At 37.7% G+C, this 60948-nt stretch overlaps 1 protein-coding gene across 1 annotated transcript; it reads right to left on the reverse strand.

Moving 5' to 3' along the window:
• Positions 1-13137: 13137 nt before the first annotated feature.
• Positions 13138-46400, reverse strand: LOC134675275 (homeobox protein HMX3-B-like). Its single transcript, XM_063533496.1, has 3 exons — positions 46122-46400; positions 33440-33537; positions 13138-13778 (listed from the first exon to the last, which is right to left on the reverse strand). The coding sequence occupies exons 1-3, from the start codon at positions 46397-46399 to the stop codon at positions 13138-13140; spliced, it is 1017 nt and encodes a 338-aa protein (XP_063389566.1). The 5' UTR covers position 46400.
• Between the last annotated feature and the right edge of the window lie 14548 nt (positions 46401-60948).

The raw sequence follows: 60948 nt of genomic DNA on the forward strand, positions 1-60948 counted from the left end.
TTTGGTACCTAGTATTTATAATGTGAAATTCCAATTCTACCAACAAATATAAGTATGAACAACAGTCATAATGACGCATGTCAGCTATTTATTTGTTTTTTAAGTGTGCTATCAGTCATCACTTCAAAGAGTATTTACACATTAAAGATGAATAAATGATAACGGGTAACTAATTTAATTAACTATGTTACAAATACTAGGTACATTATAATACGCGTAAGTTAAGATTTTTTTGTAAACCTTACCTTGCCCTCAAACTGCCCCCTATAGTCCGACGTTTGGTCATGTGTTTATTATGTCGTTTCCATATTTTCCTGAAAATTACGTAGGTACTAAATTATTTGATAATGCGTCGCTAAACATTTAATAGCATGATATTTTATCGTAATTTACATACTTAGATATTATACCCTTTAACTTTATGCAGAGTAAAATAGTTTTAAATTGTTTTCTAGTACTAACTGCGAAGAGGCAAGTTACCGAAATTGAAAAAAGTGCTTTTACTAGGTATGGGGTAGTTTTATTTTTAGATTAAGCTCTGTTAACAACAAAATAAATTGTTTTTTACAAAAAATTCAACTCCAACGATTATTCAAGAAATAGGTAGTATAAGAGAAATAAACAAATGGTCAAATCAACAGGATATATTATTTCCAGCTACGCATAAAATAAACCGTATTTTATTACGCTTATATATTCCAATCCAAAATGAGGCGTTCCATTATTATGAAATTATTCCTCCATTTCACATTTAAGATAGCGTATACACCAATCATTTGCACTATTTATTAAGGCCCCATTCGCACGACAGCTTAAAAAGCGTTGCGTTAAAACCCGACGTTGGCGCTTTTTTACCGTTTCCAATATTTGTGTTCATATGAACGCTTAAAAATCACTTGTGAGTCGTACTGCCACGTACGCATCTCAGCAAAGCCATACTTTATTTGCTATTACGACGTATTATTTGAATATAGCTTGAATATTTCAGGAATTTGTAAGCATAAGATGACATTTTTAAGGTGAAACTAATAATAATCTTGACGATTGACACCAAAAATTGACACCTGACAGCCAACTGACAGCAGCGCCGGCGCTTTTTTAACGCTTGTGAGAACAGATACACGGAGTTCCGTATTAGCTGGAGATCTAAGGTCCCGTTTTCTAAGGGGAACTTGCATTTTGGAGACAAAGCAAACCGCTTGGAACAGGTGTTCCTGGGGGTGATCTGAGCTGATTAAGCCCGGTTGCCAAGAGGTTCCCCCCAGCAGGTGGGCAGGAGAGGGGGGGGAAAAGTGCCTCCGGCGCGCCTCACTCTAAGCTTTATATCTGCATACATCTCGCTACTATATCAAGTTTGGTGTCTTTTTCGTGTAATTCGAGGATGAAGAATTCATTTCTGTGACTAAATTTTCACTCACCCATACAAAAATTTCGAGAAATTCAACATTCAAAAAATTTCATCTCATTGTTTTTTTCGAAAATCTTCTACAAAATTTACACTATGAAGATGTGCCCTAGAAAAAAAATACCTGTGAATAGCCCAGTTATCCTACTATACAGAATAGTAAACATGTCAAACATTTTTTTCATAACTTTCTTAAAAAAAAATGTTTTGTGTCGCGCGGCGTACCTGCATTGTAAGAGCGGTATGCAGCGTTTAGGATATTTAAGTATGTTTAGTTGATTTCTGATAAGCTGTTATTCTTCTGGTTGTAGATTACAATAATAAATTACTTCTGGACGTAATATACCTATATACAAATATAAATTAAATATATAAATAGAGATGTTGGGAAAACTTTCGCCAATAGAGTTAAGAATTATAAATGTGATAAAATTAACATAGGAGATGTTTGGCAAAAAATGCTGGTTAAAATAAGATATATATTGTTCGCAATTGCCACTACAAGCCCATTGGTCCGTGCATTTTAGTTTTTTTTAACGCAGTGCGCATTTTGTTCTGTAGCGTCAACGAATAAGCTCTAAATAAGTAGCAACCGCCGCAGGTAGGTTTGTACATATGGGCTCCTAATAACCATTTTGTTTGGACCAGCCCCAGTCAGCAGGGCATGATAGCTGTTGCTGAGGGGCTATAATCTGTCCTCAAACATAGACCGAATCATTCACCGAAACATGCGACAAAACTGAAAACCGCCGTTTCGCCGAAATAATTTTTAAGATATAAGATTTCACTATTGAATGTATGTTAGTTTATAAGGTATGTATCTATAAGCCTTAGTTGCCTGACAATAAATGATATTTGATTTATTTTGATAGCTTCCTTGGTAAACTGCACGGAGAATATGTCTACGTAGGTAGCGCATCTTCCATTGGAGGCAGATCAGATATTCTTTGGATCAGATTCTCTATCGGAGATTTCTTTTTGTAAAAAGTACTTTTCGGCACTCTTTTACACTCGTAGTTGTACCTGATCTAAAATCAGTAACAAAATACTATGCATTTTTTTAAATAACGTCTAGGGGCCAATTCACACCTCGTAATTCAAATCTGTCCATACTTACTATTGTAAGACCCTTACTTGTCATACAAGACAATAACAATATTGGCAATGCCTGCTCAATATTGCCTCTTTTTCCGTATTTAAACCTCTCCGTTACGGCAGGAATGGCAGGATATGGGCTTCAAGCTTGAAATACGCTTTTTTCCCTTTTCCACACAAAAAGAAACAGTGTCGCAACCTGAAAAGGCATGGAAGACTGGCAAGACTTCTGACCTTTCTGGTTCTGTAAAATAAATAATATATCTATGCGTTTCAAATAAAATCATATATTTAAAGAAAGTTTGACCTATTGCCCAGATGAGTTGCCTCGTACTGCGATGTATATTTTACAGGATCAGAAAGGATAGTAGTCTTGCCATTCTTCCACGCCTTTTCAGGTTGCAACACTGTTTCTTTTTTGTGTGGAAAGGGGAAAAAAGCTTATTTCAAGCTTGGAGCGCATATGCTGCTGTAACGGAGGGATTTTTTCTTTGTTACACTCTTGATAGAGTGGTCGTGGCCATTATGTAAACTTTTGAGCGACTCATTTAACGACACGTTGCCATTCCTCCCGTAGTGCTGCTTTCCGTGAGCATTCGTTTACCGTGGCCATCTGCATGGTCCAGCTCATTAGAGATCTTCCTCTAGCCCTGCCACTTCTCACTCTTCCTTGCACAACTAGACGTTCTGTGGATGTTCCGTCTCGCCGAGACACGTATCTAAAGAAGTTGAGTACTGAGTTTTGCCCGTAGAAAGCAACCGCTCTTTAATGCCAAGTTCCTCAAGAATTGATGCATTGGTCCAGAACTCAGTCCATGATATGCCCAGCATTCGTCTCCAGCACAACATCTCTAGTGCATTCATTTTCTGTTTTTCGGATGCCCTTAGTGTCCATGTCTCAGCAGCATAGAGAAAAATGGGAAATATGAGGGTTCTGACAAGCCTGGTTTTAGTGGTCCTTGTAATGTTCCGGAGGGATTTAAACAACAACAAGGACAAGCAGGCAATAGGTAAACAAGGAGGCAATATTGAGCAGCCAATTTTGGTAAAATTTGTTATTGTCTTGAATGACAAGTAAGAGTCTTACAGTATTAAATCTGAACAGATTTGAATTACGAGGTGTGAATTGGTCCCTAGACATTATTTTAATACTATGCATTTTGTTACTGTGTTCAGATCAGGTGTGTAAATAAATGAGTGTCGAAAAGTACTTTTTACAAAAAGAAATCTCCAGTTAGAGAATTTGCCTCCAATGGAAGATGCGCTACCTACATAAACATATTCTCCGTGCAGTTTACTAAGGAGACTATGTTGGGGGACAGATTATAGCCTCTCAGCAACACCTACCATGCCCTGCTGACTGGAGCTGGTCCAAAAAAAATGGTTATTGGGAGCCCATATGTACAAACCTACCTACGGCGGTTGCTGCTTGTTTAGAGCTTATTCGTTGCCGCTGCAAAACAAAATGAGGTGAGGGGAGGGGAACTGCGTTAAAAAAAAACTAAAATGCACGGACCAATGGGCATGTAGTGGCAATTGCGAACAATATATATCTTATTTTAACCAGCATTTTTTGCCAAACATCTATGTTAATTTTATCACATTTATAATACTTAACTCTATTGGCGAAAGTTTTCCCAACATCTCTATTTATATATTTAATTTATATTTGTATATAGGTATATTACGTCCAGAAGTAATTTATTATTGTAATCTACAACCAGAAGAATAACAGCTTATCAGAAATCAACTAAACATACTTAAATATCCTAAACGCTGCATACCGCTCTTACAATGCAGGTACGCCGCGCGACACAAAACATTTTTTTTAAGAAAGTTATGAAAAAAATGTTTGACATGTTTACTATTCTGTATAGTAGGATAACTGGGCTATTCACAGGTATTTTTTTTCTAGGGCACATCCTCATAGTTTAAATTTTGTAGAAGATTTTCGAAAAAAAAAATGAGATAAAATTTTTTGAATGTTGAATTTCTCGAAATTTTTGTATGGGTGAGTGAAAATTTAGTCACAGAAATGAATTCTTCATCCTCGAATTACACGAAAAAGACACCAAACTTGATATAGTAGCGAGATGTATGCAGATATAAAGCTTAGAGTGAGGCGCGCCGGAGGCACTTTTCCCCCCCCTCTCCTGCCCACCTGCTGGGGGAACCTCTCGGCAACCGGGCTTAATCAGCTCAGATCACCCCCAGGAACACCTGTTCCAAGCGGTTTGCTTTGTCTCCAAAATGCAAGGTGGGGGACCTTAGATCCCCTACTATATGCTCTATTTAATTTGACGCCAACGCTCAACGCCGAAAATCGAACAGTGCTCGATAAAAAAGCGCCGCGCTTAAAAACCGCCTTCGAGTGAATACATACATGGTTATCCATTAGTGTCATTCAAACGCTTTTTTAACGCGCGTTGAAAAAGCTGCCGTGCGAACGGGGCCTAATTCTAAAATCATCTCAAACCTACCCTTAAAAAACCGGCAAATTCCATTAACAAACACGTCAGTGTTGCCCACTTCCGCATTAAAAAGCAGTGTTGGCCGGAACCGGATGTGGCCGTTTAGTGTTGCCAGTGCGGGGTAATATCCCGGCTGGGTGATGGTTATCAGATTGTTGCGTTTAACCCGCCACGCGACCGAAATGAATTAGGAATTATAGATGGTCAAGCAAATCTTGTCAGTAGAAAAAGGCGCGATATTCAAATTTTCTATGAGACGATATCCCTTCGCGCCTATATTTTTCAAATTCGGTGCCTTTTCTACTGACAAGATCTGCTTGACCGAGTATATATGGTTGTTTGCGTAAAAATTTCGTCTAACTACCTTATGTTGTGCGTACAGGTGATATTTTAAACGTCAAACTTCTATGAAATTGTGACGTATTTCCGCATTAAAAAAGCAGTGTTGGCCGGAACCGGATGTGGCCGTTTAGCGTTGCCAGTGCGGGGCTGCGGGGTAATATCCCGGCTGGGTGATGGTTATCAGATTGTTGCGTTTAACCCGCCACGCGACCGAAATGAATTACGAATTATGGATGGTCAAGCAAATTTTGTCAGTAGAAAAAGGCGCGAAATTCAAATTTTCTATGAGACGATATCCCTTCGCGCCTACATTTTTCAAATTCGCCGCTTTTTCTACTGACAAGATCTGCTTGACCGAGTATATATGGTTGTTTGCGTTAAAATTTCGTCTACCTATATGTTGTGCGTACAGGTGATATTTTAAACGTCAAACTTCTATGAAATTATGACGTATTTCCGCATTAAAAAAGCAGTGTTGGCCGGAAGCGGCGGATGTGGCCGTTTAGTTAGTGTTGCCAGTGCGGGGTAATATCCCGGCTGGGTGATGGTTATCAGATTGTTGCGTTTAACCCGCCACGCGATCGAATGAATTAGGAATTATAGTTGTTTGCGTTAAAATTCTGTCTACGAGTATATGTGTCATTTACGAGTGTCATAAAACTAGCTTCTGATCGCTGTCTGCGTGTGATGATGATGATGGTGGATAAAAACTTTAATATTCCTTCCCCGGGGATTACTAATATGTTGCATAAAATTTATTGTCATATTTTACTTTCGCATAGCAACCCTTGGCAGAATCATCATTTCGCAGAATTACTTTTTGCATAAGTTTCATGGCATACTGTTGTTTCGCACAATTTTGTAAAGCAGAATAATGCAATGGCATAATCTCAATTTGAAGAATAATACTATAATCGAATAATTGTTTTGCCGAAAATTGCGTCGCATAATATGTACTTGGCATACTGTCTTTTCGCACAATTTCCTTAGGCAGAATAATTCATTGGCATACTGTTGATGAGAATAATATTTTGATGGATAGTTAGTTTCTCGCCGAAATAGGTATCGCATACAGATATAAAATCGAATAATATTTTGCTAATTCTTGATTGTAATTCGATTTATGTTATAGTTCTTTCGGATAAAGCGTAAATTGCACAAATACTATTAGTAAAAATAAAAAAAAATAAAAAGCTATTCGATATAACGTTTACTGGATATAATGAATATTTGTTATAAGTATTTATGGTATAATGTATTCAAATGTATAATAATAAGTTGAGGTTATAATAAAAAAAGTCGGTTCTGGCGCTTCGCCGGCCGCTACCGCGGCACGCTCGCTTCGCTCGCTCGGCTCGCGCGCTGTAGGGTCGCAGTTCTACCTAACACTCCTCCTCGCTTCGCTCGTCGTCGTACCTAACTGAGACCTGCCTTAAGTTCGAATATGTAGGTTGTTATAATAGTAGTAAATATTACAAATTATACCAGTACTACATTATGCCAACTGAGCGTTATATCGAACTTAATTATATACGCTGTTAATGTTAGATTTGAAGTTGTTATATTACAAGTTCATTATACTTGACGATAGTTAGACTCTTTAAGAATATACCATGTATTGTTATATCAAAAGTTGTTATATGGACCGTTACGCACCCTCTTTTGAGTAGGGGTCGCAGTTCTAACCTAACCTAACCTACAGTTCTGGCAACAATTTCTTTTGTGTAGGGGTCGCAATTGTAACCTAACCTAACCTATAGTTCTGGCAGCAATTCCTTTTATGTAGGGGTCGCAGTTCTAACCTAACTTAACCTGTAGTTCTGGCAGCAATTCCTTTTGTGTAGGTTCAGTCAGCGACATGAGTATTATGCGGTAACAATTTCGGCAGAACTTTTATTCTGCTGCATAACATTCTGCGAAATTCAAGTCTACAATATGAGCAATATGCCATAAGAAATTCGGTGGAATGTAATTTATGCTACATACAATTCTGCGTATGTAAAATCGACGATAGTAGTATTCTGCTATTCAAAATTCTGCCAAATGAATGTTATGCGACATGACAGTTATGCTAATTATACAATTATGCAAAAGTATCATTCGGTTAAAAATGTTTCTGCGAAACCTGCTATGCGAAGTGTATTTCGGACAATCGATATTATGCAAGATAAAGGGAAGCCCTTCCCCGGGCGCCAAAATATGTATATGTATGTATACCAAATATTATCTAAATTGGTTTACCGGTTTAAGCGTTTAGCACTTTTATAATATAATTTTCACCGTGCCGTGTGGTGCCGGCATCAGAAAAGAATAGCATCACCCCATCTCGTCCCGTGGGTGTCGTATAAGGCGACTAAGGGAAAACTGGCGACAGATATGCACATGAGCAAGGCTCGCCCGTATCCTTAGCGGGGTCCTTGCTCACAAGAGCTGTGCGCGCGCCACATCAAAAAAATAATAATAATTTTCACCACACCAGCTCGGAAAGGCTTACTTTGCATTTTAAAAACTGATAGCAAAGTTTCATTTTATTCACATGTGAGGCAAAGTAATCAAATGCAAATTTTGAGTTGTTTTCTTATGTTTGCTGGCAGAATTTACTTTTAAATGATAATTTTGAATGATAAATATTTAATAACATTCATTTGGATTTGATTTTGTTTAACATTTTACATTTAATATTGGCTTCGGGTTAGTGCGATGAAAAATTTTGTGTTCACTCGGGGGCAAATTTTGTTTAACCCTCGTGCTTTGAAACCCTCGCAACGCTCACCAATTTCTATTTTGGAATCTTTCGCTTGCTCGGGTATCAATATTAGCACGAGCGATTACACAACAACTTTGCCCCCTTGTAAAACAAATAACTATTATCTTTGTTATTTATTTCTTTAAACTTTATTGTACAAATTTTGCAATATATAAAATAAAGTGTGAACGGGAGTGTGAGTAGCTCAGTTTCGCGAGTAGAATCGAGCCCTGGATTTAAAGCCCGATGGTCAGTAACATCCTGTATGTAGTTTGTAAAAGGACTGTCTCATTTCAAACATAGACAGAGAAAATCGTATGACAACGACGCCCGATTCGAACTTTATGATACGTGAAATATTACGTCTAAATACGATATGGATTAGATATGTCAGTGCCAAAAGTGACGTTTTTGTTTGAGGTAATATAAAAAAAATTGACACTGGCATATATAATCCAAATCGTATCTAGCCGTAATATTTGACGTATTTTAAAGTTCGAATAGGGCCGAGTATTGTATTAAATTTGTCTTAGGCTAAAGAAAGAAAGGCACCCAAAAGAAAGGGATGGATATAAATTTCCTAGTTATTACTGACTGACAAATTGTGTTTGACAGATTATATTATTATGTAGAAAGGATCAATGTGTCTTATGTTATGTCTTATAATCATGGTTAAGGTAAAATGAAAATAAAAAATACATCAGCATATTTGTTTTATTCCTCTTATCTTATAATATTACAATATGATGAAGATCTCAACTACTATCAATAAATAACATTAATATTTAGAATTAAGCTTCGTTTAATATAGGCTAGCAACATTACGGAAACGTCCAAGCGACATGGCAACACAGTTTGTACAAATGTATAGTACAAGGACAAATCGCATAATGGAAGACATAATAAAAACAAATAATTAATGTGTGTATTTGCTATAAAAATGTATATACATTTAAGTATAAAAAGAAAATATAAGATTAGGTAATTCGTGAATATTATAATATAAATAACCGATTTATTTCTTAGAGAGAAAAAAAACTTAATTATTGTGATGTAATTTTATATAAATACTTATGCAATTTGTCCGAGTTAGCGAAGACAGTTGAAAACAAGTTAAAAGTCTGCATTACATGCTTAGGACAGATAACAGTCCTCTTGTGTATATATAGCCTTATATAACTCTAAATAAAGGACGCTTAGCGCGAGGAATTTCATACATTGACACGCATATTATTTATATCTCTATCGCACGCGCGTAATTATATTGCTGTCCCGTCCCATGCCACTATGAGAGCGGGAAATTCCTTGTGGAGCATCCTGTCTTTATCCTTCTTTGTAATTTTTTCGGACAAATGAAATTCAATCCAATTATAAACACAATAAAGCCCCCTCCAGACTATGCGCGTGAATCGCGGGCTAAGCCGCGAATGCGAGTGTGGAGTCGATTTCGCTGTCTGCGAAAATCGACTCCACACTCGCGTTCGCGGCTTCGCGCCGTGATTCGCGCACGAGTGTGGAGGAGGCTTAAGATTCAAATTTCTTTAGCTATCATTTTGTATGGTGGGCCGCACGGAGCTATAATCATATAACGCTATACATACAATAGCTGTAATGAGCATGATTTTTAACTTAGTTTTAACCATATTAGACATGAAAAGACGGCAAATGAATAACAAATACAGCTTGGCAAAAAAGAGTAGAATTTAAAAAGTGGCAACACTGTAGTGTCGTCCCGTTTTTTTATATATATTGGTTTGAAAGAGACGACACTACAGTGTTGTCACTTTTTAATTTCTACTCCTTTTTGCCAAACTGTAATCTCGACGTACTTAACAAATGAAATTAATATCTTTACCTGCCGCCGTACATGCGTTAAGGACGCAGCTATAACTTAGAGCGAAAAAGAGATATTTTGACATTTTACCAAGGTTGCGGTGCGGTGCGGTAGTCTGTTACGGCTTTTAATATTGATAACCCCAAGTATAACTAAAATAAAAATTTATTGAGATAATTCATTAACTGCAGATTAAATTTGATTACTTTTGCACGTTATGAATGATGAATAATGGATTATTATAGTCGCACCAAACAAAGTCTACAGCGGATTTGATAACCCACGCAGTGTAAGTGTTATGTATAAGTCATAATTTCATAGAAGTTTGACGTTTAAAATGACACTTGCACTGCGTGGGCTATCAAAATCACTGCAGACTTTTTACGGTCTGACTATAGTTTTACGTCTTCAACAGAATTATATGAAGTTATGAGCTTAATTTGAGGAAGGTTTTAAAATATATCTACCATAGAGTCTATCTAAGCTAACTTTGCAGCGAATTGAACAGGACAAAGTGAGAACGTGTCATTAGAGTCAGACCAAATAGTCTGCAGCGGATTTGATAGCCCACGCAGTGCACGTGTTATTTTAAACGTCAAACTTCTGTGAAATGATGACGTATAAATAACACTTACACTGCGTGGGCTATCAAATCGGCTGCAGAATTTCTTGGTCCGACTCTATAGGTATGTGTACATGCATACAACATACAGATACATACATTGTACATTTATTACTGTACATTTATTGCAAACTACGAGTATTTGAGGTGTGCAATAAAGAGTATTGTATTGTATTGTATTGTATTACATACAATACAATACAATACAATACTCTTTATTACGTCATATTTCATAGAAATCTGAGTCTGATGAATAATGACACTGCCACACTTTGTCATTCCAAATATCACGCAGAGTTAGCTTGGTCTGACTTATAAATTTAACGGCTTTTGGCGGTAGATTTATTTTTAATTACAGAGGAAACTTTAAAAACGTAAAAAGTATTCAAATATCCGAACATCCTAAATGTTAATCAATAAGAATTATAATTTTATAGCTAATCGATAAAAAGCATAGTCAGTTCTTTGCGATATATTTACAATTACATCTAGCTTACTACTGAATAAATATAAATACAAGAGAATTTCACTATTCGCTATTTACAATTATTTACAACACGGAATGACGATTTGTACGTTACAATTTTACTTGGCTATGCCTCCAAACGGAATCTGTTTTTGGAAATCGAATCGAAAATAGCTGTCAAGCCATTTTCTTCGGTAGAAAAAAGCGGCAAATTTAAAAAGATTTAGGCACGAAAATTGTCCCAGAAAATTCGAATTTTGCGCCACTTTTCTACGGACAAAGTTGTTTGACAGGCTATAGTTAAAATATTTCCTAAAACCCGCTCCACACTCGTGTGCGAATCGTGGCGCAAAGGCGCGAACGTGAGTGTGGAGGGGGCTTAATACCATGTCAATTGTTTTTGTTGTATGGTGGGCCACTAGAGGTTATGTATTGTTACAAAAAGAGATAAATATCCTTACAACGAGTTTGACACTGACAAACTTATTCGCTAGAGACTGATTAAACTAAAATGGTATCCAGATGGGACTGATCAAATCGGTCGATTATAAGCATTGGTCAAGCAGATCTTGTCAGTAGAAAAAGGCGGCAAATTTGAAAAATGTAGGCGCGAAGGGATATCGTACCATAGAAAATTTGAATCTCGCGCCTTTTTTTACTGACAAGATTTGCTTGACCAGCTTTAGATCAGAAATGATTTTGGCGTCAATCTCCAATTTAAGATTTATGGTGATATTAGAGCCCTCTAAATAGAAAAAAATGCCCAGAACGAAAATACTGGTCTCACGAATTGGCATTCTTATGTCCGCACCTCATTTTATCGGTAATATCGGTCATTATCGTCGGTTGAATTCGGCGAGCCAAATTGGTATTTGCGTCCGCACCTCCTGATTCGATCGGGCGAAAAATTGACTAATCTGGATACGCCTTAACTCACAATGAATCTCCTTCGTACTGACATTTGTGCAACTGAGATGCACTGCGTTTAGCCCGCTCCACACTCACGAATCGCGGCGCGAGGCCGATCTGTGAAATCGACTCCACACTCGCGTTCGCGGCTTCGCGCCGTGATTCGCGCGCGAGTGTGAAGTGGGCTTTTGAGTTGACGCAATCGCTAGCGTTTAAGGCCGCCTGAAACTCATGGTGAGGAATACAGAAGAGGACTACTGCTTAAAGCGCAAGTTTAAAATTACACATTTTCACTGTTAGAGGTCTGGAGGCAATAGTTACTTAAAAGGTATCCTATTTTTCAGTATTGCTGTCTACGATTGTCAAATTAATATAAAAAAGTCACCAATAAATCTTATTGTACAATATCATGTAATTTGTGGAGTGAATCAAAATTGACTAATTAGTTTTTGTTGTTTAAAAAAATAGTTCAGTGATATGTTTATGCAGTTTTTGCCATTTTAATATGCATTAGCTACAAAAGTCAAATAATTGCACCAAATTAAACATAACCATGCATAACTTAATACATTTATTTAAATCAATTTGACAATTTTGACAACAGTGCTAAGCCTCGTCTGCAATAGGTCAGCAAGCGGTCAAGTAATACTCGACTATCGATACAAGTCGCGAGCGACTCGACCCCTCACTGCACTTGAAAGATTTCATAAATAGGCATTTAAAAGACATAATCTAGCTTACAATACCTATACATATATGTCACATTAACGATTTGGCATTTGACATTCATGATATGACTAGTCCATCTTATTCAACACTCCCGGGTCCCTCAAACTGTCAACCACTAAGTTTTAAATATTGTTATTGATGTAATTTTATATGCAAAAATGTTCTTCACAGATATTGACGAGTTATGAATTTTCAAACACATTTGGCTCCATAAAAATTGGTAACTTATTTAATTTCACGTACCTGCTAATCATGTCAGGCATAAATGCAATACAAGACTTTATACTGTACAAATACACAATCGAGCGTGTGTAATCGATTTGAGTTCAACTCTGACGAAATGCTAAAGTTCGTCTAATCAGCTCCTATCCTATAGCGTTGATTATCATTAATGCCATGTAGCGTCACTTTGTATGGTAGTACAGCACATTTATCTTAAGTTTTCTTCACTTTAGCGGCGTTTAGGAACCGGGTGTATCACTCAAAAACTGTTCGGCCCGTTCGGCCGTCACCTGACACTACACTAAGCTGCTCAGCGGCGCGCGCGACGTCACCGGCGACGCTGGCAGCGGCTGCAGAGGCTGCGGCGGCTGCTGAGGGAAGTAAACGCCCGGCTCGTTCGAAAACTGCGGGTGCATCGGCAGCGGCGTATGCGGCATCCCCGACGGTCTCGACTCGTGGTAAAGTATCGGAACGCGCACCAAACGCTGCGCCGCGTGCGCCATGTTAGCCGCCTCCAACTCGGCAGCCAACTGCCTCTTCCACTTATTACGTCTGTTCTGAAACCAGATTTTCACCTGCGTCTCTGTCAGATGCAGGCTCGCGGCTAAGCCGGCGCGTTCGGAACTGCTCAAATACCGCTTCATATCAAAGGTTGATTCGAGTTGGAATACTTGGGATCGTGAGAAGACTGTCCTGGTCTTCTTCTTCCGTTTTCCTAAGTTGGTGTTGGGGTCTCGCTTTTCGTCCTTTTCGAAGTCGTCGCTTTCGTCGACGTCGGGGTCTGAGTCCTGAGGGTCTTGTTGTTGAGGGTAGAGTGCGGGGTGCAGGCGAGGGGAGCGGGGCGAGGAGCGGGAGGGGGATGGAGGGGTGGGGGCGCGCGGCGGGGAGCGCGGGCGGGGGGAGCCGTGGGCTGAACCTTCTTCGTTCGTGATGTCTTCTGTAACAATGAGAAAAGGAGTTTAGACCATGAGAGAGTAAAGGCCTTATAGTCCGGGAGCCGGCTGCATGAAACAAACCTCATCAAAAAATAGAATATACCTACCCTGTAGAGGTACCTGACATTTAGTAGATTCCAACGCACTTGGTCGGCCTAGGCTTAACCTGGCAGATTTTGTACAAATGGCAAAAACGTTGGACAAAAATTCATCAAAAAAAACCTCATCGAAAAATAGAATGAAACTTGTATGGTAGGATACCTGACCTTGAGGACAGTAAAAAAAAAGTGGTCGGCCTCACCTTAGCCTGGCAGTTTTTGCAGTCCGACCAGATTTATTGGGTCACGTGAGAGCTACAATTTACCTCATCGAAAAATAGAATGAAACAAACGGATTATAATAGCTAAAATAAGCCTGTTGACGTATGTCTTGGTCGGCCTCACCTTAACCTGGCAGTTTTTGCAGTCCGACCAGATTTATAAAAAAATCATCAAAAATTTTTTATCGATAAATCGTATGAAACTTGTATGGTACGATAGCTGCCTTTGAGGACAGTAAAAAAAAAATGGTCGGCCAAATCCTGTGTTTGCAGGTTCCTGTGTCCGACCAATTTTGTGGTACCACGTGAGAGCTACAATTTACCTCATAGAAAAATAGAATGAAACAAACGGATTATAATAGCTTAAATAAGCCTGTTGACGTATGTCTTGGTCGGCCTCACCTTAACCTGGCAGATTTTGCAGTCCGGCCAAATTTATAAAAAAATCATCAAAAAAATTTTATCGAAAAATCGTGTGAAACTTGTATGGTACGATAGCTGCCTTTGAGGACAGTAATAAAAAAATGGTCGGCCAAATCCTGTGTTTGCAGGTTCCTGTGTCCGACCAATTTTGTGGTACCACGTGAGAGCTACAATTTACCTCATCGAAAAATAGAATGAAACAAACGGATTATAATTGTAACGGTGCGTGTAACGAAGCGTTACACTATCGACCTTCATACTATTTCTGGCACCATACAAATTCTAAATTCCTTTTTGAAATTCAAATCCTATTCCAAATTCCATTCAATGATTTTTATTTTCAGTTCGATCACATACTTTGATCGATAAACATCATTTTATCTAACGGACTGTACTTCCCAAGTTTCTAAACACGACCGTTTAAGTGTGATTTTTATTAGTAAACGTAATAATTCATAAGTGCGTGCAGTTCAGTATAGTGCTACGAACGTGCTTAGTCAATCCAAAAGGCATTACGCGAAACATGTACATGCCTTTTGAGGGTACATGGAAACTAGTTTTAGGTCTATCAGAAGGGCGTAGGGGTATTTCCCAAAATGCTTTTGCTATGTCTATCGATGATAGATATTTAGCATTTTTTAGATTATCTAGAATGTCAGAAATGAGTGGGAGTTTGTAGGCATCTTTGCGCGTAATCGAATTTAGTTTACGGCTGTCGATGCAAAAACGCCACGTTCCATCTTTTTTAGGAGTTATTATGACAGGGTTTAGCCATGGGCTTTCACAGGGTTCGATAACATTAAGCTTTAGCATTTCATCAACTTCTTTGCATAAAGCTTTTTGTTTCTCTGGAGAAAGCCTATAGCATCGCTGTTTGATTGGTGGATGGTCACCGGTATCTATGTGATGTTCAATGAGGTGGGTTCGTCCTAAGGGTTTGGTTTCTGTTGAAATATTTTTAAATTTTTCAATAATAGTATCTGAAATTAACTGTTGAGTTCCAGAAAGGTTGTCATAATTAGTGATGTGTTGGTCGCAGGTGGAAATAACTAGGGTATCTATATGTTTATCAGAATATGACGTTATGTCAGGTAATATGTGGGGAGCTATATTGAATTTTCTCCAAAAATTTGTGCCTAGAATCAAGGGTTGCTTTACAGTAGGGATAACATGAGCGGTAATAATAGCCACAATATTTTTGTACGAAATTGGTAGTTGAATTGTACCAATAGAGTATATAGGGTAGCCGTCGGCTACAGAGCCTACGACTTTATGGTCGTAATTTATGGTAAAATTGTGGGATAAGAGAATTTTATGGGAATTATTTCCGAAAATAGTTAAAGCACTGCCACTGTCTAAGAGGCCACATAAAGTTAAATTATTTGTCTGGATGTTGACATAAGGTCGTTCATCGTATGGATCTTGAGTGAAAAGTGCTGATGTAGTATTGTATGATGACATAAATAATTTAATGGTATCTAACCATTGGTTCCATTCTGTAGCAGTAGTTTTATTTAAGTTACTTTTCTCCTTTATGCGTTTTTTGGAAATTTATGGCAAACTGTACATTTTGCAAAAGTGACATTTTGTTTGCCACAGCGGAAGCATACTATATTTTTACTTGTACAAATATCTAAAGAATGATCGTTTGTTCTGCAACGCGGACAGGAGTAACGTAACGTAGAAGGTGGTGTTGTTACAGTATGGACCGGTTTATTAAATGGGAATGGTGGTATATACGGTTGGGAAGGGGGGGTATGGTTAGAATCTTGTTGAATGTTGGTATAGTTGCTAGAGCTATAAGTAGAGGTAGTATTACAGCTTTCGTACCATTTGCACGATTGGAATAATGTGTCTATAGACGTAACATCTGTAGGAACTAATCTGGAACTGTAATAAGGGCTCATGTTTCTACGGAGGATATCTATTTTTTGTTTTTCAGAAAGGGGTTCATGTAATTTGGAAAAGAGGGCTTCCATGGCTGAAAAATACATTATTATTCGTTCATGTTGTTTTTGTTTACGGGAATGTATATTTTGTAGTAAGTTGTGGTCATGGTCATGCAATTCGAAATCTTTTAAGAAGTGGGTTTTAAATGATTTCCAATCTGTAAGGGTTGTTTTCTTTGACCTATACCAATCTAAAGGAGTGCCTGATAAAAAATCGTATATATATTTGTGTAAGCGTTTGTCGTCAATGTTACGCGCAATTGCAAACTCTTCGATGTTTCAAATAAAATCATAAGGGCAACTATCGCCTTTATAGTTGAATTTTTTAAAATCGCTTGGTTTTGCTTCAGAGAGGTTGGTTAATTTTCGAGCAAGTAGGTCTAAATTTGTGGAATCATCTATCAAAGAGGTTGCTGACGCGTAAGTTGACGTTGTTGTTGACGGTTGTGACATGTTAAATTTTGTTTGACATTTTGACAAAAATTCGCATATTTTCGAATAGTTGTCAATAATTTCTGGAGATAATTCAGTGGTAATATGGAGACGTTCTATTCTGTTATATAAATGAAATAAGAAAACCGCTATTCTATCGTGCTTCGCTTGGTTGGTGGTCGCAAGCTGTAGCTGAGAAGAAACTATTGTGAGGCATCTGCTAATTTCGGTGATATCCTGTTCAAGATCATATGGGCTGGAGAGATTCGAACACGGGTCCGCGAATAAATTTGGAGTGAGGAGCTGTCTTAAATCATCAGCCTGCGCGGTGGCTGGGAACTGAATGTTCCTGAGTTTGAGCTCATAGATGAGTTCAGGTTTATTTAATAGTGCTGGATTCATTGTTTATTAAAGTGGATACCTATTACGAAGAGAATAATTGATGTTATCAATATAAATAAAATATGTAGTTATTAAATTTTATTTTTTATTGAATCGAAAGGAGAAGTTTATTGTGATATTAGGCTTAGTTGTGTATATTTATTTAATCGGGTGAAGGATAAGCTATCGGATTATCTCCAACAGTACTGCCGTAAGTCAGGATTGGTTCGCACTTCAGTGACTCCAAGGAGTTTTAAAAACACTTAGGATTGAAACCAATTTGTGAGATTTCAGTGGAAATCTTGGATTGTGTAATTGTATGTGATAGATGTTTTGTGTAATCACTATGTTAAGAGTTTTGTTACGTGGCGCGACAAAAAGCGTAGGACGCTGGCATAATAGGGATTAGAAAATAGATATAGATAAATTGGTATAAGATGATGAATGATGATAGATGTATATGTAATTGGTTATTTAAGGGGGGAATTTTGGTTAAACGGTTGAGGATTAGATAAAAGGTTGGTTGTAAAATAGAAAATTAAATAAAATGATGTTAGGCCGAGAGATATTGCGAAAATTTGAGTTGGGTCGACTATAACCTTTTAGAATTTTGAAAAGATCTTAAAGCTAGCAATTACAAACAATATAAAAAAAAAATTGTTAGAAAAAGGAAAAATGTAGGACTGGAACAGCTGGTTGCGGTTGTTGGGTAGGAGCAGGTGCTGGCACGGAGGTACTGGAACGGGCTGCTCAGCGTCGTAGGGCGGGTGGGTGTCTTGTCAGGTCCGGGTTTGAGCACGTTGGGCGCCAGTGTGAGGGGGCAGGTAGAGGAGCCTCACAGGGATGATGGGAATGAAAAGGCAGGATCCAGAGCGATGAGGGGTATTTATTATTTAAATAAAAAGGGCACCTGTAACAATACAGGTTACGTGTTAACAGATAGGTATGTATAAAAATACTTTCGTAATTCAGAAGGTTAGAAATCAAATAACTTACAATATGTGCCTTGGTGATGATGTAGATATATATCTGGAAGGTGTGCAGGGCCACAAAACGAGCACTATACTGAACTGCACGCACTTATGAATTATTACGTTTACTAATAAAAATCACACTTAAACGGTCGTGTTTAGAAACTTGGGAAGTACAGTCCGTTAGATAAAATGATGTTTATCGATCAAAGTATGTGATCGAACTGAAAATAAAAATCATTGAATGGAATTTGGAATAGGATTTAAATTTCAAAAAGGAATTTAGAATTTGTATGGTGCCAGAAATAGTATGAAGGTCGATAGTGTAACGCTTCGTTACACGCACCGTTACATTAACTATAAAGGCGATAGTTGCCCTTATGATTTTATTCGAAACATCGAAGAGTTTGCAATTGCGCGTAACATTGACGACAAACGCTTACACAAATATATATACGATTTTTTATCAGGCACTCCTTTAGATTGGTATAGGTCAAAGAAAACAACCCTTACAGATTGGAAATCATTTAAAACCCACTTCTTAAAAGATTTCGAATTGCATGACCATGACCACAACTTACTACAAAATATACATTCCCGTAAACAAAAACAACATGAACGAATAATAATGTATTTTTCAGCCATGGAAGCCCTCTTTTCCAAATCACATGAACCCCTTTCTGAAAAACAAAAAATAGATATCCTCCGTAGAAACATGAGCCCTTATTACAGTTCCAGATTAGTTCCTACAGATGTTACGTCTATAGACACATTATTCCAATCGTGCAAATGGTACGAAAGCTGTAATACTACCTCTACTTATAGCTCTAGCAACTATACCAACATTCAACAAGATTCTAACCATACCCCCCCTTCCCAACCGTACATACCACCATTCCCATTTAATAAACCGGTCCATACTGTAACAGCACCACCTTCTACGTTACGTTACTCCTGTCCGCGTTGCAGAACAAACGATCATTCTTTAGATATTTGTACAAGTAAAAATATAGTATGCTTCCGCTGTGGCAAACAAAATGTCACTTTTGCAAAATGTACAGTTTGCCATAAATTTCCAAAAAACGCATAAAGGAGAAAAGTAACTTAAATAAAACTACTGCTACAGAATGGAACCAATGGTTAGATACCATTAAATTATTTATGTCATCATACAATACTACATCAGCACTTTTCACTCAAGATCCATACGATGAACGACCTTATGTCAACATCCAGACAAATAATTTAACTTTATGTGGCCTCTTAGACAGTGGCAGTGCTTTAACTATTTTCGGAAATAATTCCCATAAAATTCTCTTATCCCACAATTTTACCATAAATTACGACCATAAAGTCGTAGGCTCTGTAGCCGACGGCTACCCTATATACTCTATTGGTACAATTCAACTACCAATTTCGTACAAAAATATTGTGGCTATTATTACCGCTCATGTTATCCCTACTGTAAAGCAACCCTTGATTCTAGGCACAAATTTTTGGAGAAAATTCAATATAGCTCCCCACATATTACCTGACATAACGTCATATTCTGATAAACATATAGATACCCTAGTTATTTCCACCTGCGACCAACACATCACTAATTATGACAACCTTTCTGAAACTCAACAGTTAATTTCAGATACTATTATTGAAAAATTTAAAAATATTTCAACAGAAACCAAACCCTTAGGACGAACCCACCTCATTGAACATCACATAGATACCGGTGACCATCCACCAATCAAACAGCGATGCTATAGGCTTTCTCCAGAGAAACAAAAAGCTTTATGCAAAGAAGTTGATGAAATGCTAAAGCTTAATGTTATCGAACCCTGTGAAAGCCCATGGCTAAACCCTGTCATAATAACTCCTAAAAAAGATGGAACGTGGCGTTTTTGCATCGACAGCCGTAAACTAAATTCGATTACGCGCAAAGATGCCTACAAACTCCCACTCATTTCTGACATTCTAGATAATCTAAAAAATGCTAAATATCTATCATCGATAGACATAGCAAAAGCATTTTGGGAAATACCCCTACGCCCTTCTGATAGACCTAAAACTAGTTTCCATGTACCCTCAAAAGGCATGTACATGTTTCGCGTAATGCCTTTTGGATTGACTAATGCCCCTGCTACCCAACAACGCTTTATGGATGCGTTATTCCCTTCTGAAAACCTTGATAACTCAGTATTTACCTACTTAGATGATATTATCATCATAAGTAATACTTTCGATGAACACATCACTTTACTTAATAAAGTTTACCAAAGGCTAGTACAAGCCAACATTACTATAAACTTCCCCAAGTGTTCATTTTTCAAAAAAGAACTTAAATATCTTGGTTACATAGTTAATGAACACGGCTTTCAAACAGATCCTGACAAGGTTAAGGCAATACTTAACATCCCACCTCCCACAACTCCTCGAGAAGTTAAAAAGTTCCTAGGTACAGCAAGTTGGTATAGACGCTTTATCCCCGATTTCAGCACAAAGGTTGCACCACTAACTAAACTTACCTCCACTTCCAAAAAAGCACCACCATTTAAATGGACATCACTAGAAGACAATGCCTTTAAATCCATTAAAGAAGCTCTAGTCTCTACCCCTGTTCTTGCTTGCCCAGACTTCTCAAAACCCTTCGCAGTCCACTGTGATGCATCCAGCTTCGGCATCGGTGCCATGCTGACCCAAGAATTTGATGGCGTTGAGAAACCCATTGCTTATATGAGCAAATCCCTAACTGGTCCCCAAAGAAATTACTCAATTACAGAAAGAGAACTCTTAAGTGTCTTACTAGCCCTAGAACATTGGCGTTGCTATCTTGACAACGGCTTAAAGTTCACAATCTACACAGACCATTCCGCATTACAATGGTTTCTCCATCTAGATAATCCAACCGGACGTCTAGCCCGCTGGAGTATTCGTCTATCTACATTTAACTTCGAAATTAAACATAAACGTGGTAAAGATCATCTAATCCCTGACGCTTTATCACGCTTACCTTCAGTAGACGTTATTAACTACAATAGTTCTAATACCAATGACGACTGGTATAATAATATCTACGCTAAATGCAGTTCTAACCCCAACACCACTCCAGATTACATAATACATAATAATAAATTATACCGATACTCAAAAACCCCTTCGTTACTCCAATCTGAGTATAATTGGAAAGAAGTTATCCCACTAGAGTACAGAATACCCATTATCACAGAAAATCATTCCACCCCAACTTGCGCTCATTTCGGAACATTTAAAACATACAATAAAGTTAAATTGAAATATTTTTGGCCAGGAATGTACAAAGATATTTCAAATTTTATTGCCAAATGCGAGACTTGCTTAGCTTGCAAACACCAAACCCAACTAAAACTTGGCCTAATGGGTAAACCTAAGCAATGCTCTCGACCCTTTCAATGCATTTCAATAGATTTGATCGGCCCCTTGCCTACTACACTAAAACACAACAGATTCATCTTTGTCGTTACTTGCTGTTTTTCAAAATACTGCCTCCTCTTTGCGATTAAACGTGCTACGTCATCAGTAATCGTTCATATTCTAGAAAACCTAGTTTTCCTAGTGTACGGAATCCCACAGACCATAATTCTTGACCATGGTCCTCAATTCGTTAGTCAAGAGACAACGGATTTATTCCACTCCTATCAGATCCCAAAAATACACTATTGCGCAATTAAATGCGCCCAACCAAATCCCGTGGAGAGATATAATAAAGTTGTTACCACAGCAATATCCTCATTCATACAGGATGACCACAGGAATTGGGATATCAACCTACATAAGATACAATTTGCTATTAATACTTCTGTAAATGAAACAACAAATTATACTCCTTCTTTCCTTGTATTTGGTCGCGAATTAGTCACATGTGGATCAGCATACGATAAATCTGATCTCACAGATGATATTATATTCGCGCCCAGAGACGAATACGCTGATAATCTTGGTCTTCTCCAGCCTGTCTTCTCCGAAGTACAAGCCCGTCTTTGGAGAGCGCACCAAACCAATTCTTCATCGTATAATAAACATCACCAACATTTCGAATTCAACGAAAATGACATCGTCTGGAAACGAAATTACGCAATTAGTAATTCTCCTAAACACTATTCTGCTAAACTTGCACCCAAGTTTATTAAATGTTCTATCCTAAAAAAAATATCACCCTTAGTATATGTCCTACAAGACATGTCCGGCAAAATGCTCGGACGATGGCATATTAGAGACCTTAAACCTCTCCCCAAAATTCTAAAATAAATAATATACTGTTTTTCCTTAATTAGATTCTTATTTGGCTCAAACTTAGCTACTTTTCTCCTAAGCTCCTAACTTGTAAAATATTGTATATAATGTTATACATTTATAATTATATCTCATCCCCATTATACATTTCGGACTCATTACATTTCGTACATACCTACTTAGTACGAATTTATACGTTCATTTATACTATTTAATTTATATAACGTTATATTACGTTCATATAACGTTATTCAAAGCTAACTCTACCAGAGTTAGAACAATACTTATTTATATATTTCTTCCCTTGACATAACGTTCATATTTACGTACTTAGGTACATACGTACCGTACAGTACATTTATTAATTCCATTAAGGAATTATCTTATGATATTTTGTAGTAATCCTACATTCCATACGGCATTATTTTGTTGAATAAATTTCAACAATCGTACTCTTTGTAGGTACACATTATTGTAGATATTATATTTAGATTCATTAATATTCAGCGGGTGGTTACTGATTAATAAGCCTTAATACTAATGGAGAGCGATTTAATGAGTACGTCCTCTACTTAAAGGAGTACTCTATTGAAACTTATTTTGGTTAAACAATTAACCAAAATTTTATAAGATGATGTATGAATGACCTTTGGTATGCATGTTTAAATCGCCTCTCTTGTATGATAAACATTGTATATAACATCCCCACCTTCTAAATTTATCACTCATACCCATATTCATTACATTATATTTATATTACGGAAAAATCCTTTGGCCATAAGCCCCAGGATTTTCCCTTCCAGGGCGACCCCGGTAGTGTAACGGTGCGTGTAACGAAGCGTTACACTATCGACCTTCATACTATTTCTGGCACCATACAAATTCTAAATTCCTTTTTGAAATTCAAATCCTATTCCAAATTCCATTCAATGATTTTTATTTTCAGTTCGATCACATACTTTGATCGATAAACATCATTTTATCTAACGGACTGTACTTCCCAAGTTTCTAAACACGACCGTTTAAGTGTGATTTTTATTAGTAAACGTAATAATTCATAAGTGCGTGCAGTTCAGTATAGTGCTCGTTTTGTGGCCCTGCACACCTTCCAGATATATATCTACATCATCACCAAGGCACATATTGTAAGTTATTTGATTTCTAACCTTCTGAATTACGAAAGTATTTTTATACATACCTATCTGTTAACACGTAACCTGTATTGTTACAGGTGCCTTTTTATTTAAATAATAAATACCCCTCATCGCTCTGGATCCTGCCTTTTCATTCCCATCATCCCTGTGAGGCTCCTCTACCTGCCCCCTCACAATAATAGCTTAAATAAGCCTGTTGACGTATGTCTTGGTCAGCCTCACCTTAACCTGGCAGTTTTTGCAGTCCGACCAGATTTATAAAAAAATCATCAAAAATTTTTATCGATAAATCGTATGAAACTTGTATGGTACGATAGCTGCCTTTGAGGACAGTAAAAAAAAATGGTCGGCCAAATCCTGTGTTTGCAGGTTCCTGTGTCCGACCAATTTTGTGGTACCACGTGAGAGCTACAATTTACCTCATCGAAAAATAGAATGAAACAAACGGATTATAATAGCTAAAATAAGCCTGTTGACGTATGTCTTGGTCGGCCTCACCTTAACCTGGCAGTTTTTGCAGTCCGACCAAATTTATGAAAAAATCATCAAATATTTTTTATCGAAAAATCGTATGAAACTTGTATGGTACGATGGCTGCCTTTGAGGACAGTAAAAAAAAATGGTCGGCCAAATCCTGTGTTTGCAGGTTTCTGTGTCCGACCAATTTTTTGGTACCACGTGAGAGCTACAATTTACCTCATGGAAAAATAGAATGAAACAAACGGATTATAATAGCTAAAATAAGCCTGTTGACGTATGTCTTGGTCGGCCTCACCTTAACCTGGCAGTTTTTGCGGTCCGACCAAATATATAAAAAAAAATTCAAAAATTTTTTATCGAAAAATCGTATGAAACTTGTATGGTACGATAGCTGCCTTTGAGGACAGTAAAAAAAAATGGTCGGCCAAATCCTGTGTTGGCAGGTTCCTGTCTCCGACCAATTTTGTGGTGCCACGTGAGAGTTACAATTTACCACATCGAAAAATAGAATGAAACAAACGGATTATAATAGCTAAAATAACCCTGTTGACGTATGGCTTGTTACGGGCGGCTTTCATAAATTCAATGTGGCAGTGTGCGGCAGAATCCACTTGCATCAAATTTGATGCAACACATTGTGGCTGGACATTAAGAGATGAAATGTATAAGATCAAATGGTTTGAAGGACACATAACGCCTTTGCGAGTCGAAGAAATAACAATAAGATAATCACTTAATATATGAGAGGTTATCTTGTGTATTTTTATTTATTTATATTTATTGAGAAGTTCAACAGCGTTTACATTAAATAATATACAAAAAACATGAGAACTTATAGCATAGCCAATAACAGAACTTCCTGTAATTTATACATAATAAAAAATCATCTGTGGGTAGACTTGTAACTTGTGCTGTACAAGAATCGTAAATATAACTTAATTTGTAAGTCTTTAAGGTACAAGGAAAACGAGAAAAAATTAATAATAACTGTAAACTGGAAAAAAAATCCTAAAATAGTAGGTATAGCTCTAATTTTGCGTAAACAATAAATAAAAAATAGTAAAATAAAAATACATACAGTACCTACATAAACGAGCGAATCTATTAGTTTGTATGCATTTATTGGAATTTATGTGTTCGTGTGTGTGTGTGTGTGTGTGTGTATGTGTGTAAGTGGGTGTGATAGTGCGTGACTACCAGGAAAGTTGCTTTGCAATTTGTGATTTGAAAACACGTCTGGAGGAGAAGAAAGGGTCAATGTTTTGGAACGATTTATTATAGGTACGTGCGATTCTACTCAGAATTTAATAGAATAGAATTTTGGCCATAATTGGTACGATGACAGGGAATATGGAATAGTGTGGTGTGACGAGTTCGGCGCGTGGGAGCGCGGAGCCCTAACTGTGACAGCAATCCAACGTAGTCTAGATGCCCGTTGAGAACATCGTGGAGGAACATTTTACCATTTATTTAAATTTTGGAAGGATCACGTGCAGTTTTTCCTCTTATATTACAAGTGTTCGATTGAAAACTAAGCTTTGGTGTATACCTGGATCACCTGCACGTACAAGAAGGCGTTTCATATACGCGCGCCCATCAGATAGGTACACAAAGTCATGATGCGTATGGAAACAGCATGTGTGGTCCTATTCTAGCTGTCACGTGGTATCACAAATTTGGTCGGACTGCAAAAACTGCCAGGCTACGGTGAGGCCGACCAAGCCATACGTCAACAGGTTTATTTTAGGTATTATAATCCGTTTGTTTCATTCTATTTTTCGATGAGGTAAATTGTAGCTCTCACGTGGTACCACAAAATTGGTCGGACACAGGAACCTGCCAACACAGGATTTGGCCAACCACTTTTTTATTACTGTCCTCAAGGGCAGCTATCGTACCATACAAGTTTCACACGATTTTTCGATAAAATTTTTTGGATGATTTTTTTATAAATTTGGCCGGACTGCAAAAACTGCCAGGTTAAGGTGAGGCCGACCAAGACATACGTCAACAGGCTTATTTAAGCTATTATAATCCGTTTGTTTCATTCTATTTTTCGATGAGGTAAATTGTAGCTCTCACGTGGTACCACAAAATTGGTCGGACACAGGAACCTGCAAACACAGGATTTGGCCGACCATTTTTTTTTTACTGTCCTCAAAGGCAGCTATCGTACCATACAAGTTTCATACGATTTTTCGATAAAAAATATTTGATGATTTTTTCATAAATTTGGTCGGACTGCAAAAACTGCCAGGTTAAGGTGAGGCCGACCAAGACATACGTCAACAGGCTTATTTTAGCTATTATAATCCGTTTGTTTCATTCTATTTTTCGATGAGGTAAATTGTAGCTCTCACGTGGTACCACAAAATTGGTCGGACACAGGAACCTGCAAACACAGGATTTGGCCGACCATTTTTTTATTACTGTCCTCAAAGGCAGCTATCGTACCATACAAGTTTCATACGATTTATCGATAAAAAATTTTGATGATTTTTTTATAAATCTGGTCGGACTGCAAAAACTGCCAGGTTAAGGTGAGGCCGACCAAGACATACGTCAACAGGCTTATTTTAGCTATTATAATCCGTTTGTTTCATTCTATTTTTCGATGAGGTAAATGGTAGCTCTTACGTGGTACCACAAAATTGGTCGGACACAGGAACCTGCCAACACAGGATTTGGCCGACCACTTTTTTTTTACTGTTCTCAAAGGCAGCTATCGTACCATACAAGTTTCATACGATTTTTCGATAAAAAATTTTTGATGATTTTTTTATAAATCTGGTCGGACTGCAAAAACTGCCAGGTTAAGGTGAGGCCGACCAAGACATACGTCGACAGGCTTATTTTAGCTATTATAATCCGTTTGTTTCATTCTATTTTTCGATGAGGTAAATTGTAGCTCTCACGTGACCCAATAAATCTGGTCGGACTGCAAAAACTGCCAGGCTAAGGTGAGGCCGACCACTTTTTTTTTACTGTCCTCAAGGTCAGGTATCCTACCATACAAGTTTCATTCTATTTTTCGATGAGGTTTTTTTTGATGAATTTTTGTCCAACGTTTTTGCCATTTGTACAAAATCTGCCAGGTTAAGCCTAGGCCGACCAAGTGCGTTGGAATCTACTAAATGTCAGGTACCTCTACAGGGTAGGTATATTCTATTTTTTGATGAGGTTTGTTTCATGCAGCCGGCTCCCGGACTATTAGGCCTAACACTAAGATAATGTTTCCCCTTTGAAGATTTGTTGCAAAGATCTAAAGTTTAATTTAAATAGTTAGAATCAGGAACGATAATTTAAATGTCTCAAAATCAGCGGATGCTAAACATATAGAGACACCTTATATAATAATTTGTTCGTATTATAAACAAGCTTAACAAAACAATACAATTAATAGAATAGAAGAAAAACGGACAAATGCGAGTCGGACTCGCCCACCGAGGATTCCGTACTTTTTAGTATTTGTTGTTATAGTAGCAACAGAAATACATAATCTGTGAGAATTTCAACTGTCTATCTCGGTTCATGAGAAGCCTAGTGACAGACAGACAAACGGATAGTGGATTCTCAGTACTACGGTCCCATTTTTACCCTTTGGGTACGGAACCCTAAAAAAGGTTACTTAATCATTCCAGTTGACTAGATACCGTTTTATTGATTGTTAAGCCGCGCCATGAAATCACAGCTAACCTACAAAAACAGCTTCGCTTTGATTACAACCGGTTGCGAGGCTTCCGCGGATCCCATTACTGCCGCTTACGTTTTACGCCTCCGATTAGATTACGGACTAACGCCTGTCAACACAATATTCTGTATTCAATGTATGTAGTGTTTGATCATTTGACTGGACATGACTGGACATAATCAAAAGTTTGGTAAGTAAGCGCAATGAGGTGATTTGAAACAGACGTAAGTTGAAACAGCGTAATTTTTGAGACATATATAACTGATATCGTGGTGGAAAAAACGATGTTTAGCCGCGTCCTAGTAACCCGCTGGTTCCTCAATATGCGTCCTTGCCTCAAGACGATTATAAATACCGCAAAATTCACGTTGTTTCAACTTACCTCTGTTTTAACTCACCTCGGTCACCCCTAATCAATCAACTTTATTTAGAACTTCAATGTAAAAAAACACTATTACCAATCATAAAATTGCTCACCTTGTACCATAAAATGGGGTGAGGGACAAAACTGACATTCAAATTTCGATAAAACTTTATTTTTACATGTGGCAAACTGATTTTTATACATAATACGAGTAAATGTTCCGGTCGTTTGAACTTTTTTTTTTATGATTGTGTGTTCCATTTCATAACTTTAAAGATAAATATGAAAAAGTAGGAAATCCCAGCTCACCCCGTACTAGGGGTGGAGAGGGATTTCCTACTAAGGTGAGTTTTGAAAATTGTTGGATCGACACTTTGGGATTATGAACATTATAATAGCTTGATTTGTTATTAGAATATATAATTTACGTAGCAGTAGACTAAAAACCAACTCATCCCTCTGTCATCCCTCCTCACCCCATTCATAACCCAACTGCCCTCGTAATCCCTACTCACCCCATTTTACGGTATTTTGTTATCAGAAACAAAATAATGCCCATATCTGTGATACGAGCACCTAAGCAGTGCGCATTACTCAAGCGTTGTTCCAGCTTTTAGAATAAAAGCCAATTTCCATCTGCATTCATAGGGCCCGATTCGGATTTTGAAATAGACATCTATTAGATATCTTTTAGACATCACCAAGATACGATAACGATATGTTTAAGATCTAACTTGTCAAGTTTGACATTTGCGCGATTCTGGAGATACTCTTGAACGATTTCCACAGGATATGACTTAGAGATGCAATTCACATCTAATAGATATCTTACTCTATCTAACGTAAAAGTGACATTGGTTGCCCGAATTGCGCTGCAATCGAGAACTAGTTGATATCTAAACTATAACGTATCTAGAATGGATCTAGTACGTGTCATCTCTTGTGAATATGTTGAAGTTCGAATACGGCAGTTAGTCGTATACCTTCTACCTATTTGATTACGGGAGTATCTATGCGATGCGAGTAATGGTTCGGGAGTGGTGTAAGATTTACGATGCCCGAGGCTTTAGTTTAAGCCACAGACAATGTAGACGTACCATCAGTACCTAGAAGTCAGTTGTGGTACTAGGGCAGCCATTCTCAAAGTGTGTTCCGCGGAACCGCAAAGCCTCTGTTGGGGCTCCGAGAAAATACTTGTAATAGTAAGAAAAAAAAACCAGCTCTTGTAATAAATAGGTATCTGTTTGACAGTGACGAACGAAAATATTTAATTTGGGGCTCCGTCAAATATTTCGCTTTCCAAAAGGGTTCCGTCACCAAAAAAGTTTGAGAACCGCTGGTCTAGGGAGTAAATTTGAGAATATTGAGTTAAATTTAATATTTATAACGCATTTTAGGGTTCCGGACCGTATTACTAAGACTCCACTGTCTGTCTGTGTGTCTGTCACATCTGTCACATCAGTCTGTCTGTCTGTCTGTCTGTCTGTCTGTCTGTCACCAGGCTGTATCTCATGAACCGTGATAGCTAGAGAGTTGAAATTTTCACAGATTATGTATTTCCGTTGGCGCTATAACAATAAATAAGTATGTAATAGTTTATTTAGCAGCGAAGCGATAGATATATTCAAAAAAATATTAATATTAAGAGAACATCAAGAAAACCAAGTTTAAAAATGTTTTTAAGTTTGTGGCAAGTTGCGGTGTTTAGTTACTAAATCACTGTAAACGAGCTTCAGCATATAATAGCTCCAAAATAGTTGACTGAATATTCAATAGAACTCAAACTAAGAGTGTTTGGATCACTCATTATTAAAATTATTAAATTAAACATATACCTAGCACACGCTTCGTGCGAAATTGGAAGTAAGCTAAGATAATAAATCAACACGGTATTTCGAAAATCCATTTCTGCGTTCGAAATTCAAAATTTGAAATCGGACGCGTGAAACCAAATGTCATCAACACTGTTCAACGAATCACTACAATCGAATTCAGAACATTCCACATTCAGACAAAACCGGACATTGTGCGCTAGAAAATAGGGTTTCATTTCAATTGGAAGGGGTTTACTTTTAAAGTTAAAACAAAGATAGGTCGCCAATGTAACTTGAGCTTAGCGTTTCGTTCGTTAGTGTGGTATCGAGGGGTCTTCTTAAAGTGGTTGGTTGTCTGTGATTGGAATTGATTTTCGAAACCGTACGCCGTAAGCCTTTGTTGCCGTTGCTTACAAACGCTTACTAGTTTAAGCAGTTTATGAGTGTGTTGGATGCATTAGATAGTGAGTTAGATATTTCCAATTTGCTTAATGCATGGATTCTAATGAATTCAGGGTGCATTAAGTTAGTGAACTAATGGTCCTAATGGATTCATTATTACGACGTGTAATAAGTAATAATGTACAATTTATTATCTGTTTCCCTATACCTAAATTGAAGATAACTAAGAAAATGGAGCACTTCGCATAACGTTGGCCAATTTTAAAAGCAAAATATAAAAACTGTAAAGTTTTTCTGACGAATACATGAAATAGAGAAGAAATTATGTCGTACTCTTTTTATGCTAAAAATCCCAAACTCAGACATGTTAGAAATTATAAAATATAGGACTTACCTACTTGTTGTTAATTATACAAGTACATAAAAAAATTAACTGAACATATTCTCTTAATTTTTTCCCACGTTTCATGAAACATTTTGGCTATCCCTTCAAACTTCAATTTTAAAATCTAGTCGGAGAATAACAACAATTTAAAATAATTCCCGCCGCTTTTAACGGTCTACCAACATTACTGGCGAAAACCACAGATAAACACTAAATAGCAATCTACACCGCATTCGAATATTAAAATGCGACATCACGTCCAAACGCTTTTGGCGCGAACGCAGTGTAGTCAGCTAAAACACGGGTGCGAGCGGGACAGCTATAATTTCCAAACTTCCGTCAGTGTTGCTATATGCGAATAATTGTAGGGAAGCATTGTGCGCTCGGTTTGGACCGCGTGAAATGGCGGTCTTTGTTCCGAGGGGTTTCGGGTATTAAAGAGCGGGGTTGAGAGAGCAAAGATGTGATGATGATTGCTTTTCCAGTTGAGATGCGAGATGAATATTGGGGTTGGGGGTTACGGGGATTGTGTGATTCATTTGTGATGTTTTTCCAATCTTTTAGGTTTGTAGTCAGTGTAATTCATGTCTAGTCCGTCGAATCAAAATTTCGTGATTTTTAGGGTTCCGTACCCGAAGGGTATAAACGGGACCCTATTACTAAGACTCCATTGTCCGTCTGCCTGTCACCAGGCTGTATCTCATGAACCGTGATAGCTGGACAGTTGAAATTTTCACAGATGATGTATTTCAGTTGCCGCTGGAACAACAAATACTAAAAACGGAATAAAATAAATATTTAAGTGGGGTTCCCATACAACAAACGTGATTTTTTTGCCGTTTTTTGCGTAATGGTACGGAATCCTTCGTACGCGAGTCTGACTCGCACTTGGCTGGTTTTAATTTTAATATTTTTTCTAAATAATGAAAGACTGGAAAATTGACACTAAACTGGGGCAAGGGAAGGAACCACCCACTTGACAAGTTGTTTCTAGTTTATTAACGATGCTCCGATATAAATACAATGCCGCGCGATGCTGTGCGGCGTAAGCGCCATCGACAATAAGGTCCCTTTTCATAGAAAATGCCCATACTATTTCTGTTTGATCGACGCATTCGGTCGGTTACTTGTGATATTTGACAGGCAATCTTGTACATAATTGTTTTCCATCGTATTTTCTCGGAAATGTTCCTATTTGTCATGTCATGCAGTCACCATATTAGACATATTGACTGTGTTGCGTTCTGTGTCCAAACGGCGACTGTGTCGTAATTTTGTCTGGACTGATCGCGTAACCGTGTCCATTTTCAGTCATTCTGGCATCAGTCAAAACTCGAATAAGACTTATGACTGAACTGATGCCAGAATTGGCGTGTAATGGTAAATTGACAGTAGTGCAGCTGTCGTTGGAAATGGAATGTTACCCTTAAGGTGACAGTCCATTTCCAACGACAGCTGCATTACTGTTCATTTTACTATGGAAATTGACAATGACATCGACGCGTTCAGTACCGGTAGTGCAGCTGCGGTTAGAAATGGAATGTTACCATAACCGATGTCGTAGATCTGTGCTCCAACCCCACCGTGCTGTTGCATAATGCCGGCTCTGTTACGTCAGCGGATTACACTGGTAAGGCGTCGCGGTAATCGATTACCGGCCCTTACCGCACTGATTAAGTGCCAGCACGCGCTTTACTTTATTTTTAATGCCTGGCAACATCGTTACAATTACATTATTGCTTTTAGTTATGTTGGCTTTACTGTTAAGAACGAGATGCAATTATCTAGTTTGACCTCTCTTTCGGTCACACTGTTTGATAGTAGAGCTCTATCCACTTTACACGTATATCTGTGGTTTATAAAATGGGTCTAAAACGCATCTGGGGCCAAATTCGACATGTACAACTGTCAGATTTCGCATCCACGTCAAATCAACAGTTGATTTTATTGCATACTGAGTGTTGATTCCATCCACGGTGGATAATATCATTTGGTACAACCAAAACTCAACTCTAAACTAAGGGTGGTTCGGTTTGGTTTGCTTGTCACCATAACTGTGGATTGTTAATGTCAAATTTTGACATTGTATGTATTCGAGAACTTATGATTTTTCCCACATCAACGGGAGATCAACACGATACGTCAAACGTCGCTTGTCGAATAGGGGCCCTGGTTTGTACCTATTGTATTTTTTTGATTTCGTCACAAATTGTAAACTACGTAGTTTTAATTTTTATTCTAAGCTGCATGCGTTCTTTGTTATCTTATCTCTACCTATAGACTATGCATATTGTGGAAATGAATAAAGTTTTTATCTATCTATCTTACGCGGGAAAATTAATCGCGGGCATATTAAGGGGTACAGGCCTGTCAGTTGATCGGAACTGTCAAAATTTTGTTGTAACTTACAGGCTGATACCGTCCGGCGGACTGTTAATCAGTGGGCTATCAGTGGGCCCCTTTAGATCGTGTCATTCACAGAGACGCGTGGCTTGTCATATTGTCATGTTATTTTAAAGGTTTGATTTGACAAATCTGCGAGTCATCGTGATGACATGAACTATAGCCATGAGAGAAAACGTTGTATCAGAGTGAAACGGCGTATGTAATAAGTGGTTCAGTATTAACTAACCTCGTGGTGGGGACCTGTCGTGAGGCCGCCAGTACCACGGGGGCATCAGCTGGCCGTACCGCCCCGCTAGGGCGCTCCATTGCGTGATCAGCCCCAACCTGCAACAAAACGGAATTTATAAGACAACAGCCGAAGATAGACATACGGCCCAATTCGAACTTCAAGATAGGTCAGTTAATAGATCTAGAAAAGATATGGATTAGATATGTCAGTGTCAAATAAGTGTCAAAAGCGACGTTTCTTCAAACAAAAACGTCACTTTTGACACTTGTTTGACACTGACATATCTAATCTATAGATTAGAAACTAGCGCAAAAGCCTTATTTAAGGAAATGTCCCAGCGTCTCATCGACACCACAGGTGACCAGAGGGCTGGCAGCTACCTCGGCCAGAGAATAAGCCTGGCCATCCAAAAAGGAAACGCTGCCAGCCTCCTGGGCACCATAACAAACGAAGGTGACCTGGGGATGCAGTTTTGTTTCTTTTTAAAAATAAAGGAATGTCTCCTTTAAGTAAAATGAGCCTGCTTAAGGATTTAAGGTAGTTTCCCTCCAGGGCCCGACTTATCTTTCCACACTGTATATGTAAATAAACAACAATTGCTCGTTTAAAGGTAAGATAGTAAGCATCATCATCTTATTTTGATTCAATCCAAAACTAACATTCGCAGCGTCTCACATTCGAAAAGTGAAAACTCTCACACTTTTAGTTTCATCCGAATCGCTTTCACAAAGGGGATCCAACTTTTCACTTACAACTCGCAATATAAGAATAACAACAAAAAGAGAAAAAGTAATAAATCACTTTGTTGGAAATAGAGAAAATCGTCTATCGCGGGGAAACAAGCTTTCTCACTTTGTGGAATCGTGATGTCGAATGTATCGATTATCGATTGTTGGAACAAAGAGGATTGCGCGGCCCTGGAGGGGTGGGAGTTTTAATCTATCGATAGTTTAAAGTCACACTGTTTATGTCTTATTTTGATAGTTTTCTTTTATGTGTGATAGTCAGAAATAATATGCAATCAAATGTTAGATTGGGGGATGTGTAAGTAGAAAAACGGGTTGTCAAAAACATGGATTATTTGTGTACAGTACAGATGTACTTACAACCAAAAGCCTATTAGGCTGTTCAATGCAATGTTATTTTGTTTTAATTAGTGATCCCAAATGATGCTAATTTAACTTTTTATGTGAGAGAGTCCTTAAAACATTTGACTTTTTATCAATATGAACATTTACCACACAATCGCTTAATTTCATTTTTAAATTAGTCTCGTGTTTGAAGTCTGAATCAACGAGTTACAGAGATGAATACAAAAGAATAAAAAAAAAATTGCAATCGTCTTTCAGATTATGATAGAGTTAGACCAAGAAAATTCTGCAGCGATTTTGATAGCCCACGCAGTGCAAGTGTTATTTTTAAACGTCAAACTTCCATGAAATTATGTCGCGTAAATAACACTTGCACTGCGTGGGCTATCAAAATCGCTGCAGACTTTGGTCTAACTCTAGATCGACAAAGCACTTATCGCAACCCTACGGCACTAGTGATGTACTCGCGAGGCTATTCAGCGAGCCAGCTCGATATCGACACTCGAGACGGCCTGTCAATGGCTATTCAGCAGCTAATTGCAATGCCGTACCTAGATTGTGGCTCGGTACTCCTCTAGGGATAGATGCACTCTAGATTTGTGTATCAATGTTATGTTAATTCAAAGGTATTGTACAAAGCAAAGAGCTATAATTATGATTCGGATTTTGAAATAGACATCTATTAGATATCTTTTAGACATCACCAAGATACGGTAACGATCTAACCTGTCAAATATGACATTTGCGCGATTCTGGAAATACTCTTAAACGATTTCCACAGGATATGACTTAGAGATCCAATTCATATCTAATATGTAGATATCTTACTCTATCTAACGTAAAAGTGACATTGGTTGCCCGAATTGCGCTGCAAAAGAGAACTAGTTGATATCTAAACTATAACGTATCTAGAATGGATCTAGTACGTGTCGTCTCTTGTGAATATCTTGAAGTTCGAATACGGCAGTTTAGGGATAGATGCAATCTAGATTTGTGTATCAATGTTATGTTAATTCAAAGGTATTGTACAAAGCAAAGAGCTATAATTATGATTCGGATTTTGAAATAGACATCTATTAGATATCTTTAAGACATCACCAAGATACGATAACGATCTAACCTGTCAAATATGACATTTGCGCGATTCTGGAAATACTCTTAAACGATTTCCACAGGATATGACTTAGAGATCCAATTCATATCTAATAGATATCTTACTCTATCTAACGTAAAAGTGACATTGGTTGCCCGAATTGCGCTGCAAAAGAGAACTAGTTGATATCTAAACTATAACGTATCTAGAATGGATCTAGTACGTGTCGTCTCTTGTGAATATCTTGAAGTTCGAATACGGCAGTCTAGGGATAGATGCAATCTAGATTTGTGTATCAATGTTATGTTAATTCAAAGGTATTGTATAAAGCAAAGAGCGATAATGGGTATACATGTTTATGATACTGTATTAACAGTATAACGGCTCGATTCGGGAAATGAATTATAGATTAACTAGATACGATATAGGTAGTAAACATATGTGACGTTCCACGGCAAAATGTACCTTATAGTAGCTGGCGCTTACGTCGCATAGCGTCGCAATAAAATTGGAGCGACGTTAATAATAGCGTAAGCGCCAACCTCCTGCAAATTTTTCCATATCTCTCGGTCGTTTGCCTTTTGCGTCCAGTCTTTACCTGCTACTTTGTAAATCTGGTCGCTCTATCGTTGTTTTGGTCTCCCTTGTCCTCTGTTACTGATAGGTCCTGCCCAGGTTGCTATTTTCCTAGTCCATTTTGTACTGTTCATGCGTATTATACGGTAGTACTATTATTTATTCTGTAACGGTGCACAGAATACGCGACTTTATGTAAATGATGCACGTGCCGGGTGGCACGAGGCTTCCGTTACCAATTTGTTGCACGTGATCTAATCACCTTACACGTGATTAAGAGATTTTCGTAATTAATTACACCTTTGAGAACCTTTTTCATTTTTTTAAGTTAGATTTTCAAGTAATTTCGGTTTTATTGGTACATATTGCTTGATTATTATGTACCAATGAAATTAAATTATTAGGATTGTCTTCATATTTATTTTATGGAAATCTGTCACAAAATTTAGTGGTGTGTCCTAATCAGCACATTTTTTTTTGTAAAATAGGTAATATCTTTCCATACCAGTTTTACATAAAAAAGTAACACTCAAGAAAACTCACTCTTTTTTTGTTATTACTATACTACATAAGTACTCAACCACAGTGTATAATTGTATATATTTATAAATAGGTACTTCAATATAAAACAAAAACAAACACATGAAAAATTTATAACGAAATGCAAGATAATACGATTTCGTAGCGGTCTACGAAGCTACGAAAGGCGTAGCCCCGTAGCGTTGTCGTAGGCGTGACGCGTAGAGCCTTACGCTGTTCAAATACATTTTAACATCTTGTTTTACTTAATCAAAATAAAAACCATAAATACTATAGGTACATATATATATATATGTCTATAAACTGACAGTAAACGGTAGTTTCGTTAGCAAACAATTGTATAGACATCCTACTTATATGAATAGGTTTTGAAAACATCAAAGTTCAAAATCCACTTGAAACCTCTAAAAACTAATTGGGTACCAATTACCAATTAAAAACTAAACCCGCCCCAGGCTAAACCCTTCTCAAAGCTAATTAGCGAAAAAAACGCCATAAAATCGATAAAGGAAAAAATCCCGTCGGTTAATCCCGCCGTTCCAAAGTTCTGAATTCAAATTCCATTACAGCGCTCCTTCAAGAGCGGAATGGAAGAAACCGCGCGATTGGTCGGTTCACCGCGCCCTGATTGGCTGTCTGCGTGACCCCGCCCCCGGCGAGGGTATAAAAATCGATGCACGCCGCGATTTTACTCTTTTTGGGCCGGCGCGGCGCGCGACACTCCATTCTCGATACTAATAATGGCATTTGTGCTTTTTCACTTTAAAGTGTTTAGTTGTATCAGAGTTGTCGCCTTTTGTTGGGTTAAGAGCTTTTTACTTATTGTGAGTAGTTATTTGAGGAAGTGGAGACGTTTTAACGAACAACGGACAATGCTTTCAGCTGGCTTTGTTGATTTCAGGTTCTGAAATACTACACTCTTTTAAAGTGTGTTGGGCAATCTTGATTGCTTAGGCATTGGGGTGTAATAAATACCCAATGATATTACACTGTATTTAAAATAAATTATTTTACACCATGCATGAAATATACACTGAGAGAAAAGTACAACAAAAACTCACTTAGAATTACAAAAATAAACTTAATCCGGGGACAAAGAGAGTTAACTAATAGGAACAAATTGACTTTTGCAATTTCTATTATCTGTTTGTTGAAATTATATTTGGGATTACTGAGCTGTTTGTAGAAATAAATAAACTTTACAGAAATAGTGAAACGTCCATAATTATTACTAAAACTTCATTTTTTCTCCCAGTACAGAACTGTTTTTTAATTCCTGGTGATGATTTTTCTCTCAGTGTAGCACCACATAATTATTACAAAAACACAAATAGGAGTTATTATTAAACACAAGTTCTATTTAATAAATCGGATAGAAATATAAAAAGTAGGTGAGTTGACCGTGACGTCACGATGTAATGTTTCAGATAAATTCCATCCACTCCACTCTTAGGCCCACTTGCACCATCCTACAAACCCGAGGTTAAGCGATTAAAGCGTTAACCTAGTGTCAGATTGTATGGGTAACCATGGTAACTCCAGGTTTAATAGGTTAACCCCGGGTTAGTGGAATGGTGCAAGTGGGCCTTACACAAATAAACTAATAAAATAAAACAGCAAACTAGTCGGTGCTACATGACGACACATATAGTCATCTGCAATAATATGTTACTCTTCGAAGGCCGCAAAAATATGTGACACGTCACACGCTCTTATAGCTCTACAAATAAGATCATGTCAGATATTTTTGCGCTCATCGTTGTGTAACATATTTTTGCAGCACGTAGGTACTGAATTATTTTTTGAGGAAAAAATCAAGGACATTACCTAAATTCTTTTGGGCCTATAATGCTCCTCAGAATATCAGATCGTATCAAAAATACACGTATTCAAATTCCGAGATTCGAAATAAGGGTTACTTATTTCCTTGTCTAGGCACGGAGCCCTAAAAGTATTCCCAATAACCAGTGAAGCATCTAATAGACAGAGGGGCCCCTCGGAAAACATTGCGCCCCTTATATCAAATCGGCTAAACCGATAAGTAACCTCTTAACTTGGCACATAGGCTCCGATTTTAGGTTTGGCACAAGTTGAAAGATGGAGAGGGTAGCGCTAAATATTGGCACATAATTTAAACCAGCGGTCGGCAACCTTTTAGCTGCCAAGGGCCACATACTAATTAACGAAGTTGACGCCGGCCCCACTTTTTTAATATTTGTGACTTTAGCAGACATTGTCGTTTGTCAATATTACATACAAAATAATCAATCTAAGGCTCGCGGGCCGCTTGTTGCCGACCGCTGATTTAAACTTACGACCCGATTCGAACTCTAAGGTAAGTCAAATATTACGTCTAGAGACACTGACATATCTAATCCATATAGTATCTAAAGTGCCATTCTATGGAACTTGCTAACTATGTAAACAAAAGTCACTAGTAATTTTTTTATTTATAAGTTTTAGTGTTTTGTTGTAAATTTGTAAAAATGTTATTAAATAAATAAATAAAAATAGGTTACTTTAGTGATAAAAACAAAGAGAGAAATAAACAAACATAATAGACAATAAACTAGTATATTCATCATTCTTTGACAATTTCAATATGGCGGTTTGTTTACATTGTTAGCGAGTTCCATAGAATGGCACTTTAGATACTACATACTCGAATATGGATTAGATATGTCGGTGTCTCTAGTCATAAATTTGACGTATCCTAAAGTTCTAATCGGGACGTTATCAGCGCTAATCACAACAATGACATGACAATCACATCATGTCGTTTCGCCTAATAAAAAGCATTTTCGCTACATCCCCATACATTCGTGTTCTTATAACCCGGCAACCTTCAAATCAAGAGTGAACGAACAGGCACCTTCTGGACGAGCTCGCTCCATCGTAGGCCACGTCTACGCCTCGGCTAGTCTGTGGCCATGAGTAAACCCATTCATAATAAAAAAAAAAAAAAACCGGGAAATCATGCCATGGTAAGTACAAACTAACGTGGTGCTTTCCATAGAAAACGAAGCGCCGGAAGCTCCGGCCCGGCCCGGCCCGGTCTAGCGTGACCCTTTAGGTGTATAATTTCAATTTTTTAAAGTTTTGTGTACTCCGTGCGAAGTGCGCGGGCCGCTAGTATCTCATAACTTGGACCCCAGCTGAAGGGCGTTAAATTATTTATATCAGAAGGGCTCTCCCTCAAGATGTTATTCGCCGTATTGTTATTAACGGAGCTAATCTCTTTATGGACGAGAATTAGTTGAGTCGATTATACGAGCACTGATTTTGGTTTTACTATACAGGGTGTTTGGTACATCGTTTGCCAAATTAAAACGGCAGATAGGTTGAGTCATTTGCTATCTTCTCAGGCCTAGAAATTTTTAATTTTACGCAAAAAAAATTTTTCACTTCTATGCCGGTTTTTTGTAAATTCCAAATTTTTACTTACGTAGTAGTAAAAAAAACCATGGCCAATTTTGTTTTTCTAGGCATGAGAAGATAGCAAATGACTCAACCTATCTGCCGTTTTAATTTGGCAAACGATGTACCAAACACCCTGTATAGTTCGTTTTTTTAGAATTAGAAAGAAGGTAAGCGATCTTGACATGTCTTTTAATACAAACGCTTTTTATAAATCAGTAACTATTATGAAAGCAGAAGAATATAAGTGATCGTATTAGTTTCATAATTGTTACACATTTGCCGTGACTTATTTTTAAAATGTGTTTTTCAACTAAAAGACACATCAAGATTGTTTACCTTATTTCTAATGCAAAAAAACGAACTCGTGGCTTCTCTGGAGCCCGATTCAGATTAACACATTTAGGGCCAAGAACCCGACTGTCGGGTACACTGTTCGTAGCGACTACGCGCTACATACGGCGAAACCGTGGCTACGCGGTACAAGCGCGCAAGGTCAGATGGCAGACGCTTTCGTAAAAACTAATGTCTACATTAATTCTTGGGATTAACTGTCAAACGGACCCCAGGCTCCCATGAGCCGTGGCAAAATGCCGGGATAACGCTTAAATAAAGTAATATGTTTATTTAACGCAAATAATACAAACTTAATACTTAAGTACCTTATAAAATAAAATAACTAAAACTAATCAAGAGTGAACAGGCACCTTCTGGGCGAGCTCGCTCCATCGTAGGCCACGTCTACGCCTCGGCTAGTCTGTGGCCATGAGTAAACCCATGCATAATAAAAAAAAAAAAAAAAAAAATTGAATTTAAACTGTTGTGAGACATACTAACATTGAATATTTATTTTTATTTTATTTAAAAATTGTCATTGCTAAGTCGGTTCAGTATTCAATCATCATTGAAAATTCCCTCAAAAATAGAAATGCTTTGCAAACTTTGTAACTAAAATTGAATACCTTCAGCGATTTCATCTCTTTTCATCCCCACATCAAAACAAACATGTTTTTTTCTTAAATCTTTAAGGTATAACATAAAATAGCATAAGTCGGAGGGTCGCGAGCGTGGGATATCGTAAATAACTCAAGACGGGGATCGCACCCCGGTTTCAACTTCAGAAAGAGATCGAGCTATAAAAGTGAGAGGGGAAGTAATAACGGCAAACATAAGATATTTAAGAGAAAATTCGGAGCATTTTTGATATTTCACTGATACCTGTCGAATTTCTACCGCTATATGCGTTAAGAGTTAAACAAGTTAGAGTTAGACCAAGAAAAGTCTGCAGAGATTTTGATAGCCTTCGCAGGGCAAGTGTTATTTTAAACGTCAAACTTCTATGAAATTATGACGTATAAATAACACTTCCACTGCGTGGGCTATCAAAATCGCTGCAGAGTCTTAATAATAAGTCTTTTTTTTTTCGACGTTTTTAATAAAAGATACAGTCACTGTCAGTTTTTTTTTTTATTCAGATTCCTTCAGTTTACATGATAATAATAAAATGTAAGTACCTAAATATCGCATTAAATAGCTCCCCAATTGTATGGTATGATCAGAATTTCTCAAAATGAAACTCTTTTTGTTACAAATCTCTAATTAATTTATAATTTACTGAAAATTCTGCCGTTTACTTTATTAAACTAAATACAAATTTCTCCCCTAAATCCAACAATGAAAACAATACTATAAAAAGGCGAAAAAAACCTTAAAACATGATACTGAAAACAAACCCAAAATATCCATCTTAATTAGCAGAACAAGGACAAACAGCCAAAGAATTAAAAAGTTAAGATTGCCAAGATGGCGGCGACACGAATTAACAAAATGTCCGACATCCTTCATTAAGGAGGGTCTTTTTAACATTTGAAATATGTCCTCAAGTTTTATTGTGAAGTTAATTTTGTGACAAAGTGGAAATTACAATGTTAAAAACATTGTACTTTTCACTTTCAATCTGCTTTTTTTGCATGTCTACAAGTAATAGCAAATTTTGTAATTATGTGGACATAATTACAAAAAGAAAAGTCGTCGTCAAACCTTGAAAACTAGAAGTTTGCGCCTTTTTCTTTACAAAGTGGGTTTGCCAGAGCATATACATATTTTAAGTAGGCAGAAAGACGGTAGAAATAAATAATCTACAAGATAAACATATATAGCCAAGATAGCTTTAACTACAAACTGTAGCCCACAACTAAGGTGTACTGTAATCCTCCTGGCTACTCGGGATACTAGTATAACTACCCACTTGCGGCAGTGAATAATACTCCATCGACTGGCCAAGTGGCCACACGCCGTGCTGCGTTTAGATAGGACAGTACTGGAGCGAGTTACTAAGTTACTAACTTGGGCGGAATACAAGTAATTAATGATAACTACATTAGAGTTCCAAATAGGTTAAAGGCGTTCCAAAATTGTAGCGCTTAAATTGTAGAAATTGTACAGTTGCTCTCAGTATGTATCTTTAGGTAATAAAATAAGAGTAATAAAATGTACCCTCAAATGGCTTCCAGCCAGTTGAGGATAGACAAAAACATTACATAATCAAATAATGTAGGTTAAAGTCAGATCGTTCAGTGACAGATCCAGGTGGTTTTGTATTTGGTTGGTTAATCAATAAATGTTATAACTACCCTAAAATGTACAAATTATTTGTTTACTTATATTTAGGTACCTAAAGATACAGAGTATACTACCTACTCGTGTTAATTTTCGGTTATATAAAAAAATGCACGCTGTAAATAAGCTAGTACCTACTTGCGGCTTGACCATAGCACGGTTGTGAAGTAATCTGGGTTATCTATTCAATATACGTTCAACTAGCCATGCCAGCGGTTACTTAATGTTCGGTATCGATTAGACTTACCACAGTTGGTGCCTCGTTTGCATACACTGCTACTTGCAGCAAGTAGCTACTAGCTAACCATAGCACGGTTGCGAAGTAATCTGGGTTATCTATTCAATAGACGTTCAACTAGCCATTTGCCGGCGGTTACTTAATGTTCGGTATCGATTAGAGTCGACCACAGTTGGTGCCTCGTTTGCATAGACCGCTACTTGCGGCAAGTAGCTGCTATATGATAAAATGATTTTATGTTTAGCCTTAAACCTGATGGATTTGTTGAAAACGGTTAAACATGGTTCTAGGTCCGATAAATGCACATGATTAGACGATGTTTTCGTTCGAGATAATCAAATATATAAGGACCATTAATTTAAAGGAAATAAGTCTAATAGTTCTTATTTGTGAATCGTCTCTGTTACAATTCGATCCCTGCATGAAAGTCAAAATTTATATGGGAAGTAGACCTGCCTTCTAATTGCCTTCTTTTTTCTACTTGGTACTTTTTCTATTAGGTAGCAAAATAGTTTAAAACTCTTAAATCGCTGAACCAAGTTAGATGAAATTTGGTAAAGAAATAGTTGTGGCAATATTAGGAAGGCCATAGGATAGTTTCAATCAATCTTCGTCATCTGTGACTTTGCCTGCATGGGATGGCAAAGTCAAAGGCAGACGCTAGTACTTACTAACCCGCTAGCCTGAATTATTAAGTGCAAACGAGGCACGGTTAAGATCGGCGATCGCTACTTAGTTCCCGGCACTTTAAGGCTATTCGGGCATAATTACCGAAGTTCAAGCCTTGTCTCAACTTGCCCAGAGCTTTATTATACCTATTTAGTATTGGAGATCTGGTTTATTTAACTTAAAAAGCTGTTCCCTGGTTATTACAAAAGTTACGTATTATTCAAGCGCTAGTGGCCTAGTGGGAAGAGCGAACGACTTGCAATCCGGAAGTCGCGGGTTCAAACCCGGCTTGTACCAATTAGTTTTCCGGAACTTAAATGTACGAAATATCATTGATAAAGTCGCTTTTCGGTGAAGGAAAACACAAAAAACACAAACACGGTAGGCCCTGTGATTGGCCTGGTGACGCCCTCTACTCTCTATTGCATAATATTCCCTATTAGGGCCAATATTTTACACCAACAACATGATAAAAAACAAAAAAAAATTGCTATTTATAAGTGTTCCTAATTTTAGGTATCTACGTCAAACGGTCTGTGAGAAAAAAACCGGGCAAGTGCGAATCGGACTCGCGCACGAAGGGTTCCGGACCATAATGCAAAAAAAAAACAAAAAAAAGTAAAAAAAAAACGGTCACCCATCCAAGTACTGACCACTCCCGACGTTGCTTAACTTTGGTCAAAAATCACGTTTGTTGTATGGGAGCCCCATTTAAATCTTTATTTTATTCTGTTTTTAGTATTTGTTGTTATAGCGGCAACAGAAATACATCATCTGTGAAAATTTCAACTGTCTAGCTATCACGGTTCGTGAGATACAGCCTGGTGACAGACGGACGGACGGACGGACGGACGGACGGACAGCGAAGTCTTAGTAATAGGGTCCCGTTTTACCATTTGGGTCTCTCTCTCTCTCTTTGGTCGGTCCCTCATGTCTGAGGATCGTGGTCAGTATCAGGGTTGCATCTGGAGCGGATGATCTGTCTCCACCGGTTTCTGTCCAACGCGTCTCTGACGACCGTGTAGAAAGCAGAGGATGACGAGTCTTTAACTTGATCGGTCCATCTTATTGGTGAACGACCGCGTGATCTCCTGCCTTCGGTGTGTCCAATCACTATCAGTTTTTCCAAACTTTCGTCACCTCTGCGCACTGTGTGTCCGAAATATGATAGTATACGCTGTTGGCATATGGTGGATAGACGAGTTTTCACTCGGAGCTGGGTTAGGATTGATGCATTAGTACGTCTCGCCGTCCAAGGTATTCGTAACATTCGTCTCCAGCACCACATCTCAAATGCATCAATCCTTTTTCTCTCTCTGGCCATGATAGTCCACGTTTCCACTCCATACAGGAAGATAGGGAATACTAGTGCTCGTATCAATCTGATCTTGGTTTTGATACCAATTCCCCTTTTCTTCCAAATGTTATTTAAACGGGTCATAGCATCCTTTGCCATCCCGATTCGCCTTCTTATCTCGGACACACATTTGCCACCATTTGAGTACGGAACCCTAAAAAGACCGAAGTGATCTCATATGTGTTCCGTGATATGCGTTCACTGGTTCCGTGCCCAAAATTTTGTACGGAACACTAACAAGCAGTAGTAGCAGTACTAAGCCACATTTACTACCACAAATGTGCCGCTCGACAAACTGGAAGATAAAGACTTCATAAACCCACCCCAGGGGTAGTTGCCCCGCTAATCGGACATCCCTTTATCTACGTAAGATGTACTTGTCCGACAAGGAAGACGGGCAAATGGGTCTGACATCGGACAAATGGCGGCGACGTCGGACATGGGGCAGTTTAGGGTTGATGTTACGTGTCCGATTCGGGGAATTGTTTTTGTCTGCTCTACCAATTAATTATTAAAACAGTATACTAGTTAGTTTTAGTTTATTTATTTCATAATGATAAATTACAGTATAAATTATTCTTACGCTAATCTTTTCTTTTAAAGCGACTTTTAAAAATAACTTGTGGTTTTATTTTTAATAGACTTTAAAGTTTATTCGAAGACGCAATGTATTGCGAATTTTCTTATGTTTAAGGCGTTGTCCACATCATGAAATAACCAAACCTGATAACCTAACCTTATTATGTAGTAATCAATTCTAAGATGGAATATCATGAAATTAGAATTATCTATGATGGCCACAACCTATACCTACAATGCTTGTCTAAAATCGCGTTCAGAGGCTGGCAAGCATTGACTTATATGTATATAATATAAAGACGGGTTTATGCGAACTCTAATGATTGGTTAATACCAATCGAGTTCTGGCGTTAGCTGCACGATTGGCTCGAATTCGTGTGCATGATACCGCTACACCAATTCTTAGTGCCCGTAAGGCCCGTCTTTACGAAGTAATATATAAGGAATACACATTTTAAGGCTTCTTCGATAGCTGTCGGTTGGCAAGCAAATAGACTTACCTTGATAACATAGCATCATTGTTCCCAAAATGATTCGCCGCGAGCGCTGCCTCCAACACAGTACTCTCTCTCCTCGGCTCCGCTCTATTCAATATCGAACTAATCGAGAAGCTGGTGTACGGCGCGCTTCCCGTCGCCTTCTCTTCTTTGTCCTTCTTCAGCTCGTAGAAGGGGCTCTTCTGCGTGCTTCTAGAAGGAGAGATGTCGGGGCTGGAGGCGCCAGAGACGACGTTCACTTCGATGTCGCGCTCGTCTTGAGAGGAGAGGGGGGAATCCATGGTGGCTAGTGCATTGCAGGCCTGGGGGGGGAAATATAACATTCGAATTTAAACTGTCGTGAGTCACATACTAAATAGTTGCTAAATTAAGCCCAATTTATACGATGCGAGAACTCGCATGCGATTTTCATACCATTGCGTGTTTTGATTGGTCGGTTAAACTGGAAGTAATCCACAGTCCGCAGTGTAACTAAAATCGCATGCAAATTCGCGCGCCGTCTAAATCAGCCGTTATACTGTTTATTTTGTAAGTGAAAATTAATTTGCATGAACAAGAATAAGAATAAGAATAAGCAATGTTTGCCATATTTCTCGCCACCATTTTTAATTCTTTGTTTTATATGAATGTAACCATGAAATACTCGTATGTGTTTTTAAATAAATTATGCTTAGGATGTTATGTTTATACTAACATTAAGCATATTTTATGGTTTTCGTACTTATATAAGTACAGAAAATACATATCAAATGACAATTTCGTACATAAGTTCCGAAAAACTCATTGGTACGAGCCGGGGCTTGAACCTGCGTCCTTCAGATTGAAAGTCGCACGCTCTTACCGCTGAATAAATTATAGTACTAGGTACAGAAGACTTACTCTTTAAGAAAACGCGTCTGTTACGATCAACACAGATATGGCCGCTAGGTGGTGACAGCGCCACGCGCGGCTTATGGCTAGCCACCAAAATTGGTGTGGAACGGATGTACTTTTAGCTACCTGTAGCAAAGCGACGAAATCGTGGAGTGAGCCACGCCTGCTTGAACTTAAATCCACTTTCACCCTAATTTCTACACTAATTACCCGTAATTCCCCGTTTCTAAAAACTTCCATCTCCAGTAAAAGACGGTCCTACATTATTCAGAGCTCTTAAGTGCGTTATTGTGAGACCCCAAGGGACTAGAGGGTTCTGCATAAATGATGATTCCGTCTTAAAAAATGCGGTATAATCGCATTAGGAAATATGTATTTCAGGAAAAGGGATTGTCTTTTGTCGTATCAGCCGGATTTGCGTGTAATAGAGTATCGGGGATAAAACGGAGGATGTACTCGTAAGTGGGTTTTTGATGTAAATAGAGCTTTGTTCAATAACATTTTTACAACATAATAAAAACATTACTTACGAAAACTTATAAATAAATAAATTGCCCTAAGTCGCAGTCCGCAGGTAGGGAGCCCAGAAGGCTGGCCGCATTGCCCCGCTGGATGGCAATTGGCAATGCTGATCCTTTGGGCAAAATATTGGCCAGCCCTCTGGCCTCTATAAGGCGCTTTGACAGTTCCTCATAGAGGAGACGCGCGCTAGGTCCCCACGGCCCCAAGGTTTCCACTCCAATCGTCGCAAATATGTAGCTACTACCTAGTGTGACATATTTGCGGCGCTTGAGGCTTTCGGCCAAAGATGCGGCCGCACCAGCGCCAACTTTGGTGGCTTGAATATGGGACGGCGCCAGGGTAATACGCACGTAGCGTCCCAACTTTGTTCTGAAAATAGTCAGGGTGTGTATACACTAGCGTTTCTGCCCCGCGTTTTCTCAATGTTTCCATACAAAATACGTAATTTAATTTTGTTTTAGAAGTTTTGAAGATTTTATGTTCAAATGTACCATTAATGTGATGTTAAATAAAGTTTTTCTATGTCTATGTCTAATTTTGCCGATAAGTATGAAGCTTGAAATTTGTATGCTTAGAAACATACTTGTCATGCGTTGCGTTGCGTATGACAAGTATGTTTCTAAACATACAAATTTCAGGCTCCATATTTCGTAATGCATTGCATAGGTACGTTGCATAGATACGTGGGCTCATTTCGTCCCTAAGTACCTTAAGGATGACTCACGTTAGACCGGGCCGTGTCCGGGCCGGAGCTTACTTTTCTATGACATGACAGGTGATCACGTCACGCTTTGCATAGAAAACGATGCGCAGGAAGCTCCGGCCCGGGCTCGGCCCGGTCTAACGTTAGTCTTTCGTGTTGCTATAGTATGAAGTGCTAAATAATCGTAATTTACCCTAATGGATAAATTCAACTCAAACAATTAATGTTGCGTCATGTTATAAAATGTCTATTGGGATCAATTAACATCTACAGGGTGTCCCAGAACTACCACGTCACGGTGACGCCGGTGGTAGGTCAACAGAAGAGGAACCTAACCAGCCTAACATGACCCCAGTAAAAGTTGCACGGTTTTCGAGTTATTATCGAAAAAAAGAATCCCCTTTTTACTAAAAATGTTAAAACAAAGGGGAAAATTGTCTAATAACCCGAAAACCATGCAACTTTTACTGGGGTCATATTAGGCTAGTTAGGTTCCTCTTGAGTTGACCTACCACCGGTGTCTCTGTGGCAGTTCTGGGACACCCTGTAGATGTTAATTGATCCCAATAGACATTTTATAAAATGTCGCAAAATAAATTGTTTTAGTTGAATTATTCATTAAGGTAAATTGCGATTATTTAGCACTTCATACTATATTTCATGTTATAGGTATATATATACAATAACATAACCTTTTAATACGATAGCTTAGATACCTATAGGTAACTATAACTAGCGGTAGGTCCCTCGAGCGTTTATCAATTAAATTAATTGTAACATGACATTTAGTCATTTCACAGTTTTAGGTAATATGACGTTAAATATTATTTTATTTCGGTGCAATTATTTTTATGCAATTAATTTAATTTAACGCCGTTTGATTTAGGTAATTAGAGAATTCCCCATTTAATATGTTTAAATTAAATGAACGAGAAAATTGACGATGTTCACCATTTTCGAACAATTTATTTGACTAAATCTATTTGACGGGTAATATTTTTTATGAAGCATTTTCTAATACCTCGAGCAATTCTTGTTTATTTATTTATATGTATATTTTTATATATATTTCGGGGATCTTGGAAACGGCTCGAACGATTTCGATGAAATTTGCTATAGGTATGGGGGTTTTGGAGGGCGATAAATCGATCTAGCTAGGTCTTATCTCTGGGAAAACGAGCATTTTTGAGTTTTTACCTATATGTTTTCCGAGATAATCTCGGTCTCCCAGATATTATATGTAATACATAGTATACTTATAAGGTCAAAAATATCGATCCGGGTAATAGAAGGATAAAAATGTATGAGCACAAACTACTTATATAATTTATTAGGTCGAACATATGTGCTGCGACCTCTCCGAACAAACTTACGGATTCTTAGAGATGAAAAATATACAAAAGCGTCTGGCTGACCGAAGAGCTGGCGGCTAGGTACCTCGCACAACGCATCAGCAACAATACAGCGAGGAAATGCCGCCAGCATCCTTGCTACAATGCCTCAAGGACCAATTTTAGATTTAATCAAGTTATTTCGTCTAGTTACCACTGTACACTGTTACACTATATATCTTGTATGTAAATAAAAAAACGGGTTGCACTCCGGGAGTGCCGGCAGAAGTGAAAACTCAAAGACATTGTAACAGTTTTTCGATCAGGTCACGTGTCCGTCTTACGAAGCGTCTTACATCTTAGGTCTTACGCTCTCGCGAGTTTAACATGTTTTCCCCATCACAAAAAGTGCACAGCGCCGCTAAAGAAGTTTTCACTTCAAAAAACATGCAGATAATCAGTTTATTCGTATTTATAAAACTGACGCATGTTTAAAATGTAAACGATTTCCCAAAATGAAGCCACGATTCTGTCACTACGATGCCGCGATACCGCCGGCAACTGAGCATCGCATGAATTCATGTTTTCATTCGGCGTTCACAAAACATTTGAGATCGTCTGTGAGCTAATTTGGACTGGGATTTGACCCCGAGAATTGCAAGAATTACCTTTAGGTACACAAGGAAAGAATAAGAAAAATAACAAAAGCTTAAGAGGTTTATTTTGAAATTTTACACGTTAATGCAGCACAAAGACTAGGAATCCTCTAGACCGAGTTTAGAGCAATTATTTCTTGCAACCGATGATGGCAAAAATGCGGGGTGCGCGGGACGAGGTGAGCGAAGTCCCGTGCCGTGATTGGTCCGTTCAAAGACACGGACGTCACACAAAGACACTTTCGACTCGAACATGGAGTAAAATTACCGTTTGTGTGGCAGAGGGGGTTGCGCAACTATGCTCAGTCTGGAAGATGTTTTGTCTGTGATGCAGCACAAATGCGTCCAAAGGTAAAAGTGTTAAAACGGCCGTTTTTGTTTTGAGTTCATAGATCTACGAATCCAGCAACATGAAAACTAACTAGTTTGATGTATTCAAAAGGTACTTAAATACAAAATACAGTACGTAGCGGCCCCCTTTTTAAATATCTCTCGTTAAATTTAAATAATCACGATTATTTAGCAGTGGCGCTAGTGTGTGGTGATGGGCTCTTAAACAGGAGCATATTTTCAGAGTAGGTAATTGAGCTAAAAGTAAAGCGCTGACCTAAGCTCATTTCAAGTGTCGATATTGTTTAATTAATGAGGTTTTTAAATGGCAATTGTTTACGAAAAGACTACCTATATCAAATTATCCTATTTGTATCTATAGTTCGTGTTTTTTAGCATTAGAAATAAGGTAAACAATCTTGATGTGTCTTTTAATTGAAAAACACATTTTAAAATTAAGTTACGGCAAATATGTAACAATTATGAATCTAATACAATCATTTGTATTCTTCTGCTTTCATAGGTAATAGTTTTTGATTTTTAAAAAGCGTTTTTCAATTAAAAGATCTGTCAAGATCGCTTACCTTCTTGCAAGTTCTTTCTAATGCTAAAAAAAACGAACTATAGTTTGACGCCATCGGCACTAAGTAGTAAGATGAACACGAAACGAAGCGTTAAGATAAACGTAACTAATATGGACAGTTTCGTTTGGTTTTCTGCAAACGATTGGCATCTTGACTAGGCCCCCCGATGATGCCATCGAGACCAACCTAAACTGGTCGGCCAACTCGACAAGAGTTGTGAACTGCCATCGAGAACGATTTGCAGTGATTGGATGCGATCGCATGTTTAAACGGACATGATTCCGCCATTACGCGCGTTACAGTTTGTTTGACGGGAAATGGAGATTTAAAAATGGCTGGGAAAAGAGGTATTATCCGAGTTATTTTATACGAGTAAAAAAATATATTCTGTAAGTAGGCTCTTTCACAAGTCAATACAACATTTACAATGACTTCATACTTATAGTGACAAGAAATAAGTTTTTAGCAAAAATTTCATTTTTGGTACAAGCTTTTATCGCTGACTGTACTTTTCTTACGACAGACTAATACTTATGGAGACAATTCTAAAAACCCCTTATACAATTAGGTTACGTTGTTTCATCACAGAGTTCCTATGGCCACCTCCTGTCTCCATCATCAGATCAGCTCGATGGTACCATAATATTGCATTGTCATCCGATTTATACATGCATGCAAAATTTCAGGTCAATCGGAAACCGGGAAGTGGATCAAATTTAACTTGCAAGATTTGATTACACACAGACAGACAGACAGACAGAGAGACAACGGTCAGGTGAAACTAAATAAAAGCTTGTAAAATACATGGCAACATTATACAGTATGTATCTGAACGAAAAGCAATTACTCAAACCCAATGTTTAGGTCATACTGAGCAACTTTTACTATGGGACCAACCACAAAATCACGAAAAAAAACCGGGCAAGTGCGAGTCGGACTCGCGCACAAAGGGTTCCGTACCATAATACAAAAAAAAGCAAAAAAAAACGGTCACCCATCCAAGTACTGACCACTCCCAACGTTGCTTAACTTTGGTCAAAAATCACGTTTGTTGTATGGGAGCCCCATTTAAATCTTTATTTTATTCTGTTTTTAGTATTTGTTGTTATAGCGGCAACAGAAATACATCATCTGTGAAAATTTCAACTGTCTAGCTATCACGGTTCGTGAGATACAGCCTGGTGACAGACGGACGGACGGACGGACGGACGGACAGCGAAGTACGGAACCCTAAAAATTGACTCTCCCATAGAAAATTTCAACATCAGACCAGAAAAATGTATGAAACATCCAATTTTTTTCCGCGTTTTCGGGGTTGGTCCCATAGTAAAAGTTGCTCAGTATGACCTAAACATTAACGGGTGGGTCTGAGTAATTACTTTTTGTTCACTTACATACTGTACAGTTGGTCAAACCAATTTGTCAGTCAGTAAGAACCAGGAAAACTATACTCATCCTTTTCTTTTAGGTGCTAGTACTAGTGCAAGACAAAGACAGTATGATTCTCTCTGTCTATGATTGAAATGAGACAGTCCATTGACAAACTATAAATACAACAACCAAAACAAAGTCTCCCGCCGCATCTGTCTGTATGTTCGCGATAAACTCATAAACTACTGAACGGATTTTCATGCGGTTTTCACCAATCAATAGAGTGATTCTTGAGGAAGGTTTAGGTGTATAATTATAAGGTATTAAGGCTTCATACCGTCAAATGTCCCTACTTCGCTCCCCACTGGGTAACTGCAGTTTTTATGTGTGAAAACTATATTACAACCTCAATTAAGTATTACAATACGATAGTACTGATGGTCTATAGTTCGTTTTTTTAGCATTAGAAAGAACTTGGAAGAAGATAAGCGATTTTGACATGTCTTTTAATTCAAAAACGCTTTTTAAAAATCAGTAACTATTACTTATGAAAGCAGAAGAATATAAATGATCGTATTAGATTCATAAATGTTACAATTTTGTCGTAACTTATTTTTAAAACGTGTTTTTCATTTAAAAGACGCATCAAGATTGTTTACCTTATTTCAAATGCTAAAAAAACGAACTAGACTTTATTTTGGCCCAAAATAGGCAAAATAGGTACGGGACGCGTAAAATAATGAGTTTAAAAGTTAACAGAATAATAATGAAACTTAGTTAACTTTCCAAAGGTCAATAATGTCTGCCTCTAACGCGATGACATGACGGAAAGCTGTTAGCTTTTAACTATTTTTCCGCCACTCCCCGGTCGTAAAGTTAAAATAATGTTCAAGTGTACTTGGTAACTGGATTGCGTTCGGTTAAAGTAATTTGTCGGCTTAATTATGTAACGAGGCTATAATAGCATGTGTTATAATAATATTTTGTAACACGGTGACCGTTTAGCTGACCGAGCGAAGGTCACCGTTTAAGCTTGGATGATAGTATTTTATACAATCGTGATATAGGTATATAATAGAGATTTTCATATGTACTGTAAATTAATGTACCAAACTAATAAACAGCTTCACGGTTTAAATTTGGAACAAGCTTTCAACTACTATCAGCCGTATTCGAACTTCAAGATATTCACAAGAGACGACACGTACTAGATCCATTCTAGATACGTTATAGTTTAGATATCAACTAGTTCTCTTTTGCAGCGCAATTCGGGCAATCAATGTCACTTTGACGTTAGATAAGAGTAAGATATCTATTAGATGGGAATTAGATCTCTAAGTCATATCCTGTGGAAATCGTTCAAGAGTATCTCTAGAATCGCACAAATCTCAAATTTGACAGGTTAGATCTTAAACATATTGTTATCGTATCTTGGTGATGTCTAAAAGGTATCTAATAGATGTCTATTTCAAAATCCGAATCGCTAGCCCAGAGATCTTCATATGTACTGTAAATTAATGTACCAAACTAACAAACAACTTCACGGTTTAAATTTGGAACAAGCTTTCAACTACTAAAACGCATTAAAAACCTCCCACGCTTATCTATCGGTAACTCGCATCCGTAACTCTACACCACAGATACAATCACACCGGCCGCGTAATCGATATTTTACCGAATCGATTAACTTTTTACGTAGCGGGTGGCTGTTGGCAAAATATGAATTAATTTGAAATTTGAGCCACAGCACCTGCGGTCAGTTTAAAAAAAAATAGATACTTAACACTATTCTATTGTTATACTTGGCCAAGCAGATCTTGTCAGTAGAAAAAGGCGGCAAATTTGAAAAATGTAGGCGCGAAGGGATAGCGTCTCATAGAAAATTTGAATTTCGCGCCTTTTTCTACTGACAAGATTTGCTTGACCATCTATATGTTCTGATAGGCGGTGATCTTAAGTATGTAATAGGGTATTTGACTGCTAGTCAAATCAGTTTCTTTTTTCAAACTGTCAAAATGAGAGGCTACATTCCTACTAGTCAAATCAGCTTCTTTTTTTAGAACTGTCAAAACGATTTTCTTATATGGAATTTATATGAAAACGAATATAGTGACGTCACGGTAAACTCACCTACTTTTTATATTTCAATCCGATTTATTAATATCAAATTGTGTTTAAAAATAGCTGCTAATCTATGTTTTTCTAATAACTATCTGGTGCTTTATTTCGTGCACGGTTTGAAATAATTTATTTTAAGTACATGAAACATCCCTATTTTGCTACTATAGAAATTATACGAAACACAAGCATGTGACGTCACAATCAAATTATATACCTACTCTTTATAGTTTTATACTGGGTTTTAATATAAATTTTGTCTAAAAATAACTGCTGTCTGCTTTACGTTTCTCTATTCATCTTCTGGTGCTTTATTTCATTTGTGTAAAATAATTTATTTAAAGTTAAATACCTTATTAGGTTGTTTTTGTTTGATTGCCAGTAGATTTCCTAGCTCATTTTCCTTTATTTATATTTTGAGATTTTATTGACTTGTATCGGTTATCTGTTTTCTAAACCAATGAAAATACAAATACTAATAAACTCAAAAACATAACCATCCCATATTAATTTATACAAAACATTAAATTCTAACCTCTAATATACTGATTAGATCACGAAGCGTGTTAGGGTATCCACGATGACGCAAGGACAGCTGTCCACGATACCATCGCAACTTAACACCGGAAAATGCCTAACCCCTTACATGCTAATCAGGCCGTGTATTACACCGAAGCGTACGTGAAAATCTTGGTGGATTTTATTAGTCAGACCAAGAAAAGTCTGCAGCGGATTTGAAAGCCAGTGCAAGTATTATTTTGAACGTCAAACTTCTATGAAATTATGTCGTATAAATAACACTGGCACTGCGAGGGCTAACAAAATCGCTGCAGACCTTTCGTAGCTTAACTCTGATACATTTTTGGATGCGTTAGAAATACGAAAGTTTATCAGGTACCTACGTTCGTTTGATAATTGTGGAGTCTGTACACCCCTTTAGGTTTACTGTCTCTATGGCAGCTTGTCTATGCTTGGAATGGCGTCGGTGTACATGAAGTTATAGTGTCTTATTCATAAATAAACTTTATTAATTAATTGGTGTTTAAATAATTGAGACATAACAATAATGGTATCTTTATGGAGATGGAGATAGTACAGTAATTAAATCCAAAGAATTTATGTTAGTGTACGACTGCATTTAAAATAATATGTTAAAATCGCTTTCTTCTTAGTATTACAAAAATGCCTGCACAATCAAAAACAAACTAAATAAATAGGACCGTAAGATCAGGTAGCTTTAGTCCACAACTTACAACTATGGTTCAAATTCAAGTTCTAGTAAAATATACATGTGTTACCTAGTATTTTTCAAATTATGTTGAATATAAAATAAAGAAAGAGCATTAGTATATCTAGTCTATAAATGTAACGAGTACAAATCATAAAGGCGCGTTAAGAATCAACGTTAAAAACTGGACCATAGTTGCAGTGTTGCCAACTCGGATTTTGAATAAATGCTAGACTAATGTTTAGATTATGCCAAAATTATGCCAACGTTTTTTGAAATATGCTAAAATGTCACTTATAATTAGATACTTAAAACACACACACTTTTAAATTTGCCGCCTTTTTCTACTGACAAGATCTGCTTGACCAACTTTATATAGTCCGTCGACGTCCATCCGTCCACACAAGTCAAAATTCATATGAAAATGTGAACCATATAAGGCGATGGCACATTTTGATGCTGCCAAGTTGGTGCAAACTTGGCTTAGACTAAATTATGCTTATAAATGAATCGGTCCGCTCGTCCCGGTGTAAAAGGCGCCCTAACCACGCATCTCCGCTGTAAAGGGTTATCCATCTGACTTTGTAATGTAATTTTACGACACCGTGTCAAAACTCGCCCAATAATTAAACCATCTAACCGCGCGGTTTATGGCCTAACCGATTTTATGGCTCTTACTATGTTTAACTGGCCAATCAACTTTTAAAGCCACTTTTTAAAGGGTTGACGCTTCCACGGCGGCACATGTCTTAAGTATGGCGCGATTCGGAAAATGAATTAGACATCCACTAGATATGAACTAGTAACGATATGTGACATTCCACGGCAAAAGGTACCTTATGGCCGAAATAATATTGGAGCGGCTTTAATAATAGCGTTTAAGCGCCGACCGTCATAGGTTACTACGGAATGCAGATCGGTTATTTTTTGTAGGGAAATAATCGATTTTTAACCGAAACCGCGGTTATTTCCATACAAAAAATAACCGATTTGCATTCCTTATAGGGTACCTTTTTCTTGGAACGTCACATATCGTTACTATTTCATATCTAGTGAATGTATAATCCATTTCCCGAATCGCGCCGATAGTCTGCCGATACTAGCTTTTCTCGCGACTTTGTCTGCGATAAATTATTTTTGTGATAACTACTATCATAATATCCTTTCCCCGGACTCGAACTATCTTCACACCAAATGTCATCTCAATCGGTTGAGAGATTTAACTAGGAGTGAAGAGGTAAATATTACCTTGTTACAGGCTATGCACAGACAAAACATCCTCCAGACTGAGCATAGTCGCGCTACGCCCTCCGCCACGCATACGCTAATTTTACTCCATGTTCGAGTCGAAAGTGTCTTTGTGTGACGTCCGTGTCTTTGAACGGACCAATCACGGCAGGGGACTTCGCTCAACTCGTCTCGCGCACCCCCGCATTTTTGGCATCATCGGTTGCATGAAATAACTGCTCTAAACTCGGTCTAGAGGATTCCTAGTCTATGAGGCTATGCATTGGGCTAGCGCGAGGACTAAGGTAGAGGTCCCAGTGTCCGTCAATGTCCCAGTACATGTCATCTTTAAACTTAAGTCCTTGTCAATAGAGGTGACAGCAGGGTGTCATTTATTGGGCATTAGCATATCGAGCACTAGGACTTTTACCTTATAGCCCAATCCCTGACGCGCATGAAAGGAGGCCTGTGCCCAATAGGATGTAATAGGCTGAAATATTATTTTTTAGGGTTCCGTACCCAAAGAGTAAATATAAACGGGACCCTATTACTAAGACACCGCTGTCCGTCTGTCTGTCACCAGGCTGTAAACTCATGAACCATGATAGCTAGACAGATGATATTTCCACAGAAGACATATTTCTGTTGCCGCTTAAACAACAAACAGGTACTAAAAACAAAATAAAATAAATATTCTAAATTTCGTCCCTAGGATAGTTCCTTCAAGTCTCTTTCGGTTGGGCTTATTTAAAAAAATATTTGAATATATGTGTTTTTACCACATTTTTGTTACTTAATAACTAGCGACCCGGGCTTCGCATGGGTTAACATATTATACACCTAAATCTATCAAGAATCATTCTATTGATAGGTGAAAACCGCATGAAAATCCGTTCAGTAGTTTACAACATACAAACACACAGACAGACGCAGCAGGACTTTGAGTGTAGTGGTGTTACTTCCCAAAACAAGAATGTTTTGGTATGAGTTAGGACGTTAGGCAGTCAGGTATCTACTTTGTACCTTTACCTATATTATAGGTAGGTATACTAGGTATAGACACTCGTATAATAATCACGTCGCGTTTTAATAGTAATACATAAGTTCACCATAGCTTAATACCCGTTTCACAACACCAACATACCTCAAAATAAACCCGCAAAATCCCTTTCAACACAACACAAACATCACTTCACTGTCAATCCGGACTTATCAAACAAATGCACCCCCGTCCACTCAGCAAGAGAAACATTTGCAAACTGACAGCTACCCTTAGCTACGGGGCGTCACTCTCAACAGAACCACCCCTCAGAGATCCAACCAACCGTTTACTAGGACTTCCGTCCCTTTCTCTCAAAAAAAACAACCCTACATTCAGCTATAAACTATTCAAAAACCATCCCTGTGTAGATAGGATAGAGTGGTAGATAATGGTACGGTTTTCTTTGTTTTTTGAAAGGCACGATCAATGTTTCGGGGGCCTAAAGCAATTATCAGGAGGTACTTAGACGCTAAATCGCCGAAACTATTTTCGCTCACAGTTGTTGGGAATAATGTAATGATTTGGCAATTAACTCTCTTCACGTTGGTTTGGTTTTTATTTCGTTTGGGTGAATGAATGTATTAGAAAAAACAGAGATTTTAATGTTATTAAATAATGAAGACATACTGGATGCCTCCGATTTTTTGAAATGTCATGGCTTGGCTTACGTCCTGATACCTCTGAAATTATACTTTTGCGTCTGAAATTACTTATTGTTTATTGAATAAGTACCTATAGGATTTTTTTTTTTATATTTTTTAAGGTTATTATTTTCTCTTTTAACGCGTTGGTTTGGTTTTTATTTCGCTTGGCCGAATGAATAGGCTTTTGAATAGGTATAAGAAAAAAAAACAGTTTTTTATTTGAGATTTCGATGTTATTAAATGTATGTATTAATGGTCTTTACGCTCGGCGGTAAAATAATTGCGGTATAATATGATAATATACTGGATGCTTCCGATTTCTTGTTTTAGCTGCAATGACACGGCCCACCTCCTAAAACCTCTGAAATGTTGTGTAAACAACTTTAAAAAAATATGAAGTATTTAGACTTCCTATTTTTCATACAAAATAAATATTATCATCAATGCACGCCATCGCTATGCTATATCATATGTGATTGACGTTGCTTGTCATGCCTTAAACATAACAAAACTCGCAATACATTGCGTCTTAGAATAAACTTTAAGGTGTATACAAATCAAACCACAAGTTATTTTTAATAGTCGCTGAACAAATGTTGGTCAGTATGAGGAGTACAGCGTACTGTTAAATTTTTTGCTCGTATTACAGGCCACACCCGGTATTTAGTATGGTGTACCGAATTATTTGGCCACTTTGACTGCTACAAAGTAAACGCTGACTGTACCTATATATCTACAGTTTACATAAAATGAGAGGGCAAAAGCCAGTTACTTATGTATAATATTAATACATCTTATTCCCCAAATAGGCTAAAAGAGACGATCGCAGCTTCAAAGACCAATGAAAGCGGGAAAATATGATAAAAGGCATTTTCATACGATATGAGAATAATGGCGCTGTTAGAAAATTGGATTTGTTTGGTAACGCTAGTGGGCCCGCCTTGGTTTGTTTGTTTTTGGAATTTTAATATGCAGGCCAATTCAAGTTTTAGGTATTCGATTTGTTTCCGATATGATATGATCCAACCAAAAAAGCCAAGATATGTACTTTTTCGCGCTTCTAGGTTTATAAATATACCTATGTTTAATAAAAATGGAAACTATAGGTCAGGAAAATTGACACCACAAATGAAGTAGTTGCCATAGCTCTTAAATATTTCTTTACCCCATTCTGCATTTACGAGTATGGGCCCGATTCGGATTTTGAAATAGACATCTATTAGATATACGGCGCGATTCGGGAAATTAATTAGACGTTCACTAGATATGAAATAGTAACGATATGTGACGTTCCACGGAAAAAGGTACCCTATGGAGGGTGGCGCTTACGCTATTATTAACGCTGCTTCAATATTATTGCGGCCACAAGGTACCTTTTGCCATGGAACGTCACATATCGTTACTATTTCATATCTAAGGAATGTCTAATTCATTTCCCGAATCGCGCCGATATTTTAGACATCACCAAGATACGATAACGATATGTTTAAGATCTAACCTGTCAAAGACATTTGCGCGATTCTGGAGATACTCTTGAACGATTTCCACAGGATATGACTTAGAGATCCAATTCACATCTAGATATCTTACTCTATCTAACGTAAAAGTGACATTGGTTGCCTGAATTCCGATGCAAAAGAGAACTAGTTGATATCTAAACTATAACGTATCTAGAATGGATCTAGTACGTGTCGTCTCTTGAATATCTTGAAGTTCGAATACGGCAGTATTTTACGATTGAAGTTGCCGCACAAACCGACAAAGTTCATATCTGTGATGAACTGTGTTACTTAGCGGATTTCTTGAGTTTTGAGGGATCGTCAGGGGGAGGCTGTGTGTATGTGTGTGTACGTATTGTGTGGTGTTTGATGGAGGCTGTATTATCGCGGAAGAGTGTGGAAGAGGCTTCAGGAGGCCGATTTTTTAATTTCGAATCTAAAAGCTGTGGAAAGCGAATTGATAATTTTGAAATACGAGCAATACATATTGGGAATCAAGTGGTACTGACCACTCGTTTTCAATTATATTAGTAGAATTTAAATGCCTAGTATAGTGGAGATATATTGAAAGTAAAATCACAAAATCGAGCGATTGCAATTAAAAACATCGGCACCCTGGTTGCAGTTTCAAAGCGGCGCGACGAAATCGCGGAGTGCGTCGCGCCGGCCAAAGCCAATAAGTTAACAGTCCGCCTCCACACG

Source organism: Cydia fagiglandana, chromosome 21, assembly GCF_963556715.1.
Source record: "Cydia fagiglandana chromosome 21, ilCydFagi1.1, whole genome shotgun sequence".
Lineage (NCBI taxonomy): Eukaryota > Metazoa > Arthropoda > Insecta > Lepidoptera > Tortricidae > Cydia > Cydia fagiglandana.

Bases quoted from the DNA above. Each gene is read 5' to 3' on its own strand.
- LOC134675275 (XM_063533496.1), bottom strand. From the start codon at position 46,399: ATGGATTCCCCCCTCTCCTCTCAAGACGAGCGCGACATCGAAGTGAAC. The intron at 33,538-46,121 runs GTAAGTCTATTT...GTTTTGTTGCAG, and splicing joins AATGATGCTATGTTATCAAG to GTTGGGGCTGATCACGCAAT. The intron at 13,779-33,439 runs GTTAGTTAATAC...TCATTGTTACAG, and splicing joins CGACAGGTCCCCACCACGAG to AAGACATCACGAACGAAGAA.